The sequence below is a fragment of the Ambystoma mexicanum genome, chromosome 12, assembly GCF_040938575.1.
Source record: "Ambystoma mexicanum isolate Mex_15411 chromosome 12, UKY_AmexF1_1, whole genome shotgun sequence".
Lineage (NCBI taxonomy): Eukaryota > Metazoa > Chordata > Amphibia > Caudata > Ambystomatidae > Ambystoma > Ambystoma mexicanum.
The window spans coordinates 342,370,061-342,442,149 of NC_090936.1; positions in this window are offsets into that span (position 1 = coordinate 342,370,061).

Consider the following 72,089-nt stretch of genomic DNA (forward strand, 5'->3'; position numbering starts at 1 on the left):
TTGAGATATCACATCTCATGTTATAGGAAGGGTCTCAGGTTTGTTATTAGAAGCATTGAGATATCACATCTCATGTTATAGGACAGTCTCAGGTTTGGTATTAGAAGCATTGAGATATAACATCTCATGGTATAGGACGGGTCTCAGGATTGGAATGGGAAGGAGTTTGATATCACATCTCATGCCATGGGAAGGTCTCAGGTTTGCTAGAAGCATTAAGATATCACATCTCATGCTATCGGAAGGGTCTCAGGATTGGATTGGGAAGGAGTTGGATATCGCATCTCATGCTATAGGAAGGGTCTCAGGATTGGATGGGAAGAGTTGGATATCACATCTCATGTTATAGGAAGGGTATCAGGATTGGAATGGGAAGGACTTTGATATCACATCTCACGCTATAGGGAGGGTCTCAGGTTTGGTATTAGAAGCATTGAGATATCACATCTCATGTTATAGGAAGGGTCTCAGGTTTGTTATTAGAAGCATTGAGATATCACATCTCATGTTATAGGACAGTCTCAGGTTTGGTATTAGAAGCATTGAGATATAACATCTCATGGTATAGGACGGGTCTCAGGATTGGATGGGAAGAGTTGGATATCATCTCTCATGCTATAGTAAGGGTCTCATGTTTGGTAGAAGCATTGGGATATCACATCTCATGCTATAGGAAGAGTCTCAGGATAGGAATGGGAAGGAGTTGGATATCACATCTCATGCTAAAGGAAGGGTCTCAGGTTTGGAAGGGGAAGGATTTGGATATCACATCTCAAGTTATAGAACGGGTCTGTGGTTTGGTATTAGAAGCATTGAGATATCATATCTCATGCTATCAGAAGGGTCTCAGGATTGGATTGCGAAGGAGTTGGATATCACATCTCATGTTATAGGAAGGCTCTCAGGTTTGTTATTAGAAGCATTGAGATATCACATCTCATGTTATAGGACAGTCTCAGGTTTGGTATTAGAAGCATTGAGATATCATATCTCATTGTATAGGACGGGTCTCAGGATTGGATTGGGAAGGAGTTGGATATCACATCTCATGTTATAGGAAGGCTCTCAGGTTTGTTATTAGAAGCATTGAGATTTCACATCTCATGTTATAGGACAGTCTCAGGTTTGGTATTAGAAGCATTGAGATATCATATCTCATGGTATAGGACGGGTCTCAGGATTGCAATGGGAAGGAGTTGGATATCACAGCTTATGCTAAAGGAAGGGTCTCAGGTTTGGAAGGGGAAGGATTTGGATATCGCATCTCAATTTATAGGACAGGTCTGTGGTTTTTTATTAGAAGCATTGAGATATCATATCTAATGCTATCGGAAGGGTATCAGGATTGGATTGGGAAGGAGTTGGATATCACATCTCATGTTATAGGAAGGGTCTCAGGATTGGAATGGGAAGGATTTGGATATCACATCTCATGTTATAGGAAGGTTCTCAGGTTTGTTATTAGAAGCATTGAGATATCGCATCTCATGTTATAGGACAGTCTCAGGTTTGGTATTAGAAGCATTGAGATATCATATCTCATTGTATAGGACGGGTCTCAGGATTGGAATGTGAGGAAGTTGGATATCACATATCATGCTATAGGAAGGGTCTCAGGATTGGAATGGGAAGGAGTTGGATATCACATCTCATGATAAAGAAAGGGTCTCAGGTTTGGAAGGGGAAGGATTTGGATATCACATCTCAAGTTATAGGACGGTTCTGTGGTTTGGTATTAGAAGCATTGAGATATCATATCTCATGCTATCGGAAGGGTCTCAGGATTGGATTGGGAAGGAGTTGGATATCACATCGCATGTTATAGGAAGGTTCTCAAGATTGGAATGGGAAGTACTTGGATATCACATCTCATGTTATAGGAAGGGTCTCAGGTTTGTTATTAGAAGCATTGAGATATTGCATCTCATGTTATAGGAAGGGTCTCAGGATTGGAATGGGAAGCAGTTGTATATCAATTCTCATGCTATAGGAAGGGTCTCAGGATTGGAATGGGAAGGAGTTGGATATCACATCTCATGATAAAGAAAGGGTCTCAGGTTTGGAAGGGGAAGGATTTGGATATCACATCTCAAGTTATAGGACGGTTCTGTGGTTTGGTATTAGAAGCATTGAGATATCATATCTCATGCTATCGGAAGGGTCTCAGGATTGGATTGGGAAGGAGTTGGATATCACATCTCATGTAATAGGAAGGGTCTCAGGTTTGTTATTAGAAGCATTGAGATATCACATCTCATGTTATAGGAAGGGTCTCAGGATTGGAATGGGAAGGAGTTGTATATCACATCTCATGCTATAGGGAGGGTCTCAGGTTTGATATTAGAAGCATTGAGATATCATATCTCATGCTATCATAAGGGTCTCAGGATTGGATTGGGAAGGAGTTGGATATCACATCTCATGTTATAGGAAGGGTCTCAGGATTGGAAGGGGAAGGATTTGCATATCACATCTCATGTTATAGGAAGGGTCTCAGGTTTGTTATTAGAAGCATTGAGATATCGCATCTCATGTTATAGGACAGTCTCAGGTTTGGTATTAGAAGCATTGAGATATATCTCATGGTATAGGACGGGTCTCAGGATTGGAATGGGAAGGAGTTGGATATCACATCTCATGCTATAGGAAGGGTCTCAGGATTGGAATGGGAAGGATTTGGATATCACATCTCATGTTATATGAAGGGTCTCAGGTTTGTTATTAGAAGCATTGAGATATCACATCTCATGTTCTAGGAAGGGTCTCAGGATTGGAATGGGAAGGATTTGGATATCACATCTCATGTTATAGGAAGGGTCTCAGGTTTGTTATTAGAAGCATTGAGATATCGCATCTCATGTTATAGGACAGTCTCAGGTTTGGTATTAGAAGCATTGAGATATCATATCTCATGCTATCGGAAGGGTCTCAGGATTGGAATGGGAAGGATTTGGATATCACATCTCATGTTATAGGAAGGGTCTCAGGTTTGTTATTAGAAGCATTGAGATATCGCATGTCATGTTATAGGACAGTCTCAGGTTTGGTATTAGAAGCATTGAGATATCATATCTCATGCTATCGGAAGGGTCTCAGGATTGGAATGGGAAGGAGTTGGATATCGCATCTCATGCTATAGGAAGGGTCACAGGTTGGAATGGGAAGGAGTTGGATATCACATATCATGCTATAGGAAGGGTCTCAGGATTGGAATGGGAAGGAGTTGGATATCACATCTCATGATAAAGAAAGGGTCTCAGGTTTGGAAGTGGGAGGATTTGGATATCACATCTCAAGTTATAGGACGGTTCTGTGGTTTGGTATTAGAAGCATTGAGATATCATATCTCATGCTATCGGAAGGGTCTCAGGATTGGATTGGGAAGGAGTTGGATATCACATCTCATGTAATAGGAAGGGTCTCAGGTTTGTTATTAGAAGCATTGAGATATCGCATCTCATGTTATAGGAAGGGTCTCAGGATTGGAATGGGAAGGAGTTGTATATCACATCTCATGCTATAGGGAGGATCTCAGGTTTGATATTAGAAGCATTGAGATATCATATCTCATGCTATCATAAGGGTCTCAGGATTGGATTGGGAAGGAGTTGGATATCACATCTCATGTTATAGGAAGGGTCTCAGGATTGGAATGGGAAGGATTTGGATATCACATCTCATGTTATAGGAAGGGTCTCGGGTTTGTTATTAGAAGCATTGAGATATTGCATCTCATGTTATAGGACAGTCTCAGGTTTGGTATTAGAAGCATTGAGATATATCTCATGGTATAGGACGGGTCTCAGGATTGGAATGGGAAGGAGTTGGATATCACATCTCATGCTATAGGAAGGGTCTCAGGATTGGAATGGGAAGGATTTGGATATCACATCTCAAGTTATAGGAAGGGTCTCAGGTTTGTTATTAAAAGCATTGAGATATCACATCTCATGTTCTAGGAAGGGTCTCAGGATTGGAATGGGAAGGATTTGGATATCACATCTCATGTTATAGGAAGGGTCTCAGGTTTGGTATTAGAAGCATTGAGATATCGCATCTCATGTTATAGGACAGTCTCAGGTTTGGTATTAGAAGCATTGGGATATCATATCTCATGCTATCGGAAGGGTCTCAGGATTGGAATGGGAAGGATTTGGATATCACATCTCATGTTATAGGAAGGGTCTCAGGTTTGTTATTAGAAGCATTGAGATATCGCATCTCATGTTATAGGACAGTCTCAGGTTTGGTATTAGAAGCATTGAGATATCATATCTCATGCTATCGGAAGGGTCTCAGGATTGGAATGGGAAGGAGTTGGATATCGCATCTCATGCTATAGGAAGGGTCACAGGTTGGAATTGGAAGGAGTTGGATATCACAGCTCATGTTATAGGAAGGGTTTCAGGATTGGAATGGGAAGGACTTTGATATCACATCTCATGCTATCGGAAGGGTCTCAGGATTGGATTGGGAAGGAGTTGGATATAACATCTCATGTTATAGGAAGGGTCTCAGGATTGGATGGGAAGAGTTGGATATCACATCTCATGTTATAGGAAGGGTATCAGGATTGGAATGGGAAGGACTTTGATATCACATCTCACGCTATAGGGAGGGTCTCAGGTTTGGTATTAGAAGCATTGAGATATCACATCTCATGTTATAGGAAGGGTCTCAGGTTTGTTATTAGAAGCATTGAGATATCACATCTCATGTTATAGGACAGTCTCAGGTTTGGTATTAGAAGCATTGAGATATAACATCTCATGGTATAGGACGGGTCTCAGGATTGGATGGGAAGAGTTGGATATCACCTCTCATGCTATAGTAAGGGTCTCAGGTTTGGTAGAAGCATTGGGATATCACATCTCATGCTATCGGAAGGGTCTCAGGATTGGAATGGGAAGGAGTTGGATATCACATCTCATGCTAAAGGAAGGGTCTCAGGTTTGGAAGGGGAAGGATTTGGATATCACATCTCAAGTTATAGGACGGGTCTGTGGTTTGGTATTTGAAGCATTGAGATATCATATCTCATGCTATCGGAAGGGTCTCAGGATTGGATTGCGAAGGAGTTGGATATCACATCTCATGTTATAGGAAGGCTCTCAGGTTTGTTATTAGAAGCATTGAGATATCACATCTCATGTTATAGGACAGTCTCAGGTTTGGTATTAGAAGCATTGAGATATCATCTCATGGTATAGGACGGGCCTCAGGATTGGAATGGGAAGGAGTTGGATATCACATCTCATGCTAAAGGAAGGGTCTCAGGTTTGGAAGGGGAAGGATTTGGATATCACATCTCAATTTATAGGACGGGTCTGTGGTTTGGTATTAGAAGCATTGAGATATCATATCTCATGCTATCGGAAGGGTCTCAGGATTGGATTGGGAAGGAGTTGGATATCACATCTCATGTTATAGGAAAGGTCTCAGGATTGGAATGGGAAGGATTTGGATATCACATCTCATGTTATAGGACAGTCTCAGGTTTGGTATTAGAAGCATTGAGATATCATATCTCATTGTACAGGACGGGTCTCAGGATTGGAATGGGAAGGAGTTGGATATCACATATCATGCTATAGGAAGGGTCTCAGGATTGGAATGGGAAGGAGTTGGATATCACATCTCATGATAAAGAAAGGGTCTCAGGTTTGGAAGGGGAAGGATTTGGATATCACATCTCAAGTTATAGGACGGTTCTGTGGTTTGGTATTAGAAGCATTGAGATATCATATCTCACGCTATCGGAAGGGTCTCAGGATTGGATTGGGAAGGAGTTGGATATCACATCGCATGTTATAGGAAGGGTCTCAAGATTGGAATGGGAAGGACTTGGATATCACATCTCATGTTATAGGAAGGGTCTCAGGTTTGTTATTAGAAGCATTGAGATATCGCATCTCATGTTATAGGAAGGGTCTCAGGATTGGAATGGGAAGCAGTTGTATATCACATCTCATGCTATAGGAAGGGTCTCAGGATTGGAATGGGAAGGAGTTGGATATCACATCTCATGATAAAGAAAGGGTCTCAGGTTTGGAAGGGGAAGGATTTGGATATCACATCTCAAGTTATAGGACGGTTCTGTGGTTTGGTATTAGAAGCATTGAGATATCATATCTCATGTTATAGGAAGGGTCTCAGGATTGGAATGGGAAGGAGTTGTATATCACATCTCATGCTATAGGGAGGGTCTCAGGTTTGATATTAGAAGCATTGAGATATCATATCTCATGCTATCATAAGGGTCTCAGGATTGGATTGGGAAGGAGTTGGATATCACATCTCATGTTATAGGAAGGGTCTCAGGATTGGAATGGGTAGGATTTGGATATCACATCTCATGTTATAGGAAGGGTCTCAGGTTTGTTATTAGAAGCATTGAGATATCGCATCTCATGTTATAGGACAGTCTCAGGTTTGGTATTAGAAGCATTGAGATATATCTCATGGTATAGGACAGTCTCAGGTTTGATATTAGAAGCATTGAGATATCATATCTCATGCTATCATAAAGGTCTCAGGATTGGATTGGGAAGGAGTTGGATATCACATCTCATACTATAGGAAGGGTCTCAGGATTGGAATGGGAAGGATTTGGATATCACATCTCATGTTATAGGAAGGGTCTCAGGTTTGTTATTAGAAGCATTGAGATATCACATCTCATGTTCTAGGAAGGGTCTCAGGATTGGAATGGGAAGGATTTGGATATCACATCTCATGTTATAGGAAGGGTCTCAGGTTTGTTATTAGAAGCATTGAGATATCGCATCTCATGTTATAGGAAGGGTCTCAGGATTGGAATGGGAAGGAGTTGTATATCACATCTCATGCTATAGGGAGGGTCTCAGGTTTGATATTAGAAGCATTGAGATATCATATCTCATGCTATCATAAGGGTCTCAGGATTGGATTGGGAAGGAGTTGGATATCACATCTCATGTTATAGGAAGGGTCTCAGGATTGGAATGGGAAGGATTTGGATATCACATCTCATGTTATAGGAAGGGTCTCAGGTTTGTTATTAGAAGCATTGAGATATCGCATCTCATGTTATAGGACAGTCTCAGGTTTGGTATTAGAAGCATTGAGATATATCTCATGGTATAGGACGGGTCTCAGGATTGGAATGGGAAGGAGTTGGATATCACATCTCATGCTATAGGAAGGGTCTCAGGATTGGAATGGGAAGGATTTGGATATCACATCTCATGTTATAGGAAGGGTCTCAGGTTTGTTATTAGAAGCATTGAGATATCACATCTCATGTTCTAGGAAGGGTCTCGGGATTGGAATGGGAAGGATTTGGATATCACATCTCATGTTATAGGAAGGGTCTCAGGTTTGTTATTAGAAGCATTGACATATCGCATCTCATGTTATAGGACAGTCTCAGGTTTGGTATTAGAAGCATTGAGATATCATATCTCATGCTATCGGAAGGGTCTCAGGATTGGAATGGGAAGGAGTTGGATATCGCATCTCATGCTATAGGAAGGGTCACAGGTTGGAATTGGAAGGAGTTGGATATCACAGCTCATGTTATAGGAAGGGTTTCAGGATTTGAATGGGAAGGACTTTGATATCACATCTCATGCTATCGGAAGGGTCTCAGGATTGGATTGGGAAGGAGTTGGATGTAACATCTCATGTTATAGGAAGGGTCTCAGGATTGGATGGGAAGAGTTGGATATCACATCTCATGTTATAGGAAGGGTATCAGGATTGGAATGGGAAGGACTTTGATATTACATCTCACGCTATAGGGAGGGTCTCAGGTTTGGTATTAGAAGCATTGAGATATCACATCTCATGTTATAGGAAGGGTCTCAGGTTTGTTATTAGAAGCATTGAGATATCACATCTCATGTTATAGGACAGTCTCAGGTTTGGTATTAGAAGCATTGAGATATAACATCTCATGGTATAGGACGGGTCTCAGGATTGGATGGGAAGAGTTGGATATCACCTCTCATGCTAAAGGAAGGGTCTCAGGTTTGGAAGGGGAAGGATTTGGATATCACATCTCAAGTTATAGGACGGGTCTGTGGTTTGGTATTAGAAGCATTGAGATATCATATCTCATGCTATCGGAAGGGTCTCAGGATTGGATTGCGAAGGAGTTGGATATCACATCTCATGTTATAGGAAGGCTCTCAGGTTTGTTATTAGAAGCATTGAGATATCACATCTCATGTTATAGGACAGTCTCAGGTTTGGTATTAGAAGCATTGAGATATCATCTCATGGTATAGGACGGGCCTCAGGATTGGAATGGGAAGGAGTTGGATATCACATCTCATGCTAAAAGAAGGGTCTCGGGTTTGAAAGGGGAAGGATTTGGATATCACATCTCAATATATAGGACGGGTCTGTGGTTTGGTATTAGAAGCATTGAGATATCATATCTCATGCTATCGGAAGGGTCTCAGGATTGGATTGGGAAGGAGTTGGATATCACATCTCATGTTATAGGAAGGGTCTCAGGATTGGAATGGGAAGGATTTGGATATCACATCTCATGTTATAGGACAGTCTCAGGTTTGGTATTAGAAGCATTGAGATATCATAACTCATTGTATAGGACGGGTCTCAGGATTGGAATGGGAAGGAGTTGGATATCACATATCATGCTATAGGAAGGGTCTCAGGATTGGAATGGGAAGGAGTTGGATATCACATCTCATGATAAAGAAAGGGTCTCAGGTTTGGAAGGGGAAGGATTTGGATATCACATCTCAAGTTATAGGACGGTTCTGTGGTTTGGTATTAGAAGCATTGAGATATCATATCTCATGCTATCGGAAGGGTCTCAGGATTGGATTGGGAAGGAGTTGGATATCACATCGCATGTTATAGGAAGGGTCTCAAGATTGGAATGGGAAGGACTTGGATATCACATCTCATGTTATAGGAAGGGTCTCAGGTTTGTTATTAGAAGCATTGAGATATCGCATCTCATGTTATAGGAAGGGTCTCAGGATTGGAATGGGAAGCAGTTGTATATCACATCTCATGCTATAGGGAGGGTCTCAGGTTTGATATTAGAAGCATTGAGATATCATATCTCATGCTATCAGAAGGGTCTCAGGATTGGATTGGGAAGGAGTTGGATATCACATCTCATGTTATAGGAAGGGTCTCAGGATTGGAATGGGAAGGATTTGGATATCACATCTCATGTTATAGGAAGGGTCTCAGGTTTGTTATTAGAAGCATTGAGATATCACATCTCATGTTATAGGACAGTCTCAGGTTTGCTATTAGAAGCATTGATATATCATATCTCATGCTATCGGAAGGGTCTCAGGATTGGAATGGGAAGGATTTGGATATCACATCTCATGTTATAGGAAGGGTCTCAGGATTGGAATGGGAAGAATTTGGATATCACATCTCATGTTATAGGAAGGGTCTCAGGTTTGTTATTCGAAGCATTGAGATATCGCATCTCATGTTATAGGACAGTCTCAGGTTTGGTATTAGAAGCATTGAGATATCATATCTCATGGTATAGGACGGGTCTCAGGATTGGAATGGGAAGGAGTTGGATATCACATCTCATGCTATAGGAAGGGTCTCAGGATTGGAATGGGAAGGATTTGGATATCACATCTCATGTTATAGGAAGGGTCTCAGGTTTGTTATTAGAAGCATTGAGATATCACATCTCATGTTCTAGGAAAGGTCTCAGGATTGGAATGGGAAGGATTTGGATATCACATCTCATGTTATAGGAAGGGTCTCAGGTTTGTTATTAGAAGCATTGAGATATCGCATCTCATGTTATAGGACAGTCTCAGGTTTGGTATTGGAAGCATTGAGATATCATATCTCATGCTATTGGAAGGGTCTCAGGATTGGAATGGGAAGGATTTGGATATCACATCTCATGTTATAGGAAGGGTCTCAGGTTTGTTATTAGAAGCATTGAGATATTGCATCTCATGTTCTAGGACAGTCTCAGGTTTGGTATTAGAAGCATTGAGATATCATATCTCATGCTATCGGAAGGGTCTCAGGATTGGATTGGGAAGGAGTTGGATATCACATCTCATGTTATAGGAAGGCTCTCAGGTTTGTTATTAGAAGCATTGAGATATCACATCTCATGTTATAGGACAGTCTCAGGTTTGGTATTAGAAGCATTGAGATATCATATCTCATGGTATAGGACGGGTCTCAGGATTGCAATGGGAAGGAGTTGGATATCACATCTCATGATAAAGGAAGGGTCTCAGGTTTGGAAGGGGAAGGATTTGGATATCGCATCTCAATTTATAGGACGGGTCTGTGGTTTGGTATTAGAAGCATTGAGATATCATATCTCATGCTATCGGAAGGGTATCAGGATTGGATTGGGAAGGAGTTGGATATCACATCTCATGTTATAGGAAGGGTCTCAGGATTGGAATGGGAAGGATTTGGATATCACATCTCATGTTATAGGAAGGGTCTCAGGTTTGTTATTAGAAGCATTGAGATATTGCATCTCATGTTATAGGACAGTCTCAGGTTTGGTATTAGAAGCATTGAGATATCATATCTCATTGTATAGGACGGGTCTCAGGATTGGAATGGGAAGGAGTTGGATATCACATCTCATGATAAAGAAAGGGTCTCAGGTTTGGAAGGGGAAGGATTTGGATATCACATCTCAAGTTATAGGACGGTTCTGTGGTTTGGTATTAGAAGCATTGAGATATCATATCTCATGCTATCGGAAGGGTCTCAGGATTCGATTGGGAAGGAGTTGGATATCACATCGCATGTTATAGGAAGGGTCTCAGGATTGGAATGGGAAGGAGTTGGATATCACATCTCATGATAAAGAAAGGGTCTCAGGTTTGGAAGGGGAAGGATTTGGATATCACATCTCAAGTTATAGGACGGTTCCGTGGTTTGGTATTAGAAGCATTGAGATATCATATCTCATGCTATCGGAAGGGTCTCAGGATTGGATTGGGAAGGAGTTGGATATCACATCGCATGTTATAGGAAGGGTCTCAAGATTGGAATGGGAAGGACTTGGATATCACATCTCATGTTATAGGAAGGGTCTCAGGTTTGTTATTAGAAGCATTGAGATATCACATCTCATGTTATAGGACAGTCTCAGGTTTGGTATTAGAAGCATTGAGATATAACATCTCATAGTATAGGACGGGTCTCAGGATTGGAATGGGAAGGAGTTTGATATCACATCTCATGCCATGGGAAGGTCTCAGGTTTGCTAGAAGCATTAAGATATCACATCTCATGCTATCGGAAGGGTCTCAGGATTGGATTGGGAAGGAGTTGGATATCGCATCTCAAGCTATAGGAAGGGTCACAGGTTGGAATTGGAAGGAGTTGGATATCACAGCTCATGTTATAGGAAGGGTTTCAGGATTGGAATGGGAAGGACTTTGATATCACATCTCATGCTATCGTAAGGGTATCAGGATTGGATTGGGAAGGAGTTGGATATCACATCTCATGTTATAGGAAGGGTCTCAGGATTGGAATGGGAAGGATTTGGATATCACATCTCTTGTTATAGTAAGGGTCTCAGGTTTGTTATTAGAAGCATTGAGATATCGCATCTCATGTCATAGGACAGTCTCAGGTTTGGTCATAGAAGCATTGAGATATCATATCTCATTGTATAGGACGGGTCTCAGGATTGTAATGGGAAGGAGTTGGATATCATATATCATGCTATAGGACGGGTCTCAGGATTGGAATGGGAAGGAGGTGGATATCACATCTCATGATAAAGGAAGGGTCTCAGGTTTGGAAGGGGAAGGATTTGGATATCACATCTCAAGTTATAGGACTGGTCTGTGGTTTGGTATTAGAAGCATTGAGATATCATATCTCATGCTATCGGAAGGGTCTCAGGTTTGGAAGGGGAAGGATTTGGATATCACATCTCAAGTTATAGGACTGGTCTGTGGTTTGGTATTAGAAGCATTGAGATATCATATCTCATGCTATCGGAAAGGTCTCAGGCTTGGTAGAAGCATTGGGATATCACATCTCATGCTATAGGAAGGGCCTCATGATTGGAATGGGAAGGAGTTGGATATCACATCTCATGCTATCGGAAAGGTCTCAGGTTTGGTAGAAGCATTGGGATATCACATCTCATGCTCTCGGAAGGGTCTCAGGATTGGATTGGGAAGGAGTTGGATATCACGTCTCATGTTATAGGAAGGGGCTCAGGATTGGAATGGGAGGGACTTGGACATCACATCTTACGTTATATGAAGGGTCTCAGGTTTGTTATTAGAAGCATTGAGATATCACATCTCATGTTATAACCTGAGACTGTCATGGACAGTCTCAGGTTTGGTATTAGAAGCATTGAGATATAACATCTCATGGTATAGGACGGGTCTCAGGATTGGAATGGGAAGGAGTTTGATATCACATCTCATGCCTTAGGAAGGTCTCAGGTTTGGTGGAAGCATTAGGATATCACATCTCATGCTATCGGAAGGGTCTCAGGATTGGATTGGGAAGGAGTTGGATATCCCATCTCATGCTATAGGAAGGGTCACAGGTTGGAATTGGAAGGAGTTGGATATCACATCTCATGTTATAGGAAGGGTATCAGGATTGGAATGGGAAGGACTTTTATATCACATCTCGCTATAGGGAGGGTCTCAGGTTTGGTATTAGAAGCATTGAGATATCACATCTCATGCTATCAGAAGGGTCTCAGGATTGGATTGGGAAGGAGTTGGATATCACATCTCATGTTATAGGAAGGGTCTCAGGTTTGGTATTAGAAGCATTGAGATATCACATCTCATGCTATCGGAAGAGTCACAGGTTGGAATTGGAAGGAGTTGGATATCACATCTCATGCTATTGGAAGCGTCTCAGGATTGGAATGGGAAGGAATTGGATATCTCATCTCATGCTATAGGGAGGGTCTCAGGTTTGATATTAGAAGCATTGAGATATCATATCTCATGCTATCGGAAGGGTCTCAGGATTGGATTGGAAAGGAGTTGGATATCACATCTCATGTTATAGGACGGGTCTCAGGATTGGATGGGAAGAGTTGGATATCACATCTCATGCCATAGGAAGGGTCTCAGGATTGGAATGGGAAGGAGTTGGATATCACATCTCATGCTAAAGGAAGGGTCTCAGTTTTAGAAGGGGAAGGATTTGGATATCACATCTCAAGTTATAGGACGTGTCTGTGGTTTGGTATTAGAAGCATTGAGATATCATATCTCATGCTATCGGAAGGGTCTCAGGATTGGAATGGGAAGGACTTGGATATCACATCTCATGTTATAGGAAGAGTCTCAGGTTTGTTATTAGAAGCATTGAGATATCACATCTCATGTTATAGGACAGTCTCAGGTTTGATATTAGAAGCATTGAGATATCACATCTCATGCTATCGGAAGGGTCTCAGGATTGGATTGGGAAGGAGTTGGATATCACATCTCAAGTTATAGGACGGGTCTGTGGTTTGGTATTAGAAGCATTGAGATATCATATCTCATGCTATCCGAAGGGTCTCAGGATTGTATTGGGAAGGAGTTGGATATCACATATGTTATAGGAAGGCTCTCAGGTTTGTTATTAGAAGCATTGAGATATCACATCTCATGCTATCGGAAGGGTATCAGGATTGGATTGGGAAGGAGTTGGATATCACATCTCATGTTATAGGAAGGGTCTCAGGATTGGAATGGGAAGGATTTGGATATCACATCTCATGTTATAGGAAGGGTCTCAGGATGTTATTAGAAGCATTGAGATATCGCATCTCATGTCATAGGACAGTCTCAGGTTTGGTCATAGAAGCATTGAGATATCATATCTCATTGTATAGGACGGGTCTCAGGATTGGAATGGGAAGGAGTTGGATATCATATATCATGCTATAGGACGGGTCTCAGGATTTGAATGGGAAGGAGTTGGATATCACATCTCATGATAAAGGAAGGGTCTCAGGTTTGGAAGGGGAATGATTTGGATATCACATCTCAAGTTATAGGACTGGTCTGTGGTTTGGTATTAGAAGCATTGAGATATCATATCTCAGGCTATCGGAAGGGTCTCAGGATTGGATTGGGAAGGAGTTGGATATCACATCTCATGTTATAGGAAGGGTCTCAAGATTTGAATGGGAAGGACTTGGATATCACATCTCATGTTATAGGAAGGGTCTCAGGTTTGTTATTAGAAGCATTGAGATATCACATCTCATGGTATAGGACAGTCTCAGGTTTGGTATTAGAAGCATTGAGATGTAACATCTCATAGTATAGGACGGGTCTCAGGATTGGAATGGGAAGGAGTTTGATATCACATCTCATGCCATGGGAAGGTCTCAGGTTTGCTAGAAGCATTAAGATATCACATCTCATGCTATCGGAGGGGTCTCAGGATTGGATTGGGAAGGAGTTGGATATCGCATCTCATGCTATAGGAAGGGTCACAGGTTTGAATTGGAAGGAGTTGGATATCACAGCTCATGTTATAGGAAGGGTATCAGGATTGGAATGGGAAGGACTTTGATATCACATCTCATGCTATCGGAAGGGTCTCAGGATTGGATTGGGAAGGAGTTGGATATAACATCTCATGTTATAGGAAGGGTCTCAGGATTGGATGGGAAGAGTTGGATATCACATCTCATGTTATAGGAAGGGTATCAGGATGGGAATGGGAAGGACTTTGATATCACATCTCACGCTATAGGGAGGGTCTCAGGTTTGGTATTATAAGCATTGAGATATCACATCTCATGTTATAGGAAGGGTCTCAGGTTTGTTATTAGAAGCATTGAGATATCACATCTCATGTTATAGGACAGTCTCAGGTTTGGTATTAGAAGCATTGAGATATAACATCTCATGGTATAGGACGGGTCTCAGGATTGGATGGGAAGAGTTGGATATCACATCTCAAGCTATAGGACGGGTCTGTGGTTTGGTATTAGAAGCATTGAGATATCATATCTCATGCTATCGGAAGGGTCTGAGGATTGGATTGCGAAGGAGTTGGATATCACATCTCGTGTTATCGGAAGGGTCTCAGGATTGGATTGGGAAAGAGTTGGATATAACATCTCATGTTATAGGAAGGCTCTCAGGTTTGTTATTAGAAGCATTGAGATATCACATCTCATGTTATAGGACAGTCTCAGGTTTGGTATTAGAAGCATTAAGATATCATATCTCATGGTATAGGACGGGTCTCAGGATTGGAATGGGAAGGAGTGGGATATCACATCTCATGCTAAAGGAAGGGTCTCAGGTTTGGAAGGGGAAGGATTTGGATATCACATCTCAATTTATAGGACGGGTCTGTGGTTTGGTATTAGAAGCATTGAGATATCACATCTCATGCTATCGGAAGGATCTCAGGATTGGATTGGGAAGGAGTTGGATATCACATCTCATGTTATAGGAAGGGTCTCAGGATTGGATGGGAAGAGTTGGATATCACATCTCATGCCATAGGAAGGGTCTCAGGATTGGAATGGGAAGGAGTTGGATATCACATCTCATGCTATCGGAAAGGTCTCAGGTTTGGTAGAAGCATTGGGATATCACATCTCATGCTATAGGAAGGGCCTCATGATTGGAATGGGAAAGAGTTGGATATCACATCTCATGCTATCGGAAAGTTCTCAGGTTTGGTAGAAGCATTGGGATGTCACATCTCATGCTCTCGGAAGGGTCTCAGGATTGGATTGGGAAGGAGTTGGATATCACATCTCATGTTATAGGAAGGGGCTCAGGATTGGAATGGGAAGGACTTGGACATCACATCTTACGTTATAGGAAGGGTCTCAGGTTTGTTATTAGAAGCATTGAGATATCACATCTCATGTTATAACCTGAGACTGTCATGGACAGTCTCAGGTTTGGTATTAGAAGCATTGAGATATAACATCTCATGGTATAGGACGGGTCTCAGGATTGGAATGGGAAGGAGTTTGATATCACATCTCATGCCTTAGGAAGGTCTCAGGTTTGGTGGAAGCATTAGGATATCACATCTCATGCTATCGGAAGGGTCTCAGGATTGGATTGGGAAGGAGTTGGATATCCCATCTCATGCTATAGGAAGGGTCACAGGTTGGAATTGGAAGGAGTTGGATATCACATCTCATGTTATAGGAAGGGTATCAGGATTGGAATGGGAAGGACTTTTATATCACATCTCGCTATAGGGAGGGTCTCAGGTTTGGTATTAGAAGCATTGAGATATCACATCTCATGCTATCAGAAGGGTCTCAGGATTGGATTGGGAAGGAGGTGGATATCACATCTCATGTTATAGGAAGGGTCTCAGGTTTGGTATTAGAAGCATTGAGATATCACATCTCATGCTATCGGAAGAGTCACAGGTTGGAATTGGAAGGAGTTGGATATCACATCTCATGCTATCGGAAGGGTCTCAGGATTGGAATGGGAAGGAACTGGATATCTCATCTCCTGCTATAGGGAGGGTCTCAGGTATGATATTAGAAGCATTGAGATATCATATCTCATGCTATCGGAAGGGTCTCAGGATTGGATTGGGAAGGAGTTGGATATCACATCTCATGTTATAGGACGGGTCTCAGGATTGGATGAGAAGAGTTGGATATCACATCTCATGCCATAGGAAGGGTCTCAAGATTGGAATGGGAAGGAGTTGGATATCACATCTCATGCTAAAGGAAGGGTCTCAGGTTTGGAAGGGGAAGGATTTGGATATCACATCTCAAGTTATAGGACGGGTCTGTGGTTTGGTATTAGAAGCATTGAGATATCATATCTCATGCTATCGGAAGGGTCTCAGGATTGGATTGGGAAGGAGTTGGATATCACATAGCATGTTATAGGAAGGGTCTCAAGATTGGATGGGAAGAGTTGGATATCACATCTCATGTTATAGGAAGGGTATCAGGATTGGAATGGGAAGGACTTTGATATCACATCTCACGCTATAGGGAGGGTCTCAGGTTTGGTATTAGAAGCATTGAGATATCACATCTCATGTTATAGGAAGGGTCTCAGGTTTGTTATTAGAAGCATTGAGATATCACATCTCATGTTATAGGACAGTCTCAGGTTTGGTATTAGAAGCATTGAGATATAACATCTCATGGTATAGGACGGGTCTCAGGATTGGAATGGGAAGGAGTTTGATATCACATCTCATGCCATGGGAAGGTCTCAGGTTTGCTAGAAGCATTAAGATATCACATCTCATGCTATCAGAAGGGTCTCAGGATTGGATTGGGAAGGAGTTGGATATCGCATCTCATGCTATAGGAAGGGTCTCAGGATTGGATGGGAAGAGTTGGATATCACATCTCATGTTATAGGAAGGGTATCAGGATTGGAATGGGAAGGACTTTGATATCACATCTCACGCTATAGGGAGGGTCTCAGGTTTGGTATTAGAAGCATTGAGATATCACATCTCATGTTATAGGAAGGGTCTCAGGTTTGTTATTAGAAGCATTGAGATATCACATCTCATGTTATAGGACAGTCTCAGGTTTGGTATTAGAAGCATTGAGATATAACATCTCATGGTATAGGACGGGTCTCAGGATTGGATGGGAAGAGTTGGATATCATCTCTCATGCTATAGTAAGGGTCTCATGTTTGGTAGAAGCATTGGGATATCACATCTCATGCTATAGGAAGAGTCTCAGGATTGGAATGGGAAGGAGTTGGATATCACATCTCATGCTAAAGGAAGGGTCTCAGGTTTGGAAGGGGAAGGATTTGGATATCACATCTCAAGTTATAGGACGGGTCTGTGGTTTGGTATTAGAAGCATTGAGATATCATATCTCATGCTATCAGAAGGGTCTCAGGATTGGATTGCGAAGGAGTTGGATATCACATCTCATGTTATAGGAAGGCTCTCAGGTTTGTTATTAGAAGCATTGAGATATCACATCTCATGTTATAGGACAGTCTCAGGTTTGGTATTAGAAGCATTGAGATATCATATCTCATTGTATAGGACGGGTCTCAGGATTTTATTGGGAAGGAGTTGGATATCACATCTCATGTTATAGGAAGGCTCTCAGGTTTGTTATTAGAAGCATTGAGATATCACATCTCATGTTATAGGACAGTCTCAGGTTTGGTATTAGAAGCATTGAGATATCATATCTCATGGTATAGGAGGGGTCTCAGGATTGCAATGGGAAAGAGTTGGATATCACAGCTCATGCTAAAGGAAGGGTCTCAGGTTTGGAAGGGGAAGGATTTGGATATCGCATCTCAATTTATAGGACAGGTCTGTGGTTTTTTATTAGAAGCATTGAGATATCATATCTAATGCTATCGGAAGGGTATCAGGATTGGATTGGGAAGGAGTTGGATATCACATCTCATGTTATAGGAAGGGTCTCAGGATTGGAATGGGAAGGATTTGGATATCACATCTCATGTTATAGGAAGGTTATCAGGTTTGTTATTAGAAGCATTGAGATATCGCATCTCATGTTATAGGACAGTCTCAGGTTTGGTATTAGAAGCATTGAGATATCATATCTCATTGTATAGGACGGGTCTCAGGATTGGAATGGGAGGAAGTTGGATATCACATATCATGCTATAGGAAGGGTCTCAGGATTGGAATGGGAAGGAGTTGGATATCACATCTCATGATAAAGAAAGGGTCTCAGGTTTGGAAGGGGAAGGATTTGGATATCACATCTCAAGTTATAGGACGGTTCTGTGGTTTGGTATTAGAAGCATTGAGATATCATATCTCATGCTATCGGAAGGGTCTCAGGATTGGATTGGGAAGGACTTGGATATCACATCTCATGTTATAGGAAGGGTCTCAGGTTTGTTATTAGAAGCATTGAGATATCACATCTCATGTTATAGGACAGTCTCAGGTTTGGTATTAGAAGCATTGAGATATAACATCTCCTAGTATAGGACGGGTCTCAGGATTGGAATGGGAAGGAGTTTGATATCACATCTCATGCCATGGGAAGGTCTCAGGTTTGCTAGAAGCATTAAGATATCACATCTCATGCTATCGGAAGGGTCTCAGGATTGGATTGGGAAGGAGTTGGATATCGCATCTCATGCTATAGGAAGGGTCACATTTTGGAATTGGAAGGAGTTGGATATCACAGCTCATGTTATAGGAAGGGTTTCAGGATTGTAATGGGAAGGACTTTGATATCACATCTCATGCTATCGGAAGGGTCTCAGAATTGGATTGGGAAGGAGTTGGATATAACATCTCATGTTATAGGAAGGGTCTCAGGATTGGATGGGAAGAGTTGGATATCACATCTCATGTTATAGGAAGGGTATCAGGATTGGAATGGGAAGGACTTTGATATCACATCTCACGCTATAGGGAGGGTCTCAGGTTTGGTATTAGAAGCATTGAGATATCACATCTCATGTTATAGGAAGGGTCTCAGGTTTGTAATTAGAAGCATTGAGATATCACATCTCATGTTATAGGACAGTCTCAGGTTTGGTATTAGAAGCATTGAGATATAACATCTCATGCTATCGGAAGGGTCTCAGGATTGGATTGGGAAGGAGTTGGATATCGCATCTCATGCTATAGGAAGGGTCACATTTTGGAATTGGAAGGAGTTGGATATCACAGCTCATGTTATAGGAAGGGTTTCAGGATTGTAATGGGAAGGACTTTGATATCACATCACATGCTATCGGAAGGGTCTCAGAATTGGATTGGGAAGGAGTTGGATATAACATCTCATGTTATAGGACGGGTCTCAGGATTGGATGGGAAGAGTTGGATATCACCTCTCATGCTATAGTAAGGGTCGCAGGTTTGGTAGAAGCATTGGGATATCACATCTCATGCTATAGGAAGGGTCTCAGGTTTGGAAGGGGAAGGATTTGGATATCACATCTCAAGTTATAGGACGGGTCTGTGGTTTGGTATTAGAAGCATTGAGATATCATATCTCATGCTATCGGAAGGGTCTCAGGATTGGATTGCGAAGGAGTTGGATATCACATCTCATGTTATAGGAAGGCTCTCAGGTTTGTTATTAGAAGCATTGAGATATCACATCTCATGTTATAGGACAGTCTCAGGTTTGGTATTAGAAGCATTGAGATATCATCTCATGGTATAGGACGGGCCTCAGGATTGGAATGGGAAGGAGTTGGATATCACATCTCATGCTAAAAGAAGGGTCTCGGGTTTGAAAGGGGAAGGATTTGGATATCACATCTCAATATATAGGACGGGTCTGTGGTTTGGTATTAGAAGCATTGAGATATCATATCTCATGCTATCGGAAGGGTCTCAGGATTGGATTGGGAAGGAGTTGGATATCACATCTCATGTTATAGGAAGGGTCTCAGGATTGGAATGGGAAGGATTTGGATATCACATCTCATGTTATAGGACAGTCTCAGGTTTGGTATTAGAAGCATTGAGATATCATATCTCATTGTATAGGACGGGTCTCAGGATTGGAATGGGAAGGAGTTGGATATCACATATCATGCTATAGGAAGGGTCTCAGGATTGGAATGGGAAGGAGTTGGATATCACATCTCATGATAAAGAAAGGGTCTCAGGTTTGGAAGGGGAAGGATTTGGATATCACATCTCAAGTTATAGGACGGTTCTGTGGTTTGGTATTAGAAGCATTGAGATATCATATCTCATGCTATCGGAAGGGTCTCAGGATTGGATTGGGAAGGAGTTGGATATCACATCGCATGTTATAGGAAGGGTCTCAAGATTGGAATGGGAAGGACTTGGATATCACATCTCATGTTATAGGAAGGGTCTCAGGTTTGTTATTAGAAGCATTGAGATATCGCATCTCATGTTATACGAAGGGTCTCAGGATTGGAATGGGAAGCAGTTGTATATCACATCTCATGCTATAGGGAGGGTCTCAGGTTTGATATTAGAAGCATTGAGATATCATATCTCATGCTATCAGAAGGGTCTCAGGATTGGATTGGGAAGGAGTTGGATATCACATCTCATGTTATAGGAAGGGTCTCAGGATTGGAATGGGAAGGATTTGGATATCACATCTCATGTTATAGGAAGGGTCTCAGGTTTGTTATTAGAAGCATTGAGATATCACATCTCATGTTATAGGACAGTCTCAGGTTTGCTATTAGAAGCATTGATATATCATATCTCATGCTATCGGAAGGGTCTCAGGATTGGAATGGGAAGGATTTGGATATCACATCTCATGTTATAGGAAGGGTCTCAGGATTGGAATGGGAAGAATTTGGATATCACATCTCATGTTATAGGAAGGGTCTCAGGTTTGTTATTAGAAGCATTGAGATATCGCATCTCATGTTATAGGACAGTCTCAGGTTTGGTATTAGAAGCATTGAGATATCATATCTCATGGTATAGGACGGGTCTCAGGATTGGAATGGGAAGGAGTTGGATATCACATCTCATGCTATAGGAAGGGTCTCAGGATTGGAATGGGAAGGATTTGGATATCACATCTCATGTTATAGGAAGGGTCTCAGGTTTGTTATTAGAAGCATTGAGATATCACATCTCATGTTCTAGGAAGGGTCTCAGGATTGGAATGGGAAGGATTTGGATATCACATCTCATGTTATAGGAAGGGTCTCAGGTTTGTTATTAGAAGCATTGAGATATCGCATCTCATGTTATAGGACAGTCTCAGGTTTGGTATTGGAAGCATTGAGATATCATATCTCATGCTATTGGAAGGGTCTCAGGATTGGAATGGGAAGGATTTGGATATCACATCTCATGTTATAGGAAGGGTCTCAGGTTTGTTATTAGAAGCATTGAGATATTGCATCTCATGTTCTAGGACAGTCTCAGGTTTGGTATTAGAAGCATTGAGATATCATATCTCATGCTATCGGAAGGGTCTCAGGATTGGATTGGGAAGGAGTTGGATATCACATCTCATGTTATAGGAAGGCTCTCAGGTTTGTTATTAGAAGCATTGAGATATCACATCTCATGTTATAGGACAGTCTCAGGTTTGGTATTAGAAGCATTGAGATATCATATCTCATGGTATAGGACGGGTCTCAGGATTGCAATGGGAAGGAGTTGGATATCACATCTCATGATAAAGGAAGGGTCTCAGGTTTGGAAGGGGAAGGATTTGGATATCGCATCTCAATTTATAGGACGGGTCTGTGGTTTGGTATTAGAAGCATTGAGATATCATATCTCATGCTATCCGAAGGGTATCAGGATTGGATTGGGAAGGAGTTGGATATCACATCTCATGTTATAGGAAGGGTCTCAGGATTGGAATGGGAAGGATTTGGATATCACATCTCATGTTATAGGAAGGGTCTCAGGTTTGTTATTAGAAGCATTGAGATATCGCATCTCATGTTATAGGACAGTCTCAGGTTTGGTATTAGAAGCATTGAGATATCATATCTCATTGTATAGGACGGGTCTCAGGATTGGAATGGGAAGGAGTTGGATATCACATATCATGCTATAGGAAGGGTCTCAGGATTGGAATGGGAAGGAGTTGGATATCACATCTCATGATAAAGAAAGGGTCTCAGGTTTGGAAGGGGAAGGATTTGGATATCACATCTCAAGTTATAGGACGGTTCTGTGGTTTGGTATTAGAAGCATTGAGATATCATATCTCATGCTATCGGAAGGGTCTCAGGATTCGATTGGGAAGGAGTTGGATATCACATCGCATGTTATAGGAAGGGTCTCAGGATTGGAATGGGAAGGAGTTGGATATCACATCTCATGATAAAGAAAGGGTCTCAGGTTTGGAAGGGGAAGGATTTGGATATCACATCTCAAGTTATAGGACGGTTCTGTGGTTTGGTATTAGAAGCATTGAGATATCATATCTCATGCTATCGGAAGGGTCTCAGGATTGGATTGGGAAGGAGTTGGATATCACATCGCATGTTATAGGAAGGGTCTCAAGATTGGAATGGGAAGGACTTGGATATCACATCTCATGTTATAGGAAGGGTCTCAGGTTTGTTATTAGAAGCATTGAGATATCACATCTCATGTTATAGGACAGTCTCAGGTTTTGTATTAGAAGCATTGAGATATAACATCTCATAGTATAGGACGGGTCTCAGGATTGGAATGGGAAGGAGTTTGATATCACATCTCATGCCATGGGAAGGTCTCAGGTTTGCTAGAAGCATTAAGATATCACATCTCATGCTATCGGAAGGGTCTCAGGATTGGATTGGGAAGGAGTTGGATATCGCATCTCAAGCTATAGGAAGGGTCACAGGTTGGAATTGGAAGGAGTTGGATATCACAGCTCATGTTATAGGAAGGGTTTCAGGATTGGAATGGGAAGGACTTTGATATCACATCTCATGCTATCGTAAGGGTATCAGGATTGGATTGGGAAGGAGTTGGATATCACATCTCATGTTATAGGAAGGGTCTCAGGATTGGAATGGGAAGGATTTGGATATCACATCTCTTGTTATAGTAAGGGTCTCAGGTTTCTTATTAGAAGCATTGAGATATCGCATCTCATGTCATAGGACAGTCTCAGGTTTGGTCATAGAAGCATTGAGATATCATATCTCATTGTATAGGACGGGTCTCAGGATTGTAATGGGAAGGAGTTGGATATCATATATCATGCTATAGGACGGGTCTCAGGATTGGAATGGGAAGGAGGTGGATATCACATCTCATGATAAAGGAAGGGTCTCAGGTTTGGAAGGGGAAGGATTTGGATATCACATCTCAAGTTATAGGACTGGTCTGTGGTTTGGTATTAGAAGCATTGAGATATCATATCTCATGCTATCGGAAGGGTCTCAGGTTTGGAAGGGGAAGGATTTGGATATCACATCTCAAGTTATAGGACTGGTCTGTGGTTTGGTATTAGAAGCATTGAGATATCATATCTCCTGCTATCGGAAAGGTCTCAGGCTTGGTAGAAGCATTGGGATATCACATCTCATGCTATAGGAAGGGCCTCATGATTGGAATGGGAAGGAGTTGGATATCACATCTCATGCTATCGGAAAGGTCTCAGGTTTGGTAGAAGCATTGGGATATCACATCTCATGCTCTCGGAAGGGTCTCAGGATTGGATTGGGAAGGAGTTGGATATCACATCTCATGTTATAGGAAGGGGCTCAGGATTGGAATGGGAGGGACTTGGACATCACATCTTACGTTATATGAAGGGTCTCAGGTTTGTTATTAGAAGCATTGAGATATCACATCTCATGGTATAGGACGGGTCTCAGGATTGGAATGGGAAGGAGTTTGATATCACATCTCATGCCTTAGGAAGGTCTCAGGTTTGGTGGAAGCATTAGGATATCACATCTCATGCTATCGGAAGGGTCTCAGGATTGGATTGGGAAGGAGTTGGATATCCCATCTCATGCTATAGGAAGGGTCACAGGTTGGAATTGGAAGGAGTTGGATATCACATCTCATGTTATAGGAAGGGTATCAGGATTGGAATGGGAAGGACTTTTATATCACATCTCGCTATAGGGAGGGTCTCAGGTTTGGTATTAGAAGCATTGAGATATCACATCTCATGCTATCAGAAGGGTCTCAGGATTGGATTGGGAAGGAGTTGGATATCACATCTCATGTTATAGGAAGGGTCTCAGGTTTGGTATTAGAAGCATTGAGATATCACATCTCATGCTATCGGAAGAGTCACAGGTTGGAATTGGAAGGAGTTGGATATCACATCTCATGCTATCGGAAGCGTCTCAGGATTGGAATGGGAAGGAATTGGATATCTCATCTCATGCTATAGGGAGGGTCTCAGGTTTGATATTAGAAGCATTGAGATATCATATCTCATGCTATCGGAAGGGTCTCAGGATTGGATTGGGAAGGAGTTGGATATCACATCTCATGCCATAGGAAGGGTCTCAGGATTGGAATGGGAAGGAGTTGGATATCACATCTCATGCTAAAGGAAGGGTCTCAGTTTTAGAAGGGGAAGGATTTGGATATCACATCTCAAGTTATAGGACGTGTCTGTGGTTTGGTATTAGAAGCATTGAGATATCATATCTCATGCTATCGGAAGGGTCTCAGGATTGGAATGGGAAGGACTTGGATATCACATCTCATGTTATAGGAAGAGTCTCAGGTTTGTTATTAGAAGCATTGAGATATCACATCTCATGTTATAGGACAGTCTCAGGTTTGATATTAGAAGCATTGAGATATCACATCTCATGCTATCGGAAGGGTCTCCGGATTGGATTGGGAAGGAGTTGGATATCACATCTCATGTTATAGGAAGGGTCTCAGGATTGGAATGGGAAGGATTTGGATATCACATCTCATGTTATAGGAAGGGTCTCAGGATGTTATTAGAAGCATTGAGATATCGCATCTCATGTCATAGGACAGTCTCAGGTTTGGTCATAGAAGCATTGAGATATCATATCTCATTGTATAGGACGGGTCTCAGGATTGGAATGGGAAGGAGTTGGATATCATATATCATGCTATAGGACGGGTCTCAGGATTGGAATGGGAAGGAGTTGGATATCACATCTCATGATAAAGGAAGGGTCTCAGGTTTGGAAGGGGAATGATTTGGATATCACATCTCAAGTTATAGGACTGGTCTGTGGTTTGGTATTAGAAGCATTGAGATATCATATCTCAGGCTATCGGAAGGGTCTCAGGATTGGATTGGGAAGGAGTTGGATATCACATCTCATGTTATAGGAAGGGTCTCAAGATTTGAATGGGAAGGACTTGGATATCACATCTCATGTTATAGGAAGGGTCTCAGGTTTGTTATTAGAAGCATTGAGATATCACATCTCATGGTATAGGACAGTCTCAGGTTTGGTATTAGAAGCATTGAGATGTAACATCTCATAGTATAGGACGGGTCTCAGGATTGGAATGGGAAGGAGTTTGATATCACATCTCATGCCATGGGAAGGTCTCAGGTTTGCTAGAAGCATTAAGATATCACATCTCATGCTATCGGAAGGGTCTCAGGATTGGATTGGGAAGGAGTTGGATATCGCATCTCATGCTATAGGAAGGGTCACAGGTTTGAATTGGAAGGAGTTAGATATCACAGCTCATGTTATAGGAAGGGTATCAGGATTGGAATGGGAAGGACTTTGATATCACATCTCATGCTATCCGAAGGGTCTCAGGATTGGATTGGGAAGGAGTTGGATATAACATCTCATGTTATAGGAAGGGTCTCAGGATTGGATGGGAAGAGTTGGATATCACATCTCATGTTATAGGAAGGGTATCAGGATGGGAATGGGAAGGACTTTGATATCACATCTCACGCTATAGGGAGGGTCTCAGGTTTGGTATTATAAGCATTGAGATATCACATCTCATGTTATAGGAAGGGTCTCAGGTTTGTTATTAGAAGCATTGAGATATCACATCTCATGTTATAGGACAGTCTCAGGTTTGGTATTAGAAGCATTGAGATATAACATCTCATGGTATAGGACGGGTCTCAGGATTGGATGGGAAGAGTTGGATATCACATCTCAAGCTATAGGACGGGTCTGTGGTTTGGTATTAGAAGCATTGAGATATCATATCTCATGCTATCGGAAGGGTCTGAGGATTGGATTGCGAAGGAGTTGGATATCACATCTCGTGTTATCGGAAGGGTCTCAGGATTGGATTGGGAAAGAGTTGGATATAACATCTCATGTTATAGGAAGGCTCTCAGGTTTGTTATTAGAAGCATTGAGATATCACATCTCATGTTATAGGACAGTCTCAGGTTTGGTATTAGAAGCATTAAGATATCATATCTCATGGTATAGGACGGGTCTCAGGATTGGAATGGGAAGGAGTGGGATATCACATCTCATGCTAAAGGAAGGGTCTCAGGTTTGGAAGGGGAAGGATTTGGATATCACATCTCAATTTATAGGACGGGTCTGTGGTTTGGTATTAGAAGCATTGAGATATCACATCTCATGCTATCGGAAGGATCTCAGGATTGGATTGGGAAGGAGTTGGATATCACATCTCATGTTATAGGAAGGGTCTCAGGATTGGATGGGAAGAGTTGGATATCACATCTCATGCCATAGGAAGGGTCTCAGGATTGGAATGGGAAGGAGTTGGATATCACATCTCATGCTATCGGAAAGGTCTCAGGTTTGGTAGAAGCATTGGGATATCACATCTCATGCTATAGGAAGGGCCTCATGATTGGAATGGGAAAGAGTTGGATATCACATCTCATGCTATCGGAAAGTTCTCAGGTTTGGTAGAAGCATTGGGATGTCACATCTCATGCTCTCAGAAGGGTCTCAGGATTGGATTGGGAAGGAGTTGGATATCACATCTCATGTTATAGGAAGGGGCTCAGGATTGGAATGGGAAGGACTTGGACATCACATCTTACGTTATAGGAAGGGTCTCAGGTTTGTTATTAGAAGCATTGAGATATCACATCTCATGTTATAACCTGAGACTGTCATGGACAGTCTCAGGTTTGGTATTAGAAGCATTGAGATATAACATCTCATGGTATAGGACGGGTCTCAGGATTGGAATGGGAAGGAGTTTGATATCACATCTCATGCCTTAGGAAGGTCTCAGGTTTGGTGGAAGCATTAGGATATCACATCTCATGCTATCGGAAGGGTCTCAGGATTGGATTGGGAAGGAGTTGGATATCCCATCTCATGCTATAGGAAGGGTCACAGGTTGGAATTGGAAGGAGTTGGATATCACATCTCATGTTATAGGAAGGGTATCAGGATTGGAATGGGAAGGACTTTTATATCACATCTCGCTATAGGGAGGGTCTCAGGTTTGGTATTAGAAGCATTGAGATATCACATCTCATGCTATCAGAAGGGTCTCAGGATTGGATTGGGAAGGAGGTGGATATCACATCTCATGTTATAGGAAGGGTCTCAGGTTTGGTATTAGAAGCATTGAGATATCACATCTGATGCTATCGGAAGAGTCACAGGTTGGAATTGGAAGGAGTTGGATATCACATCTCATGCTATCGGAAGGGTCTCAGGATTGGAATGGGAAGGAACTGGATATCTCATCTCCTGCTATAGGGAGGGTCTCAGGTATGATATTAGAAGCATTGAGATATCATATCTCATGCTATCGGAAGGGTCTCAGGATTGGATTGGGAAGGAGTTGGATATCACATCTCATGTTATAGGACGGGTCTCAGGATTGGATGAGAAGAGTTGGATATCACATCTCATGCCATAGGAAGGGTCTCAAGATTGGAATGGGAAGGAGTTGGATATCACATCTCATGCTAAAGGAAGGGTCTCAGGTTTGGAAGGGGAAGGATTTGGATATCACATCTCAAGTTATAGGACGGGTCTGTGGTTTGGTATTAGAAGCATTGAGATATCATATCTCATGCTATCGGAAGGGTCTCAGGATTGGATTGGGAAGGAGTTGGATATCACATAGCATGTTATAGGAAGGGTCTCAAGATTGGATGGGAAGAGTTGGATATCACATCTCATGTTATAGGAAGGGTATCAGGATTGGAATGGGAAGGACTTTGATATCACATCTCACGCTATAGGGAGGGTCTCAGGTTTGGTATTAGAAGCATTGAGATATCACATCTCATGTTATAGGAAGGGTCTCAGGTTTGTTATTAGAAGCATTGAGATATCACATCTCATGTTATAGGACAGTCTCAGGTTTGGTATTAGAAGCATTGAGATATAACATCTCATGGTATAGGACGGGTCTCAGGATTGGAATGGGAAGGAGTTTGATATCACATCTCATGCCATGGGAAGGTCTCAGGTTTGCTAGAAGCATTAAGATATCACATCTCATGCTATCGGAAGGGTCTCAGGATTGGATTGGGAAGGAGTTGGATATCGCATCTCATGCTATAGGAAGGGTCTCAGGATTGGATGGGAAGAGTTGGATATCACATCTCATGTTATAGGAAGGGTATCAGGATTGGAATGGGAAGGACTTTGATATCACATCTCACGCTATAGGGAGGGTCTCAGGTTTGGTATTAGAAGCATTGAGATATCACATCTCATGTTATAGGAAGGGTCTCAGGTTTGTTATTAGAAGCATTGAGATATCACATCTCATGTTATAGGACAGTCTCAGGTTTGGTATTAGAAGCATTGAGATATAACATCTCATGGTATAGGACGGGTCTCAGGATTGGATGGGAAGAGTTGGATATCATCTCTCATGCTATAGTAAGGGTCTCATGTTTGGTAGAAGCATTGGGATATCACATCTCATGCTATAGGAAGAGTCTCAGGATTGGAATGGGAAGGAGTTGGATATCACATCTCATGCTAAAGGAAGGGTCTCAGGTTTGGAAGGGGAAGGATTTGGATATCACATCTCAAGTTATAGGACGGGTCTGTGGTTTGGTATTAGAAGCATTGAGATATCATATCTCATGCTATCAGAAGGGTCTCAGGATTGGATTGCGAAGGAGTTGGATATCACATCTCATGTTATAGGAAGGCTCTCAGGTTTGTTATTAGAAGCATTGAGATATCACATCTCATGTTATAGGACAGTCTCAGGTTTGGTATTAGAAGCATTGAGATATCATATCTCATTGTATAGGACGGGTCTCAGGATTGGATTGGGAAGGAGTTGGATATCACATCTCATGTTATAGGAAGGCTCTCAGGTTTGTTATTAGAAGCATTGAGATATCACATCTCATGTTATAGGACAGTCTCAGGTTTGGTATTAGAAGCATTGAGATATCATATCTCATGGTATAGGAGGGGTCTCAGGATTGCAATGGGAAAGAGTTGGATATCACAGCTCATGCTAAAGGAAGGGTCTCAGGTTTGGAAGGGGAAGGATTTGGATATCGCATCTCAATTTATAGGACAGGTCTGTGGTTTTTTATTAGAAGCATTGAGATATCATATCTAATGCTATCGGAAGGGTATCAGGATTGGATTGGGAAGGAGTTGGATATCACATCTCATGTTATAGGAAGGGTCTCAGGATTGGAATGGGAAGGATTTGGATATCACATCTCATGTTATAGGAAGGTTCTCAGGTTTGTTATTAGAAGCATTGAGATATCGCATCTCATGTTATAGGACAGTCTCAGGTTTGGTATTAGAAGCATTGAGATATCATATCTCATTGTATAGGACGGGTCTCAGGATTGGAATGGGAGGAAGTTGGATATCACATATCATGCTATAGGAAGGGTCTCAGGATTGGAATGGGAAGGAGTTGGATATCACATCTCATGATAAAGAAAGGGTCTCAGGTTTGGAAGGGGAAGGATTTGGATATCACATCTCAAGTTATAGGACGGTTCTGTGGTTTGGTATTAGAAGCATTGAGATATCATATCTCATGCTATCGGAAGGGTCTCAGGATTGGATTGGGAAGGACTTGGATATCACATCTCATGTTATAGGAAGGGTCTCAGGTTTGTTATTAGAAGCATTGAGATATCACATCTCATGTTATAGGACAGTCTCAGGTTTGGTATTAGAAGCATTGAGATATAACATCTCCTAGTATAGGACGGGTCTCAGGATTGGAATGGGAAGGAGTTTGATATCACATCTCATGCCATGGGAAGGTCTCAGGTTTGCTAGAAGCATTAAGATATCACATCTCATGCTATCGGAAGGGTCTCAGGATTGGATTGGGAAGGAGTTGGATATCGCATCTCATGCTATAGGAAGGGTCACATTTTGGAATTGGAAGGAGTTGGATATCACAGCTCATGTTATAGGAAGGGTTTCAGGATTGTAATGGGAAGGACTTTGATATCACATCTCATGCTATCGGAAGGGTCTCAGAATTGGATTGGGAAGGAGTTGGATATAACATCTCATGTTATAGGAAGGGTCTCAGGATTGGATGGGAAGAGTTGGATATCACATCTCATGTTATAGGAAGGGTATCAGGATTGGAATGGGAAGGACTTTGATATCACATCTCACGCTATAGGGAGGGTCTCAGGTTTGGTATTAGAAGCATTGAGATATCACATCTCATGTTATAGGAAGGGTCTCAGGTTTGTAATTAGAAGCATTGAGATATCACATCTCATGTTATAGGACAGTCTCAGGTTTGGTATTAGAAGCATTGAGATATAACATCTCATGCTATCGGAAGGGTCTCAGGATTGGATTGGGAAGGAGTTGGATATCGCATCTCATGCTATAGGAAGGGTCACATTTTGGAATTGGAAGGAGTTGGATATCACAGCTCATGTTATAGGAAGGGTTTCAGGATTGTAATGGGAAGGACTTTGATATCACATCACATGCTATCGGAAGGGTCTCAGAATTGGATTGGGAAGGAGTTGAATATAACATCTCATGTTATAGGACGGGTCTCAGGATTGGATGGGAAGAGTTGGATATCACCTCTCATGCTATAGTAAGGGTCGCAGGTTTGGTAGAAGCATTGGGATATCACATCTCATGCTATAGGAAGGGTCTCAGGTTTGGAAGGGGAAGGATTTGGATATCACATCTCAAGTTATAGGACGGGTCTGTGGTTTGGTATTAGAAGCATTGAGATATCATATCTCATGCTATCGGAAGGGTCTCAGGATTGGATTGCGAAGGAGTTGGATATCACATCTCATGTTATAGGAAGGCTCTCAGGTTTGTTATTAGAAGCATTGAGATATCACATCTCATGTTATAGGACAGTCTCAGGTTTGGTATTAGAAGCATTGAGATATCATCTCATGGTATAGGACGGGCCTCAGGATTGGAATGGGAAGGAGTTGGATATCACATCTCATGCTAAAGGAAGGGTCTCAGGTTTGGAAGGGGAAGGATTTGGATATCACATCTCAATTTATAGGACGGGTCTGTGGTTTGTTATTAGAAGCATTGAGATATCACATCTCATGCTATCGGAAGGGTACCAGGATTGGATTGGGAAGGAGTTGGATATCACATCTCATGTTATAGGAAGGGTCTCAGGATTGGAATGGGAAGGATTTGGATATCACATCTCATGATAAAGGAAGGGTCTCAGGTTTGGAAGGGGAAGGATTTGGATATCACATCTCAAGTTATAGGACTGGTCTGTGGTTTGGTATTAGAAGCATTGATATATCATATCTCATGCTATCGGAAGGGTCTCAGGATTGGATTGGGAAGGAGTTGGATATCACATCTCATGTTATAGGAAGGGTCTCAAGATTTGAATGGGAAGGACTTGGATATCACATCTCATGTTATAGGACAGTCTCAGGTTTGGTATTAGAAGCATTGAGATGTAACATCTCATAGTATATGAGGGGTCTCAGGATTGGAATGGGAAGGAGTTTGATATCACATCTCATGCCATGGGAAGGTCTCAGGTTTGCTAGAAGCATTAAGATATCACATCTCATGCTATCGGAAGGGTCTCAGGATTGGATTGGGAAGGAGTTGGATATCGCATCTCATGCTATAGGAAGGGTCACAGGTTTGAATTGGAAGGAGTTGGATATCACAGCTCATGTTATAGAAAGGGTGTCAGGATTGGAATGGGAAGGACTTTGATATCACATCTCATGCTATCGGAAGGGTCTCAGGATTGGATTGGGAAGGAGTTGGATATAACATCTCATGTTATAGGAAGGGTCTCAGGATTGGATGGGAAGAGTTGGATATCACATCTCATGTTATAGGAAGGGTATCAGGATGGGAATGGGAAGGACTTTGATATCACATCTCACTCTATAGGGAGGGTCTCAGGTTTGGTATTAGAAGCATTGAGATATCACATCTCATGTTATAGGAAGGGTCTCAGGTTTGTTATTAGAAGCATTGAGATATCACATCTCATGTTATAGGACAGTCTCAGGTTTGGTATTAGAAGCATTGAGATATAACATCTCATGGTATAGGACGGGTCTCAGGATTGGATGGGAAGAGTTGGATATCACATCTCAAGCTATAGGACGGGTCTGTGGTTTGGTATTAGAAGCATTGAGATATCATATCTCATGCTATCGGAAGGGTCTGAGGATTGGATTGCGAAGGAGTTGGATATCACATCTCATGTTATCGGAAGGGTCTCAGGATTGGATTGGGAAAGAGTTGGATATATAACATCTCATGTTATAGGAAGGCTCTCAGGTTTGTTATTAGAAGCATTGAGATATCACATCTCATGTTATAGGACAGTCTCAGGTTTGGTATTAGAAGCATTAAGATATCATATCTCATGGTATAGGACGGGTCTCAGGATTGGAATGGGAAGGAGTTGGATATCACATCTCATGCTAAAGGAAGGGTCTCAGGTTTGGAAGGGGAAGGATTTGGATATCACATCTCAATTTATAGGACGGGTCGTGGTTTGGTATTAGAAGCATTGAGATATCACATCTCATGCTATCGGAAGGGTCTCAGGATTGGATTGGGAAGGAGTTGGATATCACATCTCATGTTATAGGAAGGGTCTCAGGATTGGATTGGAAGAGTCTGATATCACATCTCATGCCATAGGAAGGGTCTCAGGATTGGAATGGGAAGGAGTTGGATATCACATCTCATGCTATCGGAAAGGTCTAAGGTTTGGTAGAAGCATTGGGATATCACATCTCATGCTATCGGAAGGGCCTCATGATTGGAATGGGAAGGAGTTGGATGTCACATCTCATGCTATCGGAAAGGTCTCAGGTTTGGTAGAAGCATTGGGATATCACATCTCATGCTCTCGGAAGGGTCTCAGGATTGGATTGGGAAGGAGTTGGATATCACATCTCATGTTGTAGGAAGGGGCTCAGGATTGGAATGGGAAGGACTTGGACATCACATCTTACGTTATAGGACGGGTCTCAGGATTGGAATGGGAAGGAGTTTGATATCACATCTCATGCCTTAGGAAGGTCTCAGGTTTGGTGGAAGCATTAGGATATCACATCTCATGCTATCGGAAGGGTCTCAGGATTGGATTGGGAAGGAGTTGGATATCCCATCTCATGCTATAGGAAGGGTCACAGGTTGGAATAGGAAGGAGTTGGATATCACATCTCATGTTATAGGAAGGGTATCAGGATTGGAATAGGAAGGACCTTTATATCACATCTCACTATAGGGAGGGTCTCAGGTTTGGTATTAGAAGCATTGAGATATCACATCTCATGCTATCAGAAGGGTCTCAGGATTGGATTGGGAAGGAGTTGGATATCACATCTCATGTTATAGGAAGGGTCTCAGGTTTGGTATTAGAAGCATTGAGATATCACATCTCATGCTATCGGAAGAGTCACAGGTTGGAATTGGAAGGAGTTGGATATCACAGCTCATGTTATAGGAAGGGTTTCAGGATTGGAATGGGAAGGAAATTGATATCACATCTCATGCTATCGGAAGGGTCTCAGAATTGGATTGGGAAGGAGTTGGATATAACATCTCATGTTATAGGAAGGGTCTCAGGATTGGATGGGAAGAGTTGGATATCACATCTCATGTTATAGGAAGGGTATCAGGATTGGAATGGGAAGGACTTTGATATCACATCTCACGCTATAGGGAGGGACTCAAGTTTGGTATTAGAAGCATTGAGATATCACATCTCATGTTATAGGAAGGGTCTCAGGTTTGTTATTAGAAGCATTGAGATATCACATCTCATGTTATAGGACAGTCTCAGGTTTGGTATTAGAAGCATTGAGATATAACATCTCATGGTATAGGACGGGTCTCAGGATTGGATGGGAAGAGTTGGATATCACCTCTCATGCTATAGTAAGGGTCTCAGGTTTGGTAGAAGCATTGGGATATCACATCTCATGCTATAGGAAGGGTCTCAGGATTGGAATGGGAAGGAGTTGGATATCACATCTCATGCTAAAGGAAGGGTCTCAGGTTTGGAAGGGGAAGGATTTGGATATCACATCTCAAGTTATAGGACGGGTCTGTGGTTTGGTATTAGAAGCATTGAGATATCATATCTCATGCTATCAGAAGGGTCTCAGGATTGGATTGCGAAGGAGTTGGATATCACATCTCATGTTATAGGAAGGCTCTCAGGTTTGTTATTAGAAGCATTGAGATATCACATCTCATGTTATAGGACAGTCTCAGGTTTGGTATTAGAAGCATTGAGATATCATCTCATGGTATAGGACGGGCCTCAGGATTGGAATGGGAAGGAGTTGGATATCACATCTCATGCTAAAGGAAGTGTCTCAGGTTTGGAAGGGGAAGGATTTGGATATCACATCTCAATTTATAGGACGGGTCTGTGGTTTGGTATTAGAAGCATTGAGATATCATATCTCATGCTATCGGAAGGGTCTCAGGATTGGATTGGGAATGAGTTGGATATCACATCTCATGTTATAGGCAGGGTCTCAGGATTGGAATGGGAAGGATTTGGATATCACATCTCATGTTATAGGAAGGGTCTCAGGTTTGTTATTAGAAGTATTGAGATATCGCATCTCATGTTATAGGACAGTCTCAGGTTTGGTATTACAAGCATTGAGATATCATATCTCATTGTATAGGGCGGGTCTCAGGATTGGAATGGGAAGGAGTTGGATATCACATATCATGCTATAGGAAGGGTCTCAGGATTGGAATGGGAAGGAGTTGGATATCACATCTCATGATAAAGAAAGGGTCTCAGGTTTGGAAGGGGAAGGATTTGGATATCACATCTCAAGTTATAGGACGGTTCTGTGGTTTGGTATTAGAAGCATTGAGATATCATATCTCATGCTATCGGAAGGGTCTCAGGATTGGATTGGGAAGGAGTTGGATATCACATTGCATGTTATAGGAAGGGTCTCAAGATTGGAATGGGAAGGACTTGGATATCACATCTCATGTAATAGGAAGGGTCTCAGGTTTGTTATTAGAAGCATTGAGAAATCATATCTCATGCTATCGGAAGGGTCTCAGGATTGGAATGGGAAGGAGTTGGATATCGCAGCTCATGTTATAGGAAGGGTTTCAGGATTGGAATGGGAAGGACTTTGATATCACATCTCATGCTATCGGAAGGGTCTTAGGTTTGTTATTAGAAGCATTGAGATATCGCATCTCATGTTATAGGACAGTCTCAGGTTTGGTATTAGAAGCATTGAGATATCATATCTCATGCTATCGGAAGGGTCTCAGGATTGGAATGGGAAGGATTTGGATATCACATCTCATGTTATAGGAAGGGTCTCAGGTTTGTTATTAGAAGCATTGAGATATCGCATCTCATGTTATAGGACAGTCTCAGGTTTGGTATTAGAAGCATTGAGATATCATATCTCATGCTATCGGAAGGGTCTCAGGATTGGAATGGGAAGGAGTTGGATATCGCAGCTCATGTTATAGGAAGGGTTTCAGGATTGGAATGGGAAGGACTTTGATATCACATCTCATGCTATTGGAAGGGTCTCAGGATTGGATTGGGAAGGAGTTGGATATAACATCTCATGTTATAGGAAGGGTCTCAGGATTGGATGGGAAGAGTTGGATATCACATCTCATGTTATAGGAAGGGTATCAGGATTGGACTGGGAAGGACTTTGATATCACATCTCACGCTATAGGGAGGGTCTCAGGTTTGGTATTAGAAGCATTGAGATATCACATCTCATGTTATAGGAAGGGTCTCAGGTTTGTTATTAGAAGCATTGAGATATCACATCTCATGTTATAGGACAGTCTCAGGTTTGGTATTAGAAGCATTGAGATATAACATCTCATGGTATAGGACGGGTCTCAGGATTGGATGGGAAGAGGTGGATATCACCTCTCATGCTATAGTAAGGGTCTCAGGTTTGGTAGAAGCATTGGGATATCACATCTCATGCTATAGGAAGGGTCTCAGGTTTGTTATTAGAAGTATTGAGATATCGCATCTCATGTTATAGGACAGTCTCAGGTTTGGTATTACAAGCATTGAGATATCATATCTCATTGTATAGGACGGGTCTCAGGATTGGAATGGGAAGGAGTTGGATATCACATATCATGCTATAGGAAGGGTCTCAGGATTGGAATGGGAAGGAGTTGGATATCACATCTCATGATAAAGAAAGGGTCTCAGGTTTGGAAGGGGAAGGATTTGGATATCACATCTCAAGTTATAGGACGGTTCTGTGGTTTGGTATTAGAAGCATTGAGATATCATATCTCATGCTATCGGAAGGGTCTCAGGATTGGATTGGGAAGGAGTTGGATATCACATCGCATGTTATAGGAAGGGTCTCAAGATTGGAATGGGAAGGACTTGGATATCACATCTCATGTAATAGGAAGGGTCTCAGGTTTGTTATTAGAAGCATTGAGATATCGCATCTCATGTTATAGGAAGGGTCTCAGGATTGGAATGGGAAGGAGTTGTATATCACATCTCATGCTATAGGGAGGGTCTCAGGTTTGATATTAGAAGCATTGAGATATCATATCTCATGCTATCATAAGGGTCTCAGGATTGGATTGGGAAGGAGTTGGATATCACATCTCATGTTATAGGAAGGGTCTCAGGATTGGAATGGGAAAGATTTGGATATCACATCTCATGTTATAGGAAGGGTCTCAGGTTTGTTATTAGAAGCATTGAGATATCGCATCTCATGTTATAGGACAGTCTCAGGTTTGGTATTAGAAGCATTGAGATATATCTCATGGTATAGGACGGGTCTCAGGATTGGAATGGGAAGGAGTTGGATATCACATCTCATGTTATAGGAAGGGTCTCAGGTTTGTTATTAGAAGCATTGAGATATCGCATCTCATGTTATAGGACAGTCTCAGGTTTGGTATTAGAAGCATTGAGATATATCTCATGGTATAGGACGGGTCTCAGGTTTGGAAGGGGAAGGATTTGGATATCACATCTCAATTTATAGGACGGGTCTGTGGTTTGGTATTAGAAGCATTGAGATATCATATCTCATGCTATCGGAAGGGTCTCAGGATTGGATTGGGAAGGAGTTGGATATCACATCTCATGTTATAGGCAGGGTCTCAGGATTGGAATGGGAAGGATTTGGATATCACATCTCATGTTATAGGAAGGGTCTCAGGTTTGTTATTAGAAGTATTGAGATATCGCATCTCATGTTATAGGACAGTCTCAGGTTTGGTATTACAAGCATTGAGATATCATATCTCATTGTATAGGACGGGTCTCAGGATTGGAATGGGAAGGAGTTGGATATCACATATCATGCTATAGGAAGGGTCTCAGGATTGGAATGGGAAGGAGTTGGATATCACATCTCATGATAAAGAAAGGGTCTCAGGTTTGGAAGGGGAAGGATTTGGATATCACATCTCAAGTTATAGGACGGTTCTGTGGTTTGGTATTAGAAGCATTGAGATATCATATCTCATGCTATCGGAAGGGTCTCAGGATTGGATTGGGAAGGAGTTGGATATCACATCGCATGTTATAGGAAGGGTCTCAAGATTGGAATGGGAAGGACTTGGATATCACATCTCATGTTATAGGAAGGGTCTCAGGTTTGTTATTAGAAGCATTGAGATATCGCATCTCATGTTATAGGACAGTCTCAGGTTTGGTATTAGAAGCATTGAGATATATCTCATGGTATAGGACGGGTCTCAGGATTGGAATGGGAAGGAGTTGGATATCACATCTCATGCTATAGGAAGGGTCTCAGGATTGGAATGGGAAGGATTTGGATATCACATCTCATGTTATAGGAAGGGTCTTAGGTTTGTTATTAGAAGCATTGAGATATCGCATCTCATGTTATAGGACAGTCTCAGGTTTGGTATTAGAAGCATTGAGATATCATATCTCATGCTATCGGAAGGGTCTCAGGATTGGAATGGGAAGGATTTGGATATCACATCTCATGTTATAGGAAGGGTCTCAGGTTTGTTATTAGAAGCATTGAGATATCGCATCTCATGTTATAGGACAGTCTCAGGTTTGGTATTAGAAGCATTGAGATATCATATCTCATGCTATCGGAAGGGTCTCAGGATTGGAATGGGAAGGAGTTGGATATCGCAGCTCATGTTATAGGAAGGGTTTCAGGATTGGAATGGGAAGGACTTTGATATCACATCTCATGCTATCGGAAGGGTCTCAGGATTGGATTGGGAAGGAGTTGGATATAACATCTCATGTTATAGGAAGGGTCTCAGGATTGGATGGGAAGAGTTGGATATCACATCTCATGTTATAGGAAGGGTATCAGGATTGGACTGGGAAGGACTTTGATATCACATCTCACGCTATAGGGAGGGTCTCAGGTTTGGTATTAGAAGCATTGAGATATCACATCTCATGTTATAGGAAGGGTCTCAGGTTTGTTATTAGAAGCATTGAGATATCACATCTCATGTTATAGGACAGTCTCAGGTTTGGTATTAGAAGCATTGAGATATAACATCTCATGGTATAGGACGGGTCTCAGGATTGGATGGGAAGAGGTGGATATCACCTCTCATGCTATAGTAAGGGTCTCAGGTTTGGTAGAAGCATTGGGATATCACATCTCATGCTATAGGAAGGGTCTCAGGATTGGAATGGGAAGGAGTTGGATATCACATCTCATGCTAAAGGAAGGGTCTCAGGTTTGGAAGGGGAAGGATTTGGATATCACATCTCAAGTTATAGGACGGGTCTGTGGTTTGGTATTAGAAGCTTTGAGATATCATATCTCATGCTATCGGAAGGGTCTCAGGATTGGATTGGGAAGGAGTTGGATATCACATCTCTTGTTATAGGAAGGCTCTCAGGTTTGTTATTAGAAGCATTGAGATATCACATATCATGTTATAGGACAGTCTCAGGTTTGGTATTAGAAGCATTGAGATATCATATCTCATGGTATAGGACGGGTCTCAGGATTGCAATGGGAAGGAGTTGGATATCACAGCTCATGCTAAAGGTAGGGTCTCAGGTTTGGAAGGGGAAGGATTTGGATATCGCATCTCAATTCATAGGACGGGTCTGTGGTTTGGTATTAGAAGCATTGAGATATCATATCTAATGCTATCGGAAGGGTATCAGGATTGGATTGGGAAGGAGTTGGATATCACATCTCATGTTATAGGAAGGGTCTCAGGATTGGAATGGGAAGGATTTGGATATCACATCTCATGTTATAGGAAGGGTCTCAGGTTTGTTATTAGAAGCATTGAGATATCGCATCTCATGTTATAGGACAGTCTCAGGTTTGGTATTAGAAGCATTGAGATATCATATCTCATTGTATAGGACGGGTCTCAGGATTGGAATGGGAAGGAGTTGGATATCACATATCATGCTATAGGAAGGGTCTCAGGATTGGAATGGGAAGGAGTTGGATATCACATCTCATGATAAAGAAAGGGTCTCAGGTTTGGAAGGGGAAGGATTTGGATATCACATCTCAAGTTATAGGACGGTTCTGTGGTTTGGTATTAGAAGCATTGAGATATCATATCTCATGCTATCGGAAGGGTCTCAGGATTGGATTTGGAAGGACTTGGATATCACATCTCATGTTATAGGAAGGGTCTCAGGTTTGTTATTAGAAGCATTGAGATATCACATCTCATGTTATAGGACAGTCTCAGGTTTGGTATTAGAAGCATTGAGTTATAACATCTCATAGTATAGGACGGGTCTCAGGATTGGAATGGGAAGGAGTTTGATATCACATCTCATGCCATGGGAAGGTCTCAGGTTTGCTAGAAGCATTAAGATATCACATCTCATGCTATCGGAAGGGTCTCAGGATTGGATTGGGAAGGAGTTGGATATCGCATCTCATGCTATAGGAAGGGTCACAGGTTGGAATTGGAAGGAGTTGGATATCACAGCTCATGTTATAGGAAGGGTTTCAGGATTGGAATGGGAAGGACTTTGATATCACATCTCATGCTATCGGAAGGGTCTCAGAATTGGATTGGGAAGGAGTTGGATATAACATCTCATGTTATAGGAAGGGTCTCAGGATTGGATGGGAAGAGTTGGATATCACATCTCATGTTATAGGAAGGGTATCAGGATTGGAATGGGAAGGACTTTGATATCACATCTCATGTTATAGGACAGTCTCAGGTTTGGTATTAGAAGCATTGAGATATAACATCTCATGGTATAGGACGGGTCTCAGGATTGGATGGGAAGAGTTGGATATCACCTCTCATGCTATAGTAAGGGTCTCAGGTTTGGTAGAAGCATTGGGATATCACATCTCATGCTATAGGAAGGGTCTCAGGATTGGAATGGGAAGGAGTTGGATATCACATCTCATGCTAAAAGAAGGGTCTCAGGTTTGGAAGGGGAAGGATTTGGATATCACATCTCAAGTTATAGGACGGGTCTGTGGTTTGGTATTAGAAGCATTGAGATATCATATCTCATGCTATCGGAAGGGTCTCAGGATTGGATTGGGAAGGAGTTGGATATCACATCTCATGTTATAGGAAGGGTCTCAGGATTGGAATGGGAAGGATTTGGATATCACATCTCATGTTATAGGAAGGGTCTCAGGTTTGTTATTAGAAGTATTGAGATATCGCATCTCATGTTATAGGACAGTCTCAGGTTTGGTATTAGAAGCATTGAGATATCATATCTCATTGTATAGGACGGGTCTCAGGATTGGAATGGGAAGGAGTTGGATATCACATATCATGCTATAGGAAGGGTCTCAGGATTGGAATGGGAAGGAGTTGGATATCACATCTCATGATAAAGAAAGGGTCTCAGGTTTGGAAGGGGAAGGATTTGGATATCACATCTCAAGTTATAGGACGGTTCTGTGGTTTGGTATTAGAAGCAGTGAGATATCATATTTCATGCTATCGTAAGGGTCTCAGGATTGGATTGGGAAGGAGTTGGATATCACATCGCATGTTATAGGAAGGGTCTCAAGATTGGAATGGGAAGGACTTGGATATCACATCTCATGTTATAGGAAGGGTCTCAGGTTTGTTATTAGAAGCATTGAGATATCGCATCTCATGTTATAGGAAGGGTCTCAGGATTGGAATGGGAAGCAGTTGTATATCACATCTCATGCTATAGGGAGGGACTCAGGTTTGATATTAGAAGCATTGAGATATTATATCTCATGCTATCAGAAGGGTCTCAGGATTGGATTGGGAAGGAGTTGGATATCACATCTCATGTTATAGGAAGGGTCTCAGGATTGGAATGGGAAGGATTTGGATATCACATCTCATGTTATAGGAAGGGTCTCAGGTTTGTTATTAGAAGCATTGAGATATCGCATCTCATGTTATAGGACAGTCTCAGGTTTGGTATTAGAAGCATTGAGATATCATATCTCATGCTATCGGAAGGGTCTCAGGATTGGAATGGGAAGGATTTGGATATCACATCTCATGTTATAGGAAGGGTCTCAGGTTTGTTATTAGAAGCATTGAGATATCGCATCTCATGTTATAGGACAGTCTCAGGTTTGGTATTAGAAGCATTGAGATATCATATCTCATGGTATAGGACAGGTCTCAGGATTGGAATGGGAAGGAGTTGGATATCACATCTCATGCTATAGGAAGGGTCTCAGGATTGGAATGGGAAGGATTTGAATATCACATCTCATGTTATAGGAAGGGTCTCAGGTTTGTTATTAGAAGCATTGAGATATCACATCTCATGTTCTAGGAAGGGTCTCAGGATTGGAATGGGAAGGATTTGGATATCACATCTCATGTTATAGGAAGGGTCTCAGGTTTGTTATTAGAAGCATTGAGATATCGCATCTCATGTTATTGGACAGTCTCATGTTTGGTATTAGAAGCATTGAGATATCATATCTCATGCTATCGGAAGGGTCTCAGGATTGGAATGGGAAGGATTTGGATATCACATCTCATGTTATAGGAAGGGTCTCCTGAGAAGGTTTGTTATTAGAAGCATTGAGATATTGCATCTCATGTTATAGGACAGTCTCAGGTTTTTTATTAGAAGCATTGAGATATCATAACTCATGCTATCGGAAGGGTCTCAGGATTGGATTGGGAAGGAGTTGGATATCACATCTCATGTTATAGGAAGGATCTCACGTTTGTTATTAGAAGCTTTGAGATATCACATCTCATGTTATAGGACAGTCTCAGGTTTGGTATTAGAAGCATTGAGATATCATATCTCATGGTACAGGACGGGTCTCAGGATTGCAATGGGAAGGAGTTGGATATCACATCTCATGCTAAAGGAAGGGTCTCAGGTTTGGAAGGGGAAGGATTTGGATATCGCATCTCAATTTATAGGACGGGTCTGTGGTATGGTATTAGAAGCATTGAGATATCATATCTCATGCTATCGGAAGGGTATCAGGATTGGATTGGGAAGGAGTTGGATATCACATCTCATGTTATAGGAAGGGTCTCAGGATTGGAATGGGAAGGATTTGGATATCACATCTCATGTTATAGGAAGGGTCTCAGGTTTGTTACTAGAAGCATTGAGATATTGCATCTCATGTTATAGGACAGTCTCAGGTTTGGTATTAGAAGCATTGAGATATCATATCTCATTGTATAGGACGGGTCTCAGGATTGGAATGGGAAGGAGTTGGATATCACATCTCATGATAAAGAAAGGGTCTCAGGTTTGGAAGGGGAAGGATTTGGATATCACATCTCAAGTTATAGGACGGTTCTGTGGTTTGGTATTAGAAGCATTGAGATATCATATCTCATGCTATCGGAAGGGTCTCAGGATTCGATTGGGAAGGAGTTGAATATCACATCGCATGTTATAGGAAGGGTCTCAGGATTGGAAGGGAAGGAGTTGGATATCACATCTCATGATAAATAAAGGGTCTCAGGTTTGGAAGGGGAAGGATTTGGATATCACATCTCAAGTTATAGGACGGTTCTGTGGTTTGGTATTAGAAGCATTGAGATATCATATCTCATGCTATCGGAAGGGTCTCAGGATTCGATTGGGAAGGAGTTGGATATCACATCGCATGTTATAGGAAGGGTCTCAGGATTGGAATGGGAAGGAGTTGGATATCACATCTCATGATAAAGAAAGGGTCTCAGGTTTGGAAGGGGAAGGATTTGGATATCACAGCTCATGTTATAGGAAGGGTTTCAGGATTGGAATGGGAAGGACTTTGATATCACATCTCATGCTATCGGAAGGGTATCAGGATTGGATTGGGAAGGAGTTGGATATCACATCTCATGTTATAGGAAGGGTCTCAGGATTGGAATGGGAAGGATTTGGATATCACATCTCATGTTATAGGAAGGGTCTCAGGTTTGTTATTAGAAGCGTTGAGATATCGCATCTCATGTCATAGGACAGTCTCAGGTTTGGTCATAGAAGCATTGAGATATCATATCTCATGCTATCGGAAGGGTCTCAGGATTCGATTGGGAAGGAGTTGGATATCACATCGCATGTTATAGGAAGGGTCTCAGGATTGGAATGGGAAGGAGTTGGATATCACATCTCATGATAAAGAAAGGGTCTCAGGTTTGGAAGGGGAAGGATTTGGATATCGCATCTCAATTTATAGGACGGGTCTGTGGTATGGTATTAGAAGCATTGAGATATCATATCTCATGCTATCGGAAGGGTATCAGGATTGGATTGGGAAGGAGTTGGATATCACATCTCATGTTATAGGAAGGGTCTCAGGATTGGAATGGGAAGGATTTGGATATCACATCTCATGTTATAGGAAGGGTCTCAGGTTTGTTATTAGAAGCATTGAGATATCGCATCTCATGTCATAGGACAGTCTCAGGTTTGGTCATAGAAGCATTGAGATATCATATCTCATTGTATAGGACGGGTCTCAGGATTGGAATGGGAAGGAGTTGGATATCATATATCATGCTATAGGACGGGTCTCAGGATTGGAATGGGAAGGAGGTGGATATCACATCTCATGATAAAGGAAGGGTCTCAGGTTTGGAAGGGGAAGGATTTGGATATCACATCTCAAGTTATAGGACTGGTCTGTGGTTTGGTATTAGAAGCATTGAGATATCATATCTCATGCTATCGGAAGGGTCTCAGGATTGGAATGGGAAGGAGTTGGATTTCACATCTCATGCTATCGGAAAGGTCTCAGGTTTGGTAGAAGCATTGGGATATCACATCTCATGCTATAGGAAGGGCCTCATGATTGGAATGGGAAGGAGTTGGATATCACATCTCATGCTATCGGAAAGGTCTCAGGTTTGGTAGAAGCATTGGGATACCACATCTCATGCTCTCGGAAGGGTCTCAGGATTGGATTGGGAAGGAGTTGGATATCACATCTCATGTTATAGGAAGGGGCTCAGGATTGGAATGGGGAGGACTTGGACATCACATCTTACGTTATAGGAAGGGTCTCAGGTTTGTTATTAGAAGCATTGAGATATCACATCTCATGTTATAACCTGAGACTGTCATGGGCAGTCTCAGGTTTGGTATTAGAAGCATTGAGATATAACATCTCATGGTATAGGACGGGTCTCAGGATTGGAATGGGAAGGAGTTTGATATCACATCTCATGCCTTAGGAAGGTCTCAGGTTTGGTGGAAGCATTAGGATATCACATCTCATGCTATCGGAAGTGTCTCAGGATTGGATTGGGAAGGAGTTGGATATCCCATCTCATGCTATAGGAAGGGTCACAGGTTGGAATTGGAAGGAGTTGGATATAACATCTCATGTTATAGGAAGGGTATCAGGATTGGAATGGGAAGGACTTTTATATCACATCTCGCTATAGGGAGGGTCTCAGGTTTGGTATTAGAAGCATTGAGATATCACATCTCATGCTATCGGAAGGGTCTCAGGATTGGAATGGGAAGGAATTGGATATCTCATCTCATGCTATAGGGAGGGTCTCAGGTTTGATATTAGAAGCATTGAGATATCATATCTCATGCTATCGGAAGGGTCTCAGGATTGGATTGGGAAGGAGTTGGATATCACATCTCATGTTATAGGACGGGTCTCAGGATTGGATGGGAAGAGTTGGATATCACATCTCATGCCATAGGAAGCGTCTCAGGATTGGAATGGGAAGGAGTTGGATATCACATCTCATGCTAAAGGAAGGGTCTCAGGTTTGGAAGGGGAAGGATTTGGATATATCATCTCAAGTTATAGGACGGGTCTGTGGTTTGGTATTAGAAGCATTGAGATATCATATCTCATGCTATCGGAAGGGTCTCAGGATTGGAATGGGAAGGACTTGGATATCACATCTCATGTTATAGGAAGAGTCTCAGGTTTGTTATTAGAAGCATTGAGATATCACATCTCATGTTATAGGACAGTCTCAGGTTTGATATTAGAAGCATTGAGATATCACATCTCATGCTATCGGAAGGGTCTCAGGATTGGATTGGGAAGGAGTTGGATATCACATCTCAAGTTATAGGACGGGTCTGTGGTTTGGTATTAGAAGCATTGAGATATCATATCTCATGCTATCGGAAGGGTCTCAGGTTTGGTAGAAGCATTGGGATATCACATCTCATGCTATAGGAAGGGCCTCATGATTGGAATGGGAAGGAGTTGGATATCACATCTCATGCTATCGGAAAGGTCTCAGGTTTGGTAGAAGCATTGGGATATCACATCTCATGCTCTCGGAAGGGTCTCAGGATTGGATTGGGAAGGAGTTGGATATCACATCTCATGTTATAGGAAGGGGCTCAGGATTGGAATGGGAAGGACTTGGACATCACATCTTACGTTATAGGAAGGGTCTCAGGTTTGTTATTAGAAGCATTGAGATATCACATCTCATGTTATAACCTGAGACTGTCATGGACAGTCTCAGGTTTGGTATTAGAAGCATTGAGATATAACATCTCATGGTATAGGACGGGTCTCAGGATTGGAATGGGAAGGAGTTTGATATCACATCTCATGCCTTAGGAAGGTCTCAGGTTTGGTGGAAGCATTAGGATATCACATCTCATGCTATCGGAAGGGTCTCAGGATTGGATTGGGAAGGAGTTGGATATCCCATCTCATGGTATAGGAAGGGTCACAGGTTGGAATTGGAAGGAGTTGAATATCACATCTCATGTTATAGGAAGGGTATCAGGATTGGAATGGGAAGGACTTTTATATCATATCTCGCTATAGGGAGGGTCTCAGGTTTGGTATTAGAAGCATTGAGATATCACATTTCATGCTATCAGAAGGGTCTCAGGATTGGATTGGGAAGGAGTTGGATATCACATCTCATGTTATAGGAAGGGTCTCAGGTTTGGTATTAGAAGCATTGAGATATCACATCTCATGCTATCGGAAGAGTCACAGGTTGGAATTGGAAGGAGTTGGATATCACATCTCATGCTATCGGAAGGGTCTCAGGATTGGATTGGGAAGGAGTTGGATATCACATCTCATGTTATAGGAAGGGTCTCAGGATTGGGATGGGAAGGACTTGGACATCACATCTCATGTTATAGGAAGGGTCTCAGGTTTGTTATTAGAAGCATTGAGATATCACATCTCATGTTATAGGACATTCTCAGGTTTGGTATTAGAAGCATTGAGATATAACATCTCATGGTATAGGACGGGTCTCAGGATTGGAATGGGAAGGAGTTTGATATCACATCTCATGCCATGGGAAGGTCTCAGGTTTGCTAGAAGCATTAAGATATCACATCTCATGCTATCGGAAGGGTCTCAGGATTGGATTGGGAAGGAGTTGGATATCGCATCTCATGCTATAGGATGGGTCACAGGTTGGAATTGGAAGGAGTTGGATATCACAGCTCATGTTATAGGAAGGGTCTCAGGTTTGTTATTAGAAGCATTGAGATATCGCATCTCATGTCATAGGACAGTCTCAGGTTTGGTCAAGGAAGCATTGAGATATCATATCTCATTGTATAGGACGGGTCTCAGGATTGGAATGGGAAGGAGTTGAATATCATATATCATGCTATAGGACAGGTCTCAGGTTTGGAATGGGAAGGAGGTGGATATCACATCTCATGATAAAGGAAGGGTCTCAGGTTTGGAAGGGGAAGGATTTGGATATCACATCTCATGCTATCGGAAAGGTCTCAGGTTTGGTAGAAGCATTGGGATATCACATCTCATGCTATAGGAAGGGCCTCATGATTGGAATGGGAAGGAGTTGGATATCACATCTCATGCTATCGGAAAGGTCTCAGGTTTGGTAGAAGCATTGGGATATCACATCTCATGCTCTCGGAAGGGTCTCAGGATTGGATTGGGAAGGAGTTGGATATCACATCTCATGTTATAGGAAGGGGCTCAGGATTGGAATGGGAAGGACTTGGACATCACATCTTACGTTATAGGAAGTGTCTCAGGTTTGTTATTAGAAGCATTGAGATATCACATCTCATGTTATAACCTGAGACTGTCATGGACAGTCTCAGGTTTGGTATTAGAAGCATTGAGATATAACATCTCATGGTATAGGACGGGTCTCAGGATTGGAATGGGAAGGAGTTTGATATCACATCTCATGCCTTAGGAAGGTCTCAGGTTTGGTGGAAGCATTAGGATATCACATCTCATGCTATCGGAAGGGTCTCAGGATTGGATTGGGAAGGAGTTGGATATCCCATCTCATGGTATAGGAAGGGTCACAGGTTGGAATTGGAAGGAGTTGAATATCACATCTCATGTTATAGGAAGGGTATCAGGATTGGAATGGGAAGGACTTTTATATCATATCTCGCTATAGGGAGGGTCTCAGGTTTGGTATTAGAAGCATTGAGATATCACATCTCATGCTATCAGAAGGGTCTCAGGATTGGATTGGGAAGGAGTTGGATATCACATCTCATGTTATAGGAAGGGTCTCAGGTTTGGTATTAGAAGCATTGAGATATCACATCTCATGCTATCGGAAGAGTCACAGGTTGGAATTGGAAGGAGTTGGATATCACATCTCATGCTATCGGAAGGGTCTCAGGATTGGAATGGGAAGGAATTGGATATCTCATCTCATGCTATAGGGAGGGTCTCAGGTTTGATATTAGAAGCATTGAGATATCATATCTCATGCTATCGGAAGGGTCTCAGGATTGGATTTGGAAGGAGTGGGATATCACTTCTCATGTTATAGGACGGGTCTCAGGATTGGATGGGAAGAGTTGGATATCACATCTCATGCCATAGGAAGGGTCTCAGGATTGGAATGGGAAGGAGTTGGATATCACATCTCATGCTAAAGGAAGGGTCTCAGGTTTGGAAGGGGAAGGATTTGGATATCACATCTCAAGTTATAGGACGGGTCTGTGGTTTGGTATTAGAAGCATTGAGATATCATTTCTCATGCTATCGGAAGGGTCTCAGGATTGGAATGGGAAGGACTTGGATATCACATCTCATGTTATAGGAAGAGTCTCAGGTTTGTTATTAGAAGCATTGAGATATCACATCTCATGTTAAAGGACAGTCTCAGGTTTGATATTAGAAGCATTGAGATATCACATCTCATGCTATCGGAAGGGTCTCAGGATTGGATTGGGAAGGAGTTGGATATCACATCTCAAGTTATAGGACGGGTCTGTGGTTTGGTATTAGAAGCATTGAGATATCATATCTCATGCTATCGGAAGGGTCTCTGGATTGTATTGGGAAGGAGTTGGATATCACATATGTTATAGGAAGGCTCTCAGGTTTGTTATTAGAATCATTGAGATATCACATCTCATGCTATCGGAAGGGTATCAGGATTGGATTGGGAAGGAGTTGGATATCACATCTCATGTTATAGGAAGGGTCTCAGGATTGGAATGTGAAGGATTTAGATATCACATCTCATGTTATAGGAAGGGTCTCAGGTTTGTTATTAGAAGCATTGAGATATCGCATCTCATGTCATAGGACAGTCTCAGGTTTGGTCATAGAAGCATTGAGATATCATATCTCATTGTATAGGACGGGTCTCAGGATTGGAATGGGAAGGAGTTGGATATCATATATCATGCTATAGGACGGGTCTCAGGATTGGAATGGGAAGGAGTTGGATATCACATCTCATGATAAAGGAAGGGTCTCAGGTTTGGAAGGGGAAGGATTTGGATATCACATCTCAAGTTATAGGACTGGTCTGTGGTTTGGTATTAGAAGCATTGAGATATCATATCTCATGCTATCGGAAGGGTCTCAGGATTGGATTGGGAAGGAGTTGGATATCACATCTCATGTTATAGGAAGGGTGTCAAGATTTGAATGGGAAGGACTTGGATATCACATCTCATGTTATAGGAAGGGTCTCAGGTTTGTTATTGGAAGCATTGAGATATCACATCTCATGTTATAGGACAGTCTCAGGTTTGGTATTAGAAGCATTGAGATGTAACATCTCATAGTATAGGACGGGTCTCAGTATTGGAATGGGAAGGAGTTTGATATCACATCTCATGCCATGGGAAGGTCTCAGGTTTGCTAGAAGCATTAAGATATCACATCTCATGCTATCGGAAGGGTCTCAGGATTGGATTGGGAAGGAGTTGGATATCGCATCTCATGCTATAGGAAGGGTCACAGGTTTGAATTGGAAGGAGTTGGACATCACAGCTCATGTTATAGGAAGGGTATCAGGATTGGAATGGGAAGGACTTTGATATCACATCTCATGCTATCGGAAGGGTCTCAGGATTGGTTTGGGAAGGAGTTGGATATAACATCTCATGTTATAGGAAGGGTCTCAGGATTGGATGGGAAGAGTTGGATATCACATCTCATGTTATAGGAAGGGTATCAGGATGGGAATGGGAAGGACTTTGATATCACATCTCACGCTATAGGGAGGGTCTCAGGTTTGGTATTAGAAGCATTGAGATATCACATCTCATGTTATAGGAAGAGTCTCAGGTTTGTTATTAGAAGCATTGAGATATCACATCTCATGTTATAGGACAGTCTCAGGTTTGGTATTAGAAGCATTGAGATATAACAACTCATGGTATAGGACGGGTCTCAGGATTGGATGGGAAGAGTTGGATATCACATCTGAAGCTATAGGACGGGTCTGTGGTTTGGTATTAGAAGCATTGAGATATCATATCTCATGCTATCGGAAGGGTCTGAGGATTGGATTGCGAAGGAGTTGGATATCACATCTCATGTTATCGGAAGGGTCTCAGGATTGGATTGGGAAAGAGTTGGATATAACATCTCATGTTATAGGAAGGCTCTCAGGTTTGTTATTAGAAGCATTGAGATATCACATCTCATGTTATAGGACAGTCTCAGGTTTGGTATTAGAAGCATTGAGATATCATATCTCATGGTATAGGACGGGTCTCAGGATTGGAATGGGAAGGAGTTGGATATCACATCTCATGCTAAAGGAAGGGTCTCAGGTTTGGAAGGGGAAGGATTTGGATATCACATCTCAATTTATAGGACGGGTCTGTGGTTTGGTATTAGAAGCATTGAGATATCACATCTCAGCCTATCGGAAGGGTCTCAGGATTGGATTGGGAAGGAGTTGGATATCACATCTCATGTTATAGGAAGGGTCTCAGGATTGGATGGGAAGAGTTGGATATCACATCTCATGTTATAGGAAGGGTATCAGGATGGGAATGGGAAGGACTTTGATATCACATCTCACGCTATAGGGAGGATCTCAGGTTTGGTAGTAGAAGCATTGAGATATCACATCTCATGCTATCGGAAGGGTCTCAGGTTTGTTATTAGAAGCATTGAGATATCACATCTCATGTTATAGGACAGTCTCAGGTTTGGTATTAGAAGCATTGAGATATAACATCTCATGGTATAGGACGGCTCTCAGGATTGGATGGGAAGAGTTGGATATCACATCTCAAGCTATAGGACGGGTCTGTGGTTTGGTATTAGAAGCATTGAGATATATCTCATGCTATCGGAAGGGTCTGAGGATTGGATTGCGAAGGAGTTGGATATCACATCTCATGTTATCGGAAGGGTCTCAGGATTGGATTGGGAAAGAGTTGGATATAACATCTCATGTTATAGGAAGGCTCTCAGGTTTGTTATTAGAAGCATTGAGATATCACATCTCATGTTATAGGACAGTCTCAGGTTTGGTATTAGAAGCATTGAGATATCATATCTCATGGTATAGGACGGGTCTCAGGATTGGAATGGGAAGGAGTTGGATATCACATCTCATGCTAAAGGAAGGGTCTCAGGTTTGGAAGGGGAAGGATTTGGGTATCACATCTCATGCTATCGGAAGGGTCTCAGGATTGGATTGGGAAGGAGTTGGATATCACATCTCATGTTATAGGAAGGGTCTCAGGATTGGGATGGGAAGGACTTGGACATCACATCTCATGTTATAGGAAGGATCTCAGGTTTGTTATTAGAAGCATTGAGATATCACATCTCATGTTATAGGACATTCTCAGGTTTGGTATTAGAAGCATTGAGATATAACATCTCATGGTATGGGATGGGTCTCAGGATTGGAATGGGAAGGAGTTTGATATCACATCTCATGCCATGGGAAGGTCTCAGGTTTGCTAGAAGCATTAAGATATCACATCTCATGCTATCGGAATGGTCTCAGGATTGGATTGGGAAGGAGTTGGATATCGCATCTCATGCTATAGGATGGGTCACAGGTTGGAATTGGAAGGAGTTGGATATCACAGCTCATGTTATAGGAAGGGTCTCAGGTTTGTTATTAGAAGCATTGAGATATCGCATCTCATGTCATAGAACAGTCTCAGGTTTGGTCAAGGAAGCATTGAGATATCATATCTCATTGTATAGGACGGGTCTCAGGATTGGAATGGGAAGGAGTTGGATATCATATATCATGCTATAGGACGGGTCTCAGGATTGGAATGGGAAGGAGGTGGATATCACATCTCATGATAAAGGAAGGGTCTCAGGTTTGGAAGGGGAAGGATTTGGATATCACATCTCATGCTATCGGAAAGGTCTCAGGTTTGGTAGAAGCATTGGGATATCACATCTCATGCTATAGGAAGGGCCTCATGATTGGAATGGGAAGGAGTTGGATATCACATCTCATGTTATAGGAAGGGGCTCAGGATTGGAATGGGAAGGACTTGGACATCACATCTTACGTTATAGGAAGGGTCTCAGGTTTGTTATTAGAAGCATTGAGATATCACATCTCATGTTATAACCTGAGACTGTCATGGACAGTCTCAGGTTTGGTATTAGAAGCATTGAGATATAACATCTCATGGTATAGGACGGGTCTCAGGATTGGAATGGGAAGGAGTTTGATATCACATCTCATGCCTTAGGAAGGTCTCAGGTTTGGTGGAAGCATTAGGATATCACATCTCATGCTATCGGAAGGGTCTCAGGATTGGATTGGGAAGGAGTTGGATATCCCATCTCATGGTATAGGAAGGGTCACAGGTTGGAATTGGAAGGAGTTGAATATCACATCTCATGTTATAGGAAGGGTATCAGGATTGGAATGGGAAGGACTTTTATATCATATCTCGCTATAGGGAGGGTCTCAGGTTTGGTATTAGAAGCATTGAGATATCACATCTCATGCTATCAGAAGGGTCTCAGGATTGGATTGGGAAGGAGTTGGATATCACATCTCATGTTATAGGAAGGGTCTCAGGTTTGGTATTAGAAGCATTGAGATATCACATCTCATGCTATCGGAAGAGTCACAGGTTGGAATTGGAAGGAGTTGGATATCACATCTCATGCTATCGGAAGGGTCTCAGGATTGGATTTGGAAGGAGTTGGATATCACATCTCATGTTATAGGAAGGGTCTCAGGATTGGGATGGGAAGGACTTGGACATCACATCTCATGTTATAGGAAGGGTCTCAGGTTTGTTATTAGAAGCATTGAGATATCACATCTCATGTTATAGGACATTCTCAGGTTTGGTATTAGAAGCATTGAGATATAACATCTCATGGTATAGGACGGGTCTCAGGATTGGAATGGGAAGGAGTTTGATATCACATCTCATGCCATGGGAAGGTCTCAGGTTTGCTAGAAGCATTAAGATATCACATCTCATGCTATCGGAAGGGTCTCAGGATTGGATTGGGAAGGAGTTGGATATCGCATCTCATGCTATAGGATGGGTCACAGGTTGGAATTGGAAGGAGTTGGATATCACAGCTCATGTTATAGGAAGGGTCTCAGGTTTGTTATTAGAAGCATTGAGATATCGCATCTCATGTCATAGGACAGTCTCAGGTTTGGTCAAGGAAGCATTGAGATATCATATCTCATTGTATAGGACGGGTCTCAGGATTGGAATGGGAAGGAGTTGAATATCATATATCATGCTATAGGACGGGTCTCAGGTTTGGAATGGGAAGGAGGTGGATATCACATCTCATGCTATAGGAAGGGTCTCAGGATTGGAATGGGAAGGATTTGAATATCACATCTCATGTTATAGGAAGGGTCTCAGGTTTGTTATTAGAAGCATTGAGATATCACATCTCATGTTCTAGGAAGGGTCTCAGGATTGGAATGGGAAGGATTTGGATATCACATCTCATGTTATAGGAAGGGTCTCAGGTTTGTTATTAGAAGCATTGAGATATCGCATCTCATGTTATTGGACAGTCTCATGTTTGGTATTAGAAGCATTGAGATATCATATCTCATGCTATCGGAAGGGTCTCAGGATTGGAATGGGAAGGATTTGGATATCACATCTCATGTTATAGGAAGGGTCTCCTGAGAAGGTTTGTTATTAGAAGCATTGAGATATTGCATCTCATGTTATAGGACAGTCTCAGGTTTTTTATTAGAAGCATTGAGATATCATAACTCATGCTATCGGAAGGGTCTCAGGATTGGATTGGGAAGGAGTTGGATATCACATCTCATGTTATAGGAAGGATCTCACGTTTGTTATTAGAAGCTTTGAGATATCACATCTCATGTTATAGGACAGTCTCAGGTTTGGTATTAGAAGCATTGAGATATCATATCTCATGGTATAGGACGGGTCTCAGGATTGGAATGGGAAGGAGTTGGATATCACATCTCATGCTAAAGGAAGGGTCTCAGGTTTGGAAGGGGAAGGATTTGGATATCGCATCTCAATTTATAGGACGGGTCTGTGGTATGGTATTAGAAGCATTGAGATATCATATCTCATGCTATCGGAAGGGTATCAGGATTGGATTGGGAAGGAGTTGGATATCACATCTCATGTTATAGGAAGGGTCTCAGGATTGGAATGGGAAGGATTTGGATATCACATCTCATGTTATAGGAAGGCTCTCAGGTTTGTTACTAGAAGCATCGAGATATTGCATCTCATGTTATAGGACAGTCTCAGGTTTGGTATTAGAAGCATTGAGATATCATATCTCATTGTATAGGACGGGTCTCAGGATTGGAATGGGAAGGAGTTGGATATCACATCTCATGATAAAGAAAGGGTCTCAGGTTTGGAAGGGGAAGGATTTGGATATCACATCTCAAGTTATAGGACGGTTCTGTGGTTTGGTATTAGAAGCATTGAGATATCATATCTCATGCTATCGGAAGGGTCTCAGGATTCGATTGGGAAGGAGTTGAATATCACATCGCATGTTATAGGAAGGGTCTCAGGATTGGAAGGGAAGGAGTTGGATATCACATCTCATGATAAATAAAGGGTCTCAGGTTTGGAAGGGGAAGGATTTGGATATCACATCTCAAGTTATAGGACGGTTCTGTGGTTTGGTATTAGAAGCATTGAGATATCATATCTCATGCTATCGGAAGGGTCTCAGGATTCGATTGGGAAGGAGTTGGATATCACATCGCATGTTATAGGAAGGGTCTCAGGATTGGAATGGGAAGGAGTTGGATATCACATCTCATGATAAAGAAAGGGTCTCAGGTTTGGAAGGGGAAGGATTTGGATATCACAGCTCATGTTATAGGAAGGGTTTCAGGATTGGAATGGGAAGGACTTTGATATCACATCTCATGCTATCGGAAGGGTATCAGGATTGGATTGGGAAGGAGTTGGATATCACATCTCATGTTATAGGAAGGGTCTCAGGATTGGAATGGGAAGGATTTGGATATCACATCTCATGTTATAGGAAGGGTCTCAGGTTTGTTATTAGAAGCGTTGAGATATAGCATCTCATGTCATAGGACAGTCTCAGGTTTGGTCATAGAAGCATTGAGATATCATATCTCATGCTATCGGAAGGGTCTCAGGATTCGATTGGGAAGGAGTTGGATATCACATCGCATGTTATAGGAAGGGTCTCAGGATTGGAATGGGAAGGAGTTGGATATCACATCTCATGATAAAGAAAGGGTCTCAGGTTTGGAAGGGGAAGGATTTGGATATCGCATCTCAATTTATAGGACGGGTCTGTGGTATGGTATTAGAAGCATTGAGATATCATATCTCATGCTATCGGAAGGGTATCAGGATTGGATTGGGAAGGAGTTGGATATCACATCTCATGTTATAGGAAGGGTCTCAGGATTGGAATGGGAAGGATTTGGATATCACATCTCATGTTATAGGAAGGGTCTCAGGTTTGTTATTAGAAGCATTGAGATATCGCATCTCATGTCATAGGACAGTCTCAGGTTTGGTCATAGAAGCATTGAGATATCATATCTCATTGTATAGGACGGGTCTCAGGATTGGAATGGGAAGGAGTTGGATATCATATATCATGCTATAGGACGGGTCTCAGGATTGGAATGGGAAGGAGGTGGATATCACATCTCATGATAAAGGAAGGGTCTCAGGTTTGGAAGGGGAAGGATTTGGATATCACATCTCAAGTTATAGGACTGGTCTGTGGTTTGGTATTAGAAGCATTGAGATATCATATCTCATGCTATCGGAAGGGTCTCAGGATTGGAATGGGAAGGAGTTGGATTTCACATCTCATGCTATCGGAAAGGTCTCAGGTTTGGTAGAAGCATTGGGATATCACTTCTCATGCTATAGGAAGGGCCTCATGATTGGAATGGGAAGGAGTTGGATATCACATCTCATGCTATTGGAAAGGTCTCAGGTTTGGTAGAAGCATTGGGATACCACATCTCATGCTCTCGGAAGGGTCTCAGGATTGGATTGGGAAGGAGTTGGATATCACATCTCATGTTATAGGAAGGGGCTCAGGATTGGAATGGGGAGGACTTGGACATCACATCTTACGTTATAGGAAGGGTCTCAGGTTTGTTATTAGAAGCATTGAGATATCACATCTCATGTTATAACCTGAGACTGTCATGGACAGTCTCAGGTTTGGTATTAGAAGCATTGAGATATAACATCTCATGGTATAGGACGGGTCTCAGGATTGGAATGGGAAGGAGTTTGATATCACATCTCATGCCTTAGGAAGGTCTCAGGTTTGGTGGAAGCATTAGGATATCACATCTCATGCTATCGGAAGTGTCTCAGGATTGGATTGGGAAGGAGTTGGATATCCCATCTCATGCTATAGGAAGGGTCACAGGTTGGAATTGGAAGGAGTTGGATATAACATCTCATGTTATAGGAAGGGTATCAGGATTGGAATGGGAAGGACTTTTATATCACATCTCGCTATAGGGAGGGTCTCAGGTTTGGTATTAGAAGCATTGAGATATCACATCTCATGCTATCGGAAGGGTCTCAGGATTGGAATGGGAAGGAATTGGATATCTCATCTCATGCTATAGGGAGGGTCTCAGGTTTGATATTAGAAGCATTGAGATATCATATCTCATGCTATCGGAAGGGTCTCAGGATTGGATTGGGAAGGAGTTGGATATCACATCTCATGTTATAGGACGGGTCTCAGGATTGGATGGGAAGAGTTGGATATCACATCTCATGCCATAGGAAGCGTCTCAGGATTGGAATGGGAAGGAGTTGGATATCACATCTCATGCTAAAGGAAGGGTCTCAGGTTTGGAAGGGGAAGGATTTGGATATATCATCTCAAGTTATAGGACGGGTCTGTGGTTTGGTATTAGAAGCATTGAGATATCATATCTCATGCTATCGGAAGGGTCTCAGGATTGGAATGGGAAGGACTTGGATATCACATCTCATGTTATAGGAAGAGTCTCAGGTTTGTTATTAGAAGCATTGAGATATCACATCTCATGTTATAGGACAGTCTCAGGTTTGATATTAGAAGCATTGAGATATCACATCTCATGCTATCGGAAGGGTCTCAGGATTGGATTGGGAAGGAGTTGGATATCACATCTCAAGTTATAGGACGGGTCTGTGGTTTGGTATTAGAAGCATTGAGATATCATATCTCATGCTATCGGAAGGGTCTCAGGTTTGGTAGAAGCATTGGGATATCACATCTCATGCTATAGGAAGGGCCTCATGATTGGAATGGGAAGGAGTTGGATATCACATCTCATGCTATCGGAAAGGTCTCAGGTTTGGTAGAAGCATTGGGATATCACATCTCATGCTCTCGGAAGGGTCTCAGGATTGGATTGGGAAGGAGTTGGATATCACATCTCATGTTATAGGAAGGGGCTCAGGATTGGAATGGGAAGGACTTGGACATCACATCTTACGTTATAGGAAGGGTCTCAGGTTTGTTATTAGAAGCATTGAGATATCACATCTCATGTTATAACCTGAGACTGTCATGGACAGTCTCAGGTTTGGTATTAGAAGCATTGAGATATAACATCTCATGGTATAGGACGGGTCTCAGGATTGGAATGGGAAGGAGTTTGATATCACATCTCATGCCTTAGGAAGGTCTCAGGTTTGGTGGAAGCATTAGGATATCACATCTCATGCTATCGGAAGGGTCTCAGGATTGGATTGGGAAGGAGTTGGATATCCCATCTCATGGTATAGGAAGGGTCACAGGTTGGAATTGGAAGGAGTTGAATATCACATCTCATGTTATAGGAAGGGTATCAGGATTGGAATGGGAAGGACTTTTATATCATATCTCGCTATAGGGAGGGTCTCAGGTTTGGTATTAGAAGCATTGAGATATCACATCTCATGCTATCAGAAGGGTCTCAGGATTGGATTGGGAAGGAGTTGGATATCACATCTCATGTTATAGGAAGGGTCTCAGGTTTGGTATTAGAAGCATTGAGATATCACATCTCATGCTATCGGAAGAGTCACAGGTTGGAATTGGAAGGAGTTGGATATCACATCTCATGCTATCGGAAGGGTCTCAGGATTGGATTGGGAAGGAGTTGGATATCACATCTCATGTTATAGGAAGGGTCTCAGGATTGGGATGGGAAGGACTTGGACATCACATCTCATGTTATAGGAAGGGTCTCAGGTTTGTTATTAGAAGCATTGAGATATCACATCTCATGTTATAGGACATTCTCAGGTTTGGTATTAGAAGCATTGAGATATAACATCTCATGGTATAGGACGGGTCTCAGGATTGGAATGGGAAGGAGTTTGATATCACATCTCATGCCATGGGAAGGTCTCAGGTTTGCTAGAAGCATTAAGATATCACATCTCATGCTATCGGAAGGGTCTCAGGATTGGATTGGGAAGGAGTTGGATATCGCATCTCATGCTATAGGATGGGTCACAGGTTGGAATTGGAAGGAGTTGGATATCACAGCTCATGTTATAGGAAGGGTCTCAGGTTTGTTATTAGAAGCATTGAGATATCGCATCTCATGTCATAGGACAGTCTCAGGTTTGGTCAAGGAAGCATTGAGATATCATATCTCATTGTATAGGACGGGTCTCAGGATTGGAATGGGAAGGAGTTGAATATCATATATCATGCTATAGGACGGGTCTCAGGTTTGGAATGGGAAGGAGGTGGATATCACATCTCATGATAAAGGAAGGGTCTCAGGTTTGGAAGGGGAAGGATTTGGATATCACATCTCATGCTATCGGAAAGGTCTCAGGTTTGGTAGAAGCATTGGGATATCACATCTCATGCTATAGGAAGGGCCTCATGATTGGAATGGGAAGGAGTTGGATATCACATCTCATGCTATCGGAAAGGTCTCAGGTTTGGTAGAAGCATTGGGATATCACATCTCATGCTCTCGGAAGGGTCTCAGGATTGGATTGGGAAGGAGTTGGATATCACATCTCATGTTATAAGAAGGGGCTCAGGATTGGAATGGGAAGGACTTGGACATCACATCTTACGTTATAGGAAGTGTCTCAGGTTTGTTATTAGAAGCATTGAGATATCACATCTCATGTTATAACCTGAGACTGTCATGGACAGTCTCAGGTTTGGTATTAGAAGCATTGAGATATAACATCTCATGGTATAGGACGGGTCTCAGGATTGGAATGGGAAGGAGTTTGATATCACATCTCATGCCTTAGGAAGGTCTCAGGTTTGGTGGAAGCATTAGGATATCACATCTCATGCTATCGGAAGGGTCTCAGGATTGGATTGGGAAGGAGTTGGATATCCCATCTCATGGTATAGGAAGGGTCACAGGTTGGAATTGGAAGGAGTTGAATATCACATCTCATGTTATAGGAAGGGTATCAGGATTGGAATGGGAAGGACTTTTATATCATATCTCGCTATAGGGAGGGTCTCAGGTTTGGTATTAGAAGCATTGAGATATCACATCTCATGCTATCAGAAGGGTCTCAGGATTGGATTGGGAAGGAGTTGGATATCACATCTCATGTTATAGGAAGGGTCTCAGGTTTGGTATTAGAAGCATTGAGATATCACATCTCATGCTATCGGAAGAGTCACAGGTTGGAATTGGAAGGAGTTGGATATCACATCTCATGCTATCGGAAGGGTCTCAGGATTGGAATGGGAAGGAATTGGATATCTCATCTCATGCTATAGGGAGGGTCTCAGGTTTGATATTAGAAGCATTGAGATATCATATCTCATGCTATCGGAAGGGTCTCAGGATTGGATTTGGAAGGAGTGGGATATCACTTCTCATGTTATAGGACGGGTCTCAGGATTGGATGGGAAGAGTTGGATATCACATCTCATGCCATAGGAAGGGTCTCAGGATTGGAATGGGAAGGAGTTGGATATCACATCTCATGCTAAAGGAAGGGTCTCAGGTTTGGAAGGGGAAGGATTTGGATATCACATCTCAAGTTATAGGACGGGTCTGTGGTTTGGTATTAGAAGCATTGAGATATCATTTCTCATGCTATCGGAAGGGTCTCAGGATTGGAATGGGAAGGACTTGGATATCACATCTCATGTTATAGGAAGAGTCTCAGGTTTGTTATTAGAAGCATTGAGATATCACATCTCATGTTAAAGGACAGTCTCAGGTTTGATATTAGAAGCATTGAGATATCACATCTCATGCTATCGGAAGGGTCTCAGGATTGGATTGGGAAGGAGTTGGATATCACATCTCAAGTTATAGGACGGGTCTGTGGTTTGGTATTAGAAGCATTGAGATATCATATCTCATGCTATCGGAAGGGTCTCTGGATTGTATTGGGAAGGAGTTGGATATCACATATGTTATAGGAAGGCTCTCAGGTTTGTTATTAGAATCATTGAGATATCACATCTCATGCTATCGGAAGGGTATCAGGATTGGATTGGGAAGGAGTTGGATATCACATCTCATGTTATAGGAAGGGTCTCAGGATTGGAATGGGAAGGATTTAGATATCACATCTCATGTTATAGGAAGGGTCTCAGGTTTGTTATTAGAAGCATTGAGATATCGCATCTCATGTCATAGGACAGTCTCAGGTTTGGTCATAGAAGCATTGAGATATCATATCTCATTGTATAGGACGGGTCTCAGGATTGGAATGGGAAGGAGTTGGATATCATATATCATGCTATAGGACGGGTCTCAGGATTGGAATGGGAAGGAGTTGGATATCACATCTCATGATAAAGGAAGGGTCTCAGGTTTGGAAGGGGAAGGATTTGGATATCACATCTCAAGTTATAGGACTGGTCTGTGGTTTGGTATTAGAAGCATTGAGATATCATATCTCATGCTATCGGAAGGGTCTCAGGATTGGATTGGGAAGGAGTTGGATATCACATCTCATGTTATAGGAAGGGTCTCAAGATTTGAATGAGAAGGACTTGGATATCACATCTCATGTTATAGGAAGGGTCTCAGGTTTGTTATTGGAAGCATTGAGATATCACATCTCATGTTATAGGACAGTCTCAGGTTTGGTATTAGAAGCATTGAGATGTAACATCTCATAGTATAGGACGGGTCTCAGTATTGGAATGGGAAGGAGTTTGATATCACATCTCATGCCATGGGAAGGTCTCAGGTTTGCTAGAAGCATTAAGATATCACATCTCATGCTATCGGAAGGGTCTCAGGATTGGATTGGGAAGGAGTTGGATATCGCATCTCATGCTATAGGAAGGGTCACAGGTTTGAATTGGAAGGAGTTGGACATCACAGCTCATGTTATAGGAAGGGTATCAGGATTGGAATGGGAAGGACTTTGATATCACATCTCATGCTATCGGAAGGGTCTCAGGATTGGTTTGGGAAGGAGTTGGATATAACATCTCATGTTATAGGAAGGGTCTCAGGATTGGATGGGAAGAGTTGGATATCACATCTCATGTTATAGGAAGGGTATCAGGATGGGAATGGGAAGGACTTTGATATCACATCTCACGCTATAGGGAGGGTCTCAGGTTTGGTATTAGAAGCATTGAGATATCACATCTCATGTTATAGGAAGAGTCTCAGGTTTGTTATTAGAAGCATTGAGATATCACATCTCATGTTATAGGACAGTCTCAGGTTTGGTATTAGAAGCATTGAGATATAACAACTCATGGTATAGGACGGGTCTCAGGATTGGATGGGAAGAGTTGGATATCACATCTGAAGCTATAGGACGGGTCTGTGGTTTGGTATTAGAAGCATTGAGATATCATATCTCATGCTATCGGAAGGGTCTGAGGATTGGATTGTGAAGGAGTTGGATATCACATCTCATGTTATCGGAAGGGTCTCAGGATTGGATTGGGAAAGAGTTGGATATAACATCTCATGTTATAGGAAGGCTCTCAGGTTTGTTATTAGAAGCATTGAGATATCACATCTCATGTTATAGGACAGTCTCAGGTTTGGTATTAGAAGCATTGAGATATCATATCTCATGGTATAGGACGGGTCTCAGGATTGGAATGGGAAGGAGTTGGATATCACATCTCATGCTAAAGGAAGGGTCTCAGGTTTGGAAGGGGAAGGATTTGGATATCACATCTCAATTTATAGGACGGGTCTGTGGTTTGGTATTAGAAGCATTGAGATATCACATCTCAGCCTATCGGAAGGGTCTCAGGATTGGATTGGGAAGGAGTTGGATATCACATCTCATGTTATAGGAAGGGTCTCAGGATTGGATTGGAAGAGTTGGATATCACATCTCATGTTATAGGAAGGGTATCAGGATTGGAATGGGAAGGACTTTTATATCATATCTCGCTATAGGGAGGATCTCAGGTTTGGTAGTAGAAGCATTGAGATATCACATCTCATGCTATCAGAAGGGTCTCAGGATTGGATTGGGAAGGAGTTGGATATCACATCTCATGTTATAGGAAGGGTCTCAGGTTTGGTATTAGAAGCATTGAGATATCACATCTCATGCTATCGGAAGAGTCACAGGTTGGAATTGGAAGGAGTTGGATATCACATCTCATGCTATCGGAAGGGTCTCAGGATTCGAATGGGAAGGAATTGGATATCTCGTCTCATGCTATAGGGAGGGTCTCAGGTTTGATATTAGAAGCATTGAGATATCATATCTCATGCTATCGGAAGGGTCTCAGGATTGGATTTGGAAGGAGTTGGATATCACATCTCATGTTATAGGACGGGTCTCAGGATTGGATGGGAAGAGTTGGATATCACATCTCATGCCATAGGAAGGGTCTCAGGATTGGAATGGGAAGGAGTTGGATATCACATCTCATGCTAAAGGAAGGGTCTCAGGTTTGGAATGGGAAGGATTTGGATATATCACATCTCAAGTTATAGGACGGGTCTGTGGTTTGGTATTAGAAGCATTGTGATATCATATCTCATGCTATCGGAAGGGTCTCAGGATTGGAATGGGAAGGACTTGGATATCACATCTCATGTTATAGGAAGAGTCTCAGGTTTGTTATTAGAAGCATTGAGATATCACATCTCATGTTAAAGGACAGTCTCAGGTTTGATATTAGAAGCATTGAGATATCACATCTCATGCTATCGGAAGGGTCTCAGGATTGGATTGGGAAGGAGTTGGATATCACATCTCAAGTTATAGGACGGGTCTGTGGTTTGGTATTAGAAGCATTGAGATATCATATCTCATGCTATCGGAAGGGTCTCTGGATTGTATTGGGAAGGAGTTGGATATCACATATGTTATAGGAAGGCTCTCAGGTTTGTTATTAGAAGCATTCAGATATCGCATCTCATGCTATCGGAAGGGTATCAGGATTGGATTGGGAAGGAGTTGGATATCACATCTCATATTATAGGAAGGGTCTCAGGATTGGAATGGGAAGGATTTGGATATCACATCTCATGTTATAGGAAGGGTCTCAGGTTTGTTATTAGAAGCATTGAGATATCGCATCTCATGTCATAGGACAGTCTCAGGTTTGGTCATAGAAGCATTGAGATATCATATCTCATTGAATAGGACGGGTCTCAGGATTGGAATGGGAAGGAGTTGCATATCATATATCATGCTATAGGACGGGTCTCAGGATTGGAATGGGAAGTAGTTGGATATCACATCTCATGATAAAGGAAGGGTCTCAGGTTTGGAAGGGGAAGGATTTGGATATCACATCTCATGTTATAGGAAGGGTCTCAAGATTTGAATGGGAAGGACTTGGATATCACATCTCATGTTATAGGAAGGGTCTCAGGTTTGTTATTAGAAGCATTGAGATATCACATCTCATGTTATAGGACAGTCTCAGGTTTGGTATTAGAAGCATTGAGATGTAACATCTCATAGTATAGGACGGGTCTCAGGATTGGAATGGGAAGGAGTTTGATATCACATCTCATGCTATGGGAAGGTCTCAGGTTTGCTAGAAGCATTAAGATATCACATCTCATGCTATGGGAAGGGTCTCAGGATTGGATTGGGAAGGAGTTGGATATCACAGCTCATGTTATAGGAAGGGTATCAGGATTGGAATGGGAAGGACTTTGATATCGCATCTCATGCTATAGGAAGGGTCACAGGTTTGAATTGGAAGGAGTTGGATATCACAGCTCATGTTATAGGAAGGGTCTCAGGATTGGATGGGAAGAGTTGGATATCACATCTCATGTTATAGGAAGGGTATCAGGATGGGAATGGGAAGGACTTTGATATCACATCTCACGCTATAGGGAGGGTCTCAGGTTTGGTATTAGAAGCATTGAGATATCACATCTCATGTTATAGGAAGGGTCTCAGGTTTGTTATTAGAAGCATTGAGATATCACATCTCATGTTATAGGACAGTCTCAGGTTTGGTATTAGAAGCATTGAGAGATAACATTTCATGGTATTGGACGGGTCTCAGGATTGGATGGGAAGAGTTGGATATCACATCTCAAGCTATAGGACGGGTCTGTGGTTTGGTATTAGAAGCATTGAGATATCATATATCATGCTATCGGAAGGGTCTGAGGATTGGATTGCGAAGGAGTTGGATATCACATCTCATGTTATCGGAAGGGTCTCAGGATTGGATTGGGAGAGAGTTGGATATAACATCTCATGTTATAGGAAGGCTCTCAGGTTTGTTATTAGAAGCATTGAGATATCACATCTCATGTTATAGGACAGTCTCAGGTTTGGTATTAGAAGCATTGAGATATCATATCTCATGGTATAGGACGGGTCTCAGGATTGGAATGGGAAGGAGTTGGATATCACATCTCATGCTAAAGGAAGGGTCTCAGGTTTGGAAGAGGAAGGATTTGGATATCACGTCTCAATTTATAGGACGGGTCTGTGGTTTGGTATTAGAAGCATTGAGATATCACATCTCATGCTATCGGAAGGGTCTCAGGATTGGATTGGGAAGGAGTTGGATATAACATCTCATGTTATAGGAAGGGTCTCAGGATTGGATGGGAAGAGTTGGATATCACATCTCATGTTATAGGAAGGGTATCAGGATGGGAATGGGAAGGACTTTGATATCACATCTCACGCTATAGGGAGGGTCTCAGGTTTGGTATTAGAAGCATTGAGATATCACATCTCATGCTATCGGAAGGGTCTCAGGTTTGTTATTAGAAGCATTGAGATATCACATCTCATGTTATAGGACAGTCTCAGGTTTGGTATTAGAAGCATTGAGATATAACATCTCATGGTATAGGACGGCTCTCAGGATTGGATGGGAAGAGTTGGATATCACATCTCAAGCTATAGGACGGGTCTGTGGTTTGGTATTAGAAGCATTGAGATATCATATCTCATGCTATCGGAAGGGTCTGAGGATTGGATTGCGAAGGAGTTGGATATCACATCTCATGTTATCGGAAGGGTCTCAGGATTGGATTGGGAAAGAGTTGGATATAACATCTCATGTTATAGGAAGGCTCTCAGGTTTGTTATTAGAAGCATTGAGATATCACATCTCATGTTATAGGACAGTCTCAGGTTTGGTATTAGAAGCATTGAGATATCATATCTCATGGTATAGGACGGGTCTCAGGATTGGAATGGGAAGGAGTTGGATATCACATCTCAAGCTAAAGGAAGGGTCTCAGGTTTGGAAGGGGAAGGATTTGGGTATCACATCTCAATTTATAGGACGGGTCTGTGGTTTGGTATTAGAAGCATTGAGATATCACATCTCATGCTATCGGAAGGGTCTCAGGATTGGATTGGGAAGGAGTTGGATATCACATCTCAAGTTATAGGAAGGGTCTCAGGATTGGATTGGAAGAGTTGGATATCACATCTCATGTTATAGGAAGGGTATCAGGATTGGAATGGGAAGAACTTTGATATCACATCTCACGCTATAGGGAGGATCTCAGGTTTGGTATTAGAAGCATTGAGATATCACATCTCATGCTATCGGAAGGGTCTCAGGATTGGATTGGGAAGGAGTTGGATATCACATCTCATGTTATAGGAAGGGTCTCAGGATTGGGATGGGAAGGACTTGGACATCACATCTCATGTTATAGGAAGGATCTCAGGTTTGTTATTAGAAGCATTGAGATATCACATCTCATGTTATAGGACATTCTCAGGTTTGGTATTAGAAGCATTGAGATATAACATCTCATGGTATGGGATGGGTCTCAGGATTGGAATGGGAAGGAGTTTGATATCACATCTCATGCCATGGGAAGGTCTCAGGTTTGCTAGAAGCATTAAGATATCACATCTCATGCTATCGGAAGGGTCTCAGGATTGGATTGGGAAGGAGTTGGATATCGCATCTCATGCTATAGGATGGGTCACAGGTTGGAATTGGAAGGAGTTGGATATCACAGCTCATGTTATAGGAAGGGTCTCAGGTTTGTTATTAGAAGCATTGAGATATCGCATCTCATGTCATAGAACAGTCTCAGGTTTGGTCAAGGAAGCATTGAGATATCATATCTCATTGTATAGGACGGGTCTCAGGATTGGAATGGGAAGGAGTTGGATATCATATATCATGCTATAGGACGGGTCTCAGGATTGGAATGGGAAGGAGGTGGATATCACATCTCATGATAAAGGAAGGGTCTCAGGTTTGGAAGGGGAAGGATTTGGATATCACATCTCATGCTATCGGAAAGGTCTCAGGTTTGGTAGAAGCATTGGGATATCACATCTCATGCTATAGGAAGGGCCTCATGATTGGAATGGGAAGGAGTTGGATATCACATCTCATGCTATCGGAAAGGTCTCAGGTTTGGTAGAAGCATTGGGATATCACATCTCATGCTCTCGGAAGGGTCTCAGGATTGGATTGGGAAGGAGTTGGATATCACATCTCATGTTCTATAGGAAGGGGCTCAGGATTGGAATGGGAAGGACTTGGACATCACATCTTACGTTATAGGAAGGGTCTCAGGTTTGTTATTAGAAGCATTGAGATATCACATCTCATGTTATAACCTGAGACTGTCATGGACAGTCTCAGGTTTGGTATTAGAAGCATTGAGATATAACATCTCATGGTATAGGACGGGTCTCAGGATTGGAATGGGAAGGAGTTTGATATCACATCTCATGCCTTAGGAAGGTCTCAGGTTTGCTGGAAGCATTAGGATATCACATCTCATGCTATAGGAAGGGTCTCAGGATTGGATTGGGAAGGAGTTGGATATCCCATCTCATGGTATAGGAAGGGTCACAGGTTGGAATTGGAAGGAGTTGAATATCACATCTCATGTTATAGGAAGGGTATCAGGATTGGAATGGGAAGGACTTTTATATCATATCTCGCTATAGGGAGGGTCTCAGGTTTGGTATTAGAAGCATTGAGATATCACATCTCATGCTATCAGAAGGGTCTCAGGATTGGATTGGGAAGGAGTTGGATATCACATCTCATGTTATAGGAAGGGTCTCAGGTTTGGTATTAGAAGCATTGAGATATCACATCTCATGCTATCGGAAGAGTCACAGGTTGGAATTGGAAGGAGTTGGATATCACATCTCATGCTATCGGAAGGGTCTCAGGATTGGATTGGGAAGGAGTTGGATATCACATCTCATGTTATAGGAAGGGTCTCAGGATTGGGATGGGAAGGACTTGGACATCACATCTCATGTTATAGGAAGGGTCTCAGGTTTGTTATTAGAAGCATTGAGATATCACATCTCATGTTATAGGACATTCTCAGGTTTGGTATTAGAAGCATTGAGATATAACATCTCATGGTATAGGACGGGTCTCAGGATTGGAATGGGAAGGAGTTTGATATCACATCTCATGCCATGGGAAGGTCTCAGGTTTGCTAGAAGCATTAAGATATCACATCTCATGCTATCGGAAGGGTCTCAGGATTGGATTGGGAAGGAGTTGGATATCGCATCTCATGCTATAGGATGGGTCACAGGTTGGAATTGGAAGGAGTTGGATATCACAGCTCATGTTATAGGAAGGGTCTCAGGTTTGTTATTAGAAGCATTGAGATATCGCATCTCATGTCATAGGACAGTCTCAGGTTTGGTCAAGGAAGCATTGAGATATCATATCTCATTGTATAGGACGGGTCTCAGGATTGGAATGGGAAGGAGTTGAATATCATATATCATGCTATAGGACGGGTCTCAGGTTTGGAATGGGAAGGAGGTGGATATCACATCTCATGATAAAGGAAGGGTCTCAGGTTTGGAAGGGGAAGGATTTGGATATCACATCTCATGCTATCGGAAAGGTCTCAGGTTTGGTAGAAGCATTGGGATATCACATCTCATGCTATAGGAAGGGCCTCATGATTGGAATGGGAAGGAGTTGGATATCACATCTCATGCTATCGGAAAGGTCTCAGGTTTGGTAGAAGCATTGGGATATCACATCTCATGCTCTCGGAAGGGTCTCAGGGTTGGATTGGGAAGGAGTTGGATATCACATCTCATGTTATAGGAAGGGGCTCAGAATTGGAATGGGAAGGACTTGGACATCACATCTTACGTTATAGGAAGTGTCTCAGGTTTGTTATTAGAAGCATTGAGATATCACATCTCATGTTATAACCTGAGACTGTCATGGACAGTCTCAGGTTTGGTATTAGAAGCATTGAGATATAACATCTCATGGTATAGGACGGGTCTCAGGATTGGAATGGGAAGGAGTTTGATATCACATCTCATGCCTTAGGAAGGTCTCAGGTTTGGTGGAAGCATTAGGATATCACATCTCATGCTATCGGAAGGGTCTCAGGATTGGATTGGGAAGGAGTTGGATATCCCATCTCATGGTATAGGAAGGGTCACAGGTTGGAATTGGAAGGAGTTGAATATCACATCTCATGTTATAGGAAGGGTATCAGGATTGGAATGGGAAGGACTTTTATATCATATCTCGCTATAGGGAGGGTCTCAGGTTTGGCATTAGAAGCATTGAGATATCACATCTCATGCTATCAGAAGGGTCTCAGGATTGGATTGGGAAGGAGTTGGATATCACATCTCATGTTATAGGAAGGGTCTCAGGTTTGGTATTAGAAGCATTGAGATATCACATCTCATGCTATCGGAAGAGTCACAGGTTGGAATTGGAAGGAGTTGGATATCACATCTCATGCTATCGGAAGGGTCTCAGGATTGGAATGGGAAGGAATTGGATATCTCATCTCATGCTATAGGGAGGGTCTCAGGTTTGATATTAGAAGCATTGAGATATCATATCTCATGCTATCGGAAGGGTCTCAGGATTGGATTTGGAAGGAGTGGGATATCACATCTCATGTTATAGGACGGGTCTCAGGATTGGATGGGAAGAGTTGGATATCACATCTCATGCCATAGGAAGGGTCTCAGGATTGGAATGGGAAGGAGTTGGATATCACATCTCATGCTAAAGGAAGGGTCTCAGGTTTGGAAGGGGAAGGATTTGGATATCACATCTCAAGTTATAGGACGGGTCTGTGGTTTGGTATTAGAAGCATTGAGATATCATTTCTCATGCTATCGGAAGGGTCTCAGGATTGGAATGGGAAGGACTTGGATATCACATCTCATGTTATAGGAAGAGTCTCAGGTTTGTTATTAGAAGCATTGAGATATCACATCTCATGTTAAAGGACAGTCTCAGGTTTGATATTAGAAGCATTGAGATATCACATCTCATGCTATCGGAAGGGTCTCAGGATTGGATTGGGAAGGAGTTGGATATCACATCTCAAGTTATAGGACGGGTCTGTGGTTTGGTATTAGAAGCATTGAGATATCATATCTCATGCTATCGGAAGGGTCTCTGGATTGTATTGGGAAGGAGTTGGATATCACATATGTTATAGGAAGGCTCTCAGGTTTGTTATTAGAATCATTGAGATATCACATCTCATGCTATCGGAAGGGTATCAGGATTGGATTGGGAAGGAGTTGGATATCACATCTCATGTTATAGGAAGGGTCTCAGGATTGGAATGGGAAGGATTTGGATATCACATCTCATGTTATAGGAAGGGTCTCAGGTTTGTTATTAGAACCATTGAGATATCGCATCTCATGTCATAGGACAGTCTCAGGTTTGGTCATAGAAGCATTGAGATATCATATCTCTTTGTATAGGACGGGTCTCAGGATTGGAATGGGAAGGAGTTGGATATCATATATCATGCTATAGGACGAGTCTCAGGATTGGAATGGGAAGGAGGTGGATATCACCTCTCATGTTATAGGACAGTCTCAGGTTTGGTATTAGAAGCATTGAGATATAACATCTCATGGTATAAGGCAGGTCTCAGGATTGGAATGGGAAGGAGTTTGATATCACATCTCATGCCTTAGGAAGGTCTCAGGTTTGGTAGAAGCATTAAGATATCACATCTCATGCTATCGGAAGGGTCTCAGGATTGGATTGGGAAGGAGTTGGATATCCCATCTCATGCTATAGGAAGGCTCACAGGTTGGAATTGGAAGGAGTTGGATATCACATCTCATGCTATCGGAAGGGTCTCGGGATTGGATTGGGAAGGAGTTGGATATCACATCTCATGTTATAGGAAGGGTGTCAGGATTGGATGGGAAGAGTTGGATATCACATCTCATGCTATAGGAAGGGTCTCAGGTTTGGAAGGGGAAGCATTTGGATATCACATCTCAAGTTATAGGACGGGTCTGTGGTTTGGTATTAGAAGCATTGATATATCATATCTCATGCTATCGGAAGGGTCTCAGGATTGGATTGGGAAGGAGTTGGATATCACATCTCATGTTATAGGAAGGGTCTCAGGATTGGAATGGGAAGGACTTGGACATCACATCTCATGTTATAGGAAGGGTCTCAGGTTTGTTATTAGAAGCATTGAGATATCACATCTCATGTTATAGGACAGTCTCAGGTTTGGTATTAGAAGCATTGAGATATAACATCTCATGGTATAGGACGGGTCTCAGTATTGGAATGGGAAGGAGTTAGATATCACATCTCATGCTATAGGAAGGGTCTCAGGTTTGGTAGAAGCATTGGGATATCACATCTCATGCTATAGGAATGGTCTCAGGATTGGAATGGAAAGGAGTTGGATATCACATCTCATGCTAAAGGAAGGGTCTCAGGTTTGGAAGGGGAAGGATTTGGATATCACATCTCAAGTTATAGGAAGTTCTCAGGTTTGGTAGAA